Genomic DNA, 72,089 nt, shown 5'->3' on the forward strand with positions numbered 1-72,089 from the left:
TTGAAAGATGAAGAACTTGCAGGTACATTTACCTTCACTAATGAGGTCTCTCACCCAGCAGAGGTTCTCTGAATGATTAACAGCAAACAATACTCAGAAGCAGACAATCTCAAGAAAACCATTCTGCATAATTTTGGATCAAAAGGTTTTTTTTTTTTTTTTTTTTAATGTCACAAGGTAAGTAAATAAATAGCTGGAGTTAATCTGGGGTTCAAGTTCAATCAGCTGAATTAAGTACTGAAAGTTACCTGCAGTGATGGCATTAGGGTATTTCTGAAATGCAAGAAACTGCAACTTGAACCCAGATGCACAGCATTGGGAGCTGAGAGGCAGGATCTATTGAGAGCCTCAAGGTTCAGGTATATGGGTTAGGTAATGTTGGTCAAGAAAAACTCCACGCTGAGTTGGATGAAACTGGAACATTGAGAAAACAGACAGAAGAACTTCTACTTCTTCTTTCCACCTTTACATTGTTTTGAAGTTTTTAATCAAATCTGGAAGATTCCAGAAACATTAAGGCTGACATCCTCATTTAAAAAAATGAGACCACAGAATTAGAGAAGCCGATGGTTTTCTATATGTGGCTAGTAGTGAAAGGAAGAAAAGCCATCCTCAGAACGATACCTCAGAAGTTCTGGTCCTGCATGAAGACCATTAATTCTGTAACTACCAGTGAAAGTAAGTGTGGTATTATTATCTTTCCCCAGAATTTCATTACTATAATTCTAATGTAGCTAATTAACTAATGAACTGATTAACTAATGCAAACATGCCTGACGTTCAGAATTTCCCATCCTCTGTGGACTTCACACGTCATACTGCGAAACTGCTTTTCTGGCACAGTCAAAGCCAGCAGAATGTTACAGAATTTGGTACTACAATCTTTTTTTTTTTTTTTTTCTTTTTCCCCTCTACCTCTTCCACCATAAGTAATTCCAGTGAAAAAACAATATCTCCTCCAAATCCCTCGCAGTACAGCTGGTACTGCTCCTTTTCTTTCTAAGTGGAAACAAATCCGCAGGGCAGTGTATCGGATTGGGGCAGGTTTGGATGCGGCACAGCTCTGGAACAGCGTGTGCCGTCCAAGTCTGGCCAGATGCACGTTGTACAACCACGCCTGAAGGCAAGTGGCAGGGGTTTACATTAACAGCAGAGCTGGGGCTGGGACAACGAGTGCAACAAGCATGAGAATAATGCTTCTTTCTTTAGCGATCTCCAGGCTCCACCCTGTTTCTCAAAATTTCTGAACTATTTACAAATGTTTAAGAGAAGCCCTGTGTTATTAGAGGAATGTTTACACTGCCATGTATTTCAGATGCAGGCAGAGCTATACAATCAAGGCCCACCCCAAAGACAAGAGCTGCACTGTATTATCGAAATATGCACTGGTTCTTCTCTCTGCTACCATACAAGGCAACTCTGCATTCCTGCTGGTAACCTTTTATTACCTCCTAAGTTTTCCAGATCACTGCCAGATTTCTTGAACTTCATGGAATGATTACAGGCCTTATAAATGTAAACCTCAGATTCTGTTTGGCAGTTTTGTATGGGAATGCTAAAAAGAAGAAAATATGTATTAAAAAATAATAATAAAAAAAAAATCAGCAAAAACTGCTTAGACCTTTTGCACAGTAACAGCTGCAGTTATACAATTTACAGTTCAATAAACTTCACCAGCTAAAGTGAACCAAGTCTCAAAATACCACTGTCATGTTGCTATTACACCCGTCTTACATGGGATGCTAGCTGAGGAACAGAATGCCCAAGGAATTTAGGCAATGCCCCATTGCATTCAACAGAGGCCTGGAATGACATGTCAACTGTTTCTGCTTTCTAGTCATAGTCTGCAGTCTACTAAATCATGCCTTTAGAGAGAAAGAAAGTATTACAGAAAAGGATTCCAGCTTGTATTAGTGCTGTTGCACATTATGACTGAGTTGGAAGGAGCCAAGGGTCCATTTGTTTGTTGTAAATAAGAAATCTGTAAAGGAATATTCAGTTTTAGAGATCATTCCGCCAACATATAAAACAAAAAATGAAGTGATGGAATAGATGCAAGTGCACAAAAGCAGTCTGAAAAGCATCTGAATGCATTTCATATCGAGAATTTTCTGATTTAAAAATGCGCATTGAATTCCTGGAATGAGAGAGATGCTGTTTGCATTCTGCCCACAGTGTTCTGGCTTCACATTCTGGAAGGTCATTAAAATGTTTTCTAAGAACTGAGGAACTGTTTACTGATTTCATTCTTACCGATTAATCCCGAATTCTGTCCTGAATCCACTTTCAGAATTATTTGTTATAAAATGCCTCCCAGCTTGTTTAAACTGGAAAAGCTTGTTAAACTTGAAAACTATGGCTTTTTTTTTTTGTCCTTCTTCATGTTTTCCTTGACAAAGACCTGCGTCCAACTGAAACAACAGCTAAGCCCCCAACAGCTTCCATTGAGCCACAGTCCTATATAATCTAACTTGTTTGTTTGCAGCTGGGGACCCCATAAAGGTGCAGACATCTAAATCTTAGCTGTCAGAACATGCCATTTTTAGGTCCAGAATTTGAAATACGGAAAAAGATGGTGTCAAAATAACCAGCGTGCTGAACAGAGAGACACAAAAAAACACTGGTAGAAAATGCTGAACATGTTTTTTTTTTTGTTTTTTTTTTTCAGCCTGTTCTGAAGCTTGCTAATATCAGATTGAAATGGGTACGCACTCCGTTAATGTGCCAGTTAAGGCACTTTAGAAAGGCTCTTCAGAAAGACAGAGCCATGGGTGCATCTGTCATGTGGGAATGAGTGTGTGAGAGAGAGACAGGGAGGCAGAGGAGTTCCTCCTGTAACCTCAACAAAACTTGGCAGCACGAGAGAGCTCTAACACGTACCAAGTTCCTGCAAATTTTCTGAAACTTGCAAAACAAGATTTGTCTGCTAATGCTGAGCCTTTGCTGAGCCTCAGTCTCTGCGAGGCCAGAGAAAATTCACATGGGCAAATAAGATATAATGAATTCCCTAACCATGGGAAATGCTTTAGTCAGAGTTTACGTACTAAACAACAGAAAAACCTCAGATGGGAGTTCTCTCCCATACGGGTTCTCTGCTGTCTAATAAGATGCAGACTTGGGTAGAAGTCATAAACACGTTTGTAAGTATGGTTTCCCAGTTAGATTCTCTAAAGTCTATAAGGGATAAACTGCTGCAGCTTAATACACTACAGTTCGATAATTGATAGAGATTGTTAATTAATCACAAAACTCCTGGGAGCTAAGCTGCCTTGGTTCAGGTACTCGGGAATGCTTCTTGAGTCCTAGAATCCAGCTGCAACTCTTAACTGGGGGCTTTGGGCTTAATTAAGGAAGACACAAAGGAGCAATGACTTCCAGAGGGAGAAATAGCACCTGGTCAGCACCTTTTTCTGGTATGTGATGTTTAAAACCAGAGCGGGCAGTGAGATCCAAAGAATTAAAATGCACCCGTTGTTGGAATACGTGGGTCTGTGACTGTAACAGGAGAAGGCCCTGAGCAACTTGATATAGCCTTGAAATTTGTCCTGCTGTGAGCAGGGGATTGGGCTAATGACCCCTCTTCGACCTAAATCTTACAAACTCTCAAACCCTGAATTCACAGCTAGAAGGCATGTAACAGTTTTGCTATCATTTTGCTGGAGTAAAGTGTTACCGTTTCATGAACATTTGGTACAAGGCCTGGATGCCTTTAGGTTTTGGAAAATTTTAATAATTAGTGTCCTGCTTGTTTGAAAACATAGGGATCTACTCATTTTTCAAATGACTTCTGTCACTAGTCCTGTGTTATATTCCTGACCAGATTCCTCAGAATCAGAGCCACTTCTTAGGAAGTGTCATAAAATTAACAAATTGCAAATTTCAGCATGGAACATAGGCCAATATCACTCTACAGATATATATTTTTTATTTTGATTTTTAATTTAAATGGGGCACATCTATTAATCAATGTACAGGTGTTACTGATCTGATTTTGGTTACATCATAAGCTTGCAGCAGCAGTAGCATAGAGCACCGCTGAAGAACCTTTCCTTATCATCTTTATTTTTTTTTTGATTATTGCGAACTGATCCCTAAACTCATGGTCTCTTAAGTTTTCTACCTTTCTAGAGTGTCAAAATTATTCCAGAGTACTTCCATAATACGACATTATCTCTCTGAGCTTATTTCACTTCCTTTCCTTTCCCCACTCTCCTCATAATCGTTCTAAAATTCCTCTGTGCCTCCTCCTTCTGTCCAGTTTTGTGATCATATTGTGTTCCACCCCCACACAGATTCCTGGACTTACAGCCCCCTCCTCAGCTTATTCCTTCCTGAAGAACTTCAGAACATTTTCTCTTTCAGTTCAAGTCTTTTTTTTTTTTTTTTTTTTTTTTTTTTTTCCTCCCAGCATTTCCCAGGGTCTTGCCTCATCCCAGCGTGCTCAGCGTACCACAGACGGCATCTGCTGGGTGACTGCAGAACATCAGGTGGCTGCTGCAAACCTTCCACCACGAAAATAAAAATCGAGACTTGATTCATGTGAACAACTCATCTAGGGCAACCAGGAAATATTTTTATAATTTCAGTGAGATGTTACTTTTTATTTCATTTTATATAAATGAAAAGTTAATAAATATATGAAGCTTGACTAATGTATTATAAACTGGGTACAAAAGTTTCCTACAACAATGCTGGGCTTGAAGCCAAATACAAACAATGCTGGGCTTAATCTGTAGCAGATACATCCTCTTCTTTGGGCCACTTTTCACGTGTAGGAGAAGAGGCAATGCAATCTCTGATCTGCTATTTTTTGTTGTGATTGCTCACGGCAACAGCAAACCCCCGCAGTGCTGCTTCAGTGGTGGCACAGTGCAGCAGGCACTGACCCTAGGTGTGAAGTAAAACCACCTGGCTCAGTTTTTATGATTTAAACAGTGAAAGGAGGGCGGCAACTCACATTCTGAGACTAGACCTGGCTCAGACAATTTTGGACTTTTTTTCCCTAAAGTTCATTCGTCCATCATTTTGTTAATAGGGAAAAAAAAAAGAAAAAAAAAAGAAAAAAAAAAGGACATTGAATATACACAAACACCCTATTTTCATTACTTTCACACTTTTCTTTCCTTCTTTCCTTTTTTTATTTCCTTCTTTCCTCTCTTTCTTTCTTTCTTTCTTTTTCTTTTTCTTTCTTTTTTCTTTCTTTTTTCTTTTTTCTTTTTCTTTCTTTTCTTCTTTCTTTCTTTCTCCTTCTTTCTCTCTCCCTTTCTCTCCTTCCTTCCTTCCTTCATTCCACCCCCTTCCCCCCCCTTCCCCCCTTCCCTTCCCCTTCCTTTCCTTCCCTTCCCTTCCCTTCCCTTCCCTTCCCTTCCCTTCCCTTCCCTTCCCTTCCCTTCCCTTCCCTTCCCTTCCCTTCCCTTCCCTTCCCTTCCCTTCCCTTCCCTTCCCTTCCCTTCCCTTCCCTTCCCTTCCCTTCCCTTCCCTTCCCTTCCCTTCCCTTCCCTTCCCTTCCCTTCCCTTCCCCCTTCCCTTCCCTCACTTCTCCTGGATTACTGATGATCCTTGGATGATTTGTTTTCAATTTAACACCTACTTCTGGGACCTCTCTGGTAGTACACTTAATTTTATTAAGTACCATTCTTAAGCCATTCTGCTTATTTATTTAAGAACAGACTCAAAAAGTATTGGGCTGTAGGCATTTTTGGCCTTGACGTTTCAGAGCAGTAGGGTAATAGTTGCAACATGTGAAAGTGGATGTTCCAGGCTTCACAAGCGTATTCTCCAACTTAGCAAGCAGCTGTTTGTAGGATTGCTCTGAATGAAATCACTGAACATTCTGTGTGACCCTACTCACTGATGACTGCTAATGACACCTGTGGTACAACTTTTATAGGGGAAAAGGATTTCAGCTGACATTCAAAACCAGGCTTTAGTTGCCTGATATTTAGTTCAGGTTGACTATGACATACTTAATCACAAAGACCTATGTCCAACAGCTGCCGCAAAGAGGTCTGCACTGAAGTGACACCACAGGTCAGTGCTTGGGGCATTCTCCCTACAGGTGTGAGGCAGAATTTGGTGCTAACCCAGTCAGGGTTATCAACAGGCTAAATGATGCAGGACTTAACTATAATCCCAATAGCATTTTACTTTGTCTCTAATTTTTGGTCACTAGGCACATTTCAAAATTTCAGGGAGTGATAGAAGCATATATGAAATCTGGTGAATTTAGGGGGTCTTGGAACAGGTTGACCGCTGCTGCCATACATCAGGTTCTCAGATGTCTCTATTAAGTCAGTGATAGAATTGTCTTTTTGATGCTTGGTTTAAGTCAGACAAAAAGATTGCAAGTGTGTGTTATTCTGTAAGAGACAAAAGAGGGGAGAGAGAGAAAAATAAAGAACAAATTACGTCTCTTAGTTCACTCGGGAGTTTGAATAAGACACTTCAAAGAGAATGAATCTGATGCATTGTTCATATTCTTTAACAACTCCCCAGAACCATATCTGTCTACTGTCACTATCAGTCATAGCTCTAATTAAATTGACTTCCATAGATCCTCCTTTACGCCAATATGAACAAGTTATACTTGTATTTCAAATCCTTTACTAACTCTTGAAAAGAATGTAACACAGTAGTGTTAACATCCACACTAAATCATTCAGGAAAAAGGCTGCATTCATAAATGGGTGTGCACAGCTCTGCAGAACAGGCACAGCTCTTGGATTTCATATGTGGAGAATATGCATGCATCATATTAGACTCCTCAAAACTATTTATCTGTGCTGTAACACGCAAGCACATATGAAGATTAAGGTATGAGGTGGTATAATCCACAGATAAAATAATAGGTACCTACAAATAGATACACATTACCATATTCACTTTATATGTGTAGACACTTGTTGGAAGGTTGCATATAAATGCTGTAAAATTATCCATATATGAGGGAAAAATGCCAAGAATTAAAAAAAAAAAAAAAAGTTGTTTGCGGCTATCAAGGAAGATGGCTCACCAAAGAATTTCTCTATTGCTAATTCAGTCATGTCTCAGTCATGTCATTGCATACCTCCCAGCCCACTTCTGCTCACCAATTCCTATTAAGTTGTTTTACTGTACAAACCTACTTGTTCTCCACAGCCTACTTGTTCTTAGCTGTGTTGCTAAGAACACAACTCCACTCCCAAGAAAACTCAGCTTGGAGTCATAACCTACAAAGTCTCAGTAGCTACATAAAATACAAAGCTGAACATAAAGACATGCAAAAGGCTACATCCTGAAGGTAAACTTGGGCTTTTCCTTCCCAGACGTACTGATAATGACAAGGTGCTAGAGCCAGACTTGTCCTCTAGTATGAAACTGTCTTCATTTGGTAGTCATAATCCAAAGAGTTAAAACCAAGTAAGACACTCTGTCAGTGCCATGACAAACAGCTGCCTGAGTGCCTCTTCATGCTGTCTCTTGCAAATAATTAACTGTTCCTGAAAAGTATGTTTTTACAATAAGTACTTAAAAGGCTTTCCTACCGAAGACGTTCTACTTCTACTCTTAAGAGCAGAAATTCAACTTTTGTATTTGGACTTCAAAAGTTTCATCTGCAAAGTATGCAGTTTTATTCCCAAAGTATTTAGAAGATTCTGGGTTCTATTCTTAGCTTACAAAGATAGATAGAATAAAAGGATCTCCATGATAAAATAGCCAAAAAATACAAAAGGAAAAAAAAAAGACAACTGCCAATAATTTTTTTTATGGTAGTGACAGAATGAAGCCTCCTCAACAGTTGTTTTCAAGCTCCAATGTTTGCCCATCTTTCAGCTACCAAGAGAAGCATTATCCACAGGAACATAAATCCTTTCCTTGTTCCTTAGAAGAACTATTTACTGCTCCTAATTATCTCCTGATCTATTGCACAGTCACACAGCAGTATTTGTCTCCCCTCTATCATCTGCACATTACACTTGACCTCCCTGTGATATGATTCTTTCCAATTGTCCATTTGTGCCCACGTACATATATTAAACTTTGGCTACCCCATACCAGAAACACCTAGATGCATCAGATTCCCAAGAAAAGAGCCATAAGGGAGCAAACAAATATATATCTCATGCCGATGTTGTATATTTGCTGTACTCACAAAGCACTTCAATTTCTCAGCACCCAACTATTCTCACAGCTCATCTGTGAATTCAAAACTTCCTGTCCCATGTCTTAAAATATAACCTATCGTTTCCAGCAATAACCTCAGTTACATGAACAAGAAATGAATGTGAACAATGAATGTGAACAAAAGTTAGTGTGAATTTACTTTTTGTTCAAAAGCTTTTGAAGTCGTGTATCTGTTTGAACTAGACCCATTGTTTTGCACCTAAGTGCATCCACATTATTGCATGCAACAATAAGCACTTGACATTACTTCCAGTAAAACTTAAGGCCTGTAATATTGCCAAAGCTAAACAGATATTTAGGAATATTTCCCTTCCTCTGCCCCCTCCCCCCCCCCCCAAAAAAAAAAAAATAATAAAGCAATTCAGAAAGAACAGAATCAGCAGACAACTCAAGTAAGCAACACTAATTTTTATTTGCAAGTGTTACAACACAGGCATTATAAACCGAAAAACAAACAAACAACCCCCCCCCGAAAACTTGCATAGTTTCTTTCTTTCAGGCCAAAGATGCTTTATTCACTTTTTGGCACAGAGCTAACAATTTTCACTGTAGATCTGTAATCTTTAAGGGGAGGTGGGAAAAAAAAAAACACCATAAGAAGCAACTCATTTGGTTTATCTAGTAAGCAAACCTGATACACAGCTTTTTTTTTTTTTTTTTAAACTCAAATACTGGAAGCTTTCTGGTAGAGAATTCTACCTGCTTTGGTTGGAACTTAAAATTCAAAAGCCTAAGTATGAACCTTTTGCAGCATGACTTATCCATATGGTATTGTGCCATGTCCCTCTGAGAGAAGGCACCGTGTATGAAAAGCACATTCATGAAAAACAGAAGCCAGTTCTGAAAGGATAAGAGTGACAACCACAAATGGCGGTGGATCATTTTTTTTAATTTGTGTAACACCTCCTTTTATATTTTCCTCTACCCTCTCTCCTCCCCTCCAAACAAACAAACAAAAAAAAAACAGAAAAGACAGAAGCAAAAAAAAAAAAAAAAAGAAACCGCTACAAAGTAACTTCTATGTTCATAAAATGAAAACTTCTCCATGCATGAAAAGTTATAAGAAGGAAACATGAGCTAAAACAGTTTTTCCACTGGTGTAGAGTTACTTTACAAAGTGGATATGAGTAGTCACTACTTCTCAATAATCCATGCATCAGCAACAAACAAAAAACTACATTTTTTTTTAAACCCACAAACTTCATTCTCTCTCCCCACTTGAGGTTTAGTGGACTATGTGGCAGTAAAGCTGATCATTTTGTCTAAAGTGCTTGATGAAAGCTGAGAAACTTTAAGACATGATAAATTAATTTGTCAAACCGAAAGTGGAAGAGCTACATGATCATATAACACAAGAAAAATTGGACCACTTTCATGTTTTCTTCTTTCATTACACAAGATACAGCAAAAAGATCCTTCATGGTGAAGAACTCCCTTAAAGTGTATAGAGTTCATAACACGCTTTTCCCTACATTTCTGATATATGAAGAAATTTGACATAAGACTCAGGAACAAAATCCCAAAGAAGGAAGTATTATAGCTAAGGAATGAAAATTACACAGCAAGTTTTAGTCACTAAAAAAATCTTTGGGAAAATGCTATTTAGTACTTTCAATATCTTTAAATGCCCAGGTACTATGTATTTTTACAGTAGAAATGCAAGAGCCTTTGGAACACAGCAATGCTTAGTTTTGTGCATGTCTTCTCTTACGACATCATCTTTTTCTTACATTCCACTGAGCAAAAGACCATCCCCTCCACCGGCATAAACTTCTGGCCAATTAAACACTTGCTACAACAGGAACATAAGAAACATTCCTCCGTAGCATGCCAATTGAAGTTGTTGTATGTCACACGTTGAACTTCGGGATCTATAGCATTATGACAGCCTTGGCAGATCTGTTTAGAGAAAAAGTCAAACAAACATTAAAAAAATCACTTAAAGCATGCACAACCTATCTAAAACTCCAACAAAAGATGGAATTCTTAGATGTTTTCAAAGAATACAGACAAGTGTCAAAAGAAGCCTTTGAAATAAGTCTTCAGTTTTTGATTTTTCCTTTATTTTTAAACCATAGACCAAAATGCAGTTGAGGAAAAAAAAAAAACCAGAATAAAAACGTACGTAAGAAGTCAGCTGCTGCTGGGACTAAGCTTAAGACAGTTATGGTGGTTATGATTTCCCAGTGCCCAAAGCAGGATAAGGGCTTGTCACATCCAACACAGATCTTCATACATTAACCCATGCATTTGAAGAGATCAGTTACAAATATATGCTCCTGTGCATTGGCAGCTATTAAAGGCATGCCAAAGAATTAAAGGATATTAGAAAGTCTTGGATGGAATTCATCTTGAGCTCTGGTTGCCAAAGATCATTTTCTAGATCTCAGGGCCGCAGTGTTTTAAGAGAGAAAAGCCTCTCTGGAAGAGAATTCCTTACACCTAGCTTAGAAAAAGGTATCAGCCACCAGATGATAACAGTTTTTTTCTCCATTAACTATACAAACAGCCTAAATGCAGAACAGACTGAACTCCCAATTAATAGCTAGTTAACTGTTATAGATGGACGGACTATCACCTCAGATTAGAGCTCATAACTAAGAACTGAGAACTAGCATCCTTTCGCAATTTCTTGCCTTCATCCAGTGAGTCAGTCTCCTGTGTAACTCATGGGCTTAGAAATACAGAGAAACAAAGTACTTAGATTGCGGTTGCCATAACAAGCTTTCAGCAAACCAGATAAAGTCATAACCTGCTGGTCACAATGAACTATGATTGACACAAACTAGACATTTAGCAGCCTTGCTCATTTTCACATGCTTTACTTCTCCTATTACACAATCCTGCTTCAACACTGGTAAAATTAAAGATACTTTCTGAACCACTCCCCCACTCCTAAAGTCAAGCTTATGTATTCACAGAGTGGTACCTGTCTGCTTTCAATGTCTCTTTCAAAGGCAAAAAGAGACGGCCATTTTGGACCTACACTTATATTGAATTTACACATTTCAAATACTCCCACTCTGGGAAGAAGGTAAGAATTTCAAGCTCTTCAAGTTCTCTTCCTTCACAGCATTGTGTCTGCGAGGATCTTACCGCAGCATGGTTCTTCACGTAGCATGGTTTACAGACTGGCTTGTCATTCACCATTACATAGATTTCTCCAGCCAAAACGCAGTCACAGTCAAAACAGCAGAAGTGTTTCAGATGCCAGTTTTGACCTTCTGCTTGAGTATATTCATTGCTGAATATTAGCTATGAGGAAAATGCACAAACATTAATAAAGGAAATGCTATTCAAACACCTGTATTAAAGCTAGCCTCAGGATGTTCTGTAATTTGCAAGGAACTGATGGCTGTTCTCCCGTTTCAAATGACTTCAACAAAAGTGAAAGTATCCACTTGTTTGACCGTTTTCCAAAGCCTCTGTTTCATTTATTAAGAGCTGGTAGATACCAAAAACATCAGGCAGGCTGTTCTCTGTGCATTGCTTAAGGTGTAATTTAGTGAGGTGCTCCCCCTAGTGCACTTCCTGAGCAAACAACTGTGTAACTGGGACTTGATGCAAGACTTACTCTCATGTAGTATGCCCATATCCTATGCTCCTGTAGACTACACAAAACCCCCCTCCAAATCCAAAACAAACTATGGAACCTCTTGGAAGCAGTGTCCATATCAGTTGCAGTTCCTTGCAACTACGATCAGCTAAAACTGGTAAAAGGATGTCAGGGCGCCTGTGCTGAAATATTTTAGTAAAGTTTTATTAGCTTTTCAGGACCACAAACTTGTGCGCTGAAACAAAGGACTGGGATATTTCCTACCTCGTCACATCCAGCACAGCGGGGTTTTTCACTATCACAATAATGTCTTCCACAGTACAGATTGCCATTCTTCCAGAAATAGATCATGTCTACTAGAAGTTCACTGCAGGTGCAACAGACAAAACAAGCTGGGTGCCATAATTTGTCATATCCTGCACGTTCCGCATAGACAGCTGGGTCACCTTCTTTCATGCTCAGTTTGCAGCGATAGCAGGACTGGAAAGAGGTTATTAAAAATTAAATAATTATTTGAAGAGGTATGTTTAAAGAAATTCCACATTACCTAAACATTTAATCAATCCCACTTGCCCATACTGAACCTACAGTATTGATTTACTTCCACAATCGGACAGTGATGTGACATATGTCATAGCACAACAGTTGTCACATCACGATGATGCATATTATACTGACAGCACTAGTGTTAGTTAGATGTATTATTATATTTTGCAATATTCACATTCTTGTAACTACCGTGAACATTTATAAATTTTAATTGCCTTGTGGATTTTTGAGCATGTGACACTCACAGAACATAAGAGTAAGAAGCCTCCAACAAAGGTAACCAAATAGACCTAGACTAGTATACATAACAAAGCTATGGCTGTGTACTTACAGGTCATAAGCAAAAAGTAATCAAGCCTTATCTGCAGTACTGGTGAGGAAAGATCACAAGTGGTGTCCCGCAGGGCTCAGTACTGGGGCCAGTTCTCTTCACTATCTTTATCAATGATCTGGACAAGGGGATCGAGTCCACCCTCAGTAAGCTTGCAAACACCAACCTATGCACAAGTGTTGATTTGCTCGAGGGTAGGAGGGCTCTGCAGGAGGATCTGGACAGGCTGGACTGACGGGCCAAGGCCAACTGTATGAGGTTCAACAAGGCTAAATGCCTGGTCCTGCACTTGGGGCACAACCCCATGCAGCGCTACATGCTGGTGGAAGAGTGGCTGGAAAGCTGCCCACTGGAAAGGGACATGGGGGTTGATTTGGTTGATAACCAGCTGAATATGAGCCAGCAGCATGCTCAGGTGGCTGATGACATCCTGCCTTGTATCGGAAACCATGTGGCCAACAGGACCAGGGAGGTGATTGTCCCTCTGGGATCAGCTCTGTTGAGGCTGCACCTCGAGTACTGTGTTCAGTGTTGGGCCCCTCACTATAAGAAGGACAGTGAGGTGCTGGAGCATTTGCAAAGGGCAACAAAGCTGGTGAAGGGTCTAGAGAACAAGTCTTACGAGAAACAGATGAGGGAGCTGGGGTTGTTTAGTCTGGAGAAGAGGATGCTCAGGGGAGACCTTATTGCTCTCTACAATTACCTTAAAGGAAGCTACAGTGAGGTGGGGAATCGGTCCCTTCTCCCAAGCACTAAACAATACAAAACAATAGGAAATGGCCTAAGTTGCACCAGGAGAGGTTTAAATTGGATATTAGGAAATATTTCTTCACTGAAATGGTTGTGAAGGATTGGAACAGGCTGCCCAGGGAAATAGTTGAGTCACCATCCCTGGAGTTCTGCAAAAAACACGTAGGTGTAGTGCTTAGTGCAGTGGTTTAACGGTGGACATTGCAGTGCTAGGTTAAAGGTTGGACCAGATGATCTTAAAGAGTTGTTCTCCAACCTAAATGATTCTATGAAAAAAAAAAAAGTTGTGAACATTTGAAAAACTTATTCTGTTTAAAGCTGCATTTTAGGAATGCTAGTCATTTATGGCTATTATACAATATTTTGTGATAAACAATTCTGGAGTGGGAAAGTAATTATGGAAAAGGGACTACAAAGTTTACAGACATTGGAACTATTTCTGCTGTAGCTATGAGTTCTTAGCTGATCTTGTGTTCGATACCTGCTTAGAGAAAGGGTTTTGTCATCAAGTCAAAGAACACAGGTGGTTTATGTAATGGAAACAGAAGTTTTAATCTATGGTTTAATCATCAGTCTGGTACATCCTGCACTCCAGTTGGTCTGTGGACTGGGTTTAACATCCTGGAAAGGTTATCTCCACAATCCACACTACGACAAGTCCAGTCACAAATGGTCTGAGTTTCTGACTGCGTGTGCATACGTATGTACACACACACATCCCCACACCTGCTTCAGAAGAGCAAATGAAAATATACACAGAAAGACATCAAAAGTGGAGAAAAAATAGCTTATAGAACATATGAAAGCAGAGGTACAAATGTATATAAAACTTTGCCTCTTCTTTCTATTCCAGACTCATAATCCAAAATGAGTCAAGTAGAAGGTGTATTTACAGTACAGACCCAGATCAGTGCAAGATGATCCATTTACCTACCACTTGCAAAATCTTCAGCCTAGAAGGCTAAGAGACAAAGAGAATTGCTGCTTTCGATTATTTTTTTTTGGATGTATTTGCTGAAATTTAGAATTTACTAAATGTAAAGGTTATTCTGCTGAATACCAGACTTGTAATTCAGCTTTTAATTTTGGCAAAATAATTCTTTAAACAAAAAAAACACAAAGGCAATTATTATAAGTAGGTTTACATTAGTAGTGGAGACCTGATTTTATTTTTTTAAAATCAGGTTTAAAATAATTGCAATCTGTTACAGAATAGTAACATTTGTGGACGTCAAAGTATAGGAGCTTTTGCCATTGATGTGAAGGTCTAACATCAGAAAACAATGGAAGACTGCTTAAAGAACCACTGGAAAGAAACTAGTTTAATGTTACTTCAGTTATCCGACCCTTAGTTTGTGTTCATAATTGGCACCTGAGCCAGGCACAGCAGAATTTTGTTTCATTGGTAAAGGTTTATCAAGGCTGTACTTTTAGAAATATTAATGAAGTTATGTAAAATTAACCTCATTTTTTTGTTGAGCTATTACATGGCAGAAATCGGATGTCAGTGGGGAAAAATACTTCCGATTTTGAAAAGAAAACTAGTCAAAGCAGCTCTTATATTGTTTGGCTTGTTGGAGATGGGAGGGAGAGGTGTTACCTTATTATTACTTAGTTTCATTTAGTTTTAAGCACAATTTGAAAAGTTGGCAATTTTGATGCTCTTCTAAGAAAGAAAACAGTCTATCACAAACTAAAATTAAACTAAACTCTTCAAGAAGAGAAAAGTGTAGTAGTCAGTCCATAGATTATACAATTTTCTTGACTGTTATTCTGTAAAAGCCAAGCCATCCTGCTATTTTTCCAAGCTAGCTCCCCCCCCTCCCCCCCCCCCGCCCTTTTTTTTTTTTTTGTAATGAGCATGAAAAAGTCATCTGGGATCTGGGAAGTTATTTACTCCACCATATTAAATACTGACAGAAACCAGAAGTTCTGAGCAGACATTAACAATGTTTTCCAACTCCCCTTCTTTCTTTCCATCCCCAGATTTTCCCTATACCAAATGAACAAATTCATTGAATTAAAATGACTAAAGAACACTCAAATGGTAATCTACCTTCTTGCTGTGTCTTTTCTTTCTTATACTTACATACTGAGATGCCTTCTGATCTGCTGACTTGTCCTCCATCGCTCCCACAGCAGCTGAGGTGCTTCTGTCACCACTGTTCACGTTATTCTTGTCAGTAGCTTTAGTTTCCACCTCACCAGGGAGCTTGACATCTCCTACACCAAGAGCCTCGGTTTTGTACTTCTTCACAAACTGTTCCATCTGTTTAACTTCATTGGGGGATAGCTCGTGGCATTTTGAAGGATCCTGATCGTGAGCAGGCAGCTGCTTAGCCAACTGCTTCTTCCTGTACTGCGCGCCTTCCGAGCCAGCAACAGGCTGTTTCTCCTTTGGTAGCATCTGCATATACTGTCTAGCCTAAACCAGGAGGAATTAGATATCAGATGCCATTTCAACTATAGACCTATCCTTTCAAGCAAGCAAATGACTAAAATAATTTCTACTGTTTTTAACATGTTTCTGTTGCTAGCAACAAGGTCCTTTATACAAACATTAAGCTATTGAAACACAGTAGATAGAGACAAAATACAGCAGAAGCATTAACTGGCTTCTTCCCAAAGTAAAAAACAGGCTTCCTTTTAAGCTTTTTAAAACATGTACAATATGAAGAGTTATTACTTTTCAGGGTAAACAATAATTAGCATTTTATATAGCACTCTGTCTGTTCAAAGCTGTTTAAAACTACTGATTACCAGTACAGCTTTAAGAAGTTGAAGCTGAAACAGCTTGCCTGAGGCACACAGCCCATTGCAGAATTCTAGCAAAGAAAAAAAAAGTGCTCTCGTTTTAATAAAGCAAGGACAAGCGTAAAAATGAGAACGGTAACTCAATGTTAAGTAACAGGGTTACACAAGGTTTGATTCATTCATTGAAAGAGGCTATTTAGATAGGCAGGTCAGAGAGAACTTGATTCCAGCATAGATCACACAACACTGCAGTACAATTAACATTCAAAGCTTGAAAAGCAAAGCAAAAATCCTCAGAAGGCTATCTAACATCTCATCTACTTGAGCTGCAAGCATACTAGAAGAGAGCTCTTCTTTGAGATGTCAACACTGAACTTGTTCTTACCATATACAGTAAAAGCCATATACAAGACTGTGTTCCCCTTAAGTTTAAACCGTGACATAAATTGCTTTGGGACACATGTGCACACAATTCTAAGCACACACTCCATGCAAATTTTTCAAGTTGACTGAAAGACAGGTTTGAGAAATTGCAGTCCAGGGACCTCAGATAGGATTAAGAGTTATCTGCCATTAAAAAAACATCTCCCCAGTTCTCAGGAAGTTCCTCAGAGTAACATGCATACCTGCAAGATTGTACAGGCAAGGCTTAATAAACAGGCACTATATTTTTAGTTTTGAGGAGAAAGAAAAAAAAAGAAGAGGTACACACAGAAGAACTACAACAGGCAGATTTCTAGTAAGGTGGACTTCTTCTCTCCCATCAACTCCTTGAACACAAAGAAAAAGAGGGTCTGACTTACAAGTGTCTGATTCTGAACAGGAGGAGCCCACTCATAAGTCACAGTATTGATGGATATGTTCTTCTTGGCTGGCACTGGATTAGTCAGTATCATCACATTACGTTTATACATGGGAATGCCATCATTTTTCAGCTTTGCAATAAGGGTTGTGTATTTTGTATCTTCAAAGAGTTTTCCCACTTTCCGATCTTCCTCATTGCTTGTGAGAACATCGTGCTCTTCCTGGCCACATTTGCAGTTGCGGCATATTTTTCTGAAATTTATGGAAACAAAGTTATAGTCGCAGTTGCAAACTACATCTCACACTAGCTGCATGTGCAGCAACAACATCACCGGGAACCCAAAACCTTGTTTTCAGTGCTTTGATAAAGGATATCCTTCAAAGGTGTTTGACAAATTGCAGAGGAACTTGTATATTCCTTAATTTCTACTGTTATATTATTTGTTCACTGATACAGTAATCAGATATAGATATCAGCCAACTACATTAGTACATTTTTAATAAGGTATTATATCATTTCTTCAATTATGTCACAGTACTGACCATGCACATACATGTCCATGATCACCCACATATCAGATTTGTCATGGGTAGTCACGCAACTTATACTGTAAGTGCATCAGCATGACCCCCAGCAATCATTTATTTGTGCTCTTATTTTTTTTTGATTCCCTTAATACATTCCAAACGACACACGCTGTGTGATTTCTCCATATGCATATTTGGTTATCACAGGGTTACTACCAAGGGGAAACAAAAGTTTCCTGGAAAGGGAAATGAGCATATAGCCATATACACAGTGCAAACAGAACATGATGCAATTAAAGTTCAGCATTTAAAAGAGAAGGTGAGAGAAGAGTCACTAGCTTATACGGATGAAGTATTTCAGACAGCTCTGAACCAAGTCAGAGGTACTTTGGTGCATGCTGTGCAGACAATTTTCACAGATAACATCCTTAAAAGGTAGGTTTCACTTACTCAGATAAATGGAAATATTCCTTATATACAACAAAACACATCAGAAATCCCTTGATTAAGGGACATTAGATTACCTTAAGCATAACTAAACAATTCACATTTAATACCTTAATTAATTACCTTGGCTTACACAAGCTAGTTCACCATTTATTAATGGCTTTCCCAGAGCTTCCACTCAAAACCGTCAGCCATGGTATATGGAACTTAGTGAAGCTGTCTGTTTACCACTGGTTGTTCTTATAACCTGAGAGAACAGATCAACCTTCTGGATCTCTTGAGCCTGAAGAGCGAACAATATTTTACCCCACAACTTATTCTTCACATAGTGAATACCATCAAGTTGCTATCTATAAAACACTTCTCAACTCTGCTTGCCAAAATCCACCTAACTCTCATATCGTTCTGCAACTTACTACCCAAAGCCTTGAAGCAAGATCCATGCCTCATCTTAAGATATATAACAGGTATGTGGCAGGAACGTGCCCATGACTACAAAGGCAATGGGAAAGGGAGGAAGAGGGAGGAGGTGCCTATAACTGGTCACGGGAAGTGATGCACAGCCAGCCCCAAAGTTATGCACTACACCATGCTACCATTTCAGTGTGTGATGGGAGCAGCCCCGGTCACGCAATGATACAACCATCGCTTCCTAAGTTACAAAGCCCACTCCAAACAAAAATTAGTCAGTTCTGCTATAGAAGTGAGTCACTTTGCTCTAAAAACAGCTAGCAAAACAACATGAGGCAAAACAGACTCCTCTTTACAACACAGAAAACTTAGAGATAACTACAAAGTAAAAATGTAGGCTGATTGCTTGTGTGACTTCCAGCTCATTCCCACAACAGGAAAAGGGCACACAATTTCGGTTATTTGAACACCTAACAGACACTAAGCACTTTGAAGTCTCCCTGCTTACCAAAACACTCAAGCATGAATCGGCACTACCCATTAAGCCTAAATACATCTCAAGCATTTGCAACAAAGTTTGATAAAATCTTCAGCATTGTTCTACACAAGTCCCTTAACAAGCTATTACTTCAATCTATTTAATATGCTAATAAAGCACTTAATATTTAATTTGCTCATCTTTTAATGTATAGTCGTATGCATTATTTTATTACCAGCTCCCAGTCATGCCTTCTCTGAGATCTGACGCTGTCTGGCACCTTCCTTTTTGCAGATTTAGTTCATTATTACACCAGTGATGAACACAGCTCTATGCCCCAGCGTACACGCAACTTGAGTTCGAGCTGTTAGCCCACTTAAACAACAGCTTATCAGATATTTTCTCCACTTTTTCAACTTAAGCCTTTAGCAATAAGAAGCCACAGCTTCAATCTTGCCTCTTTGCAGGCCGTGCTTTAGTAACACAGGTGACTGAACAGACACCCTCAGGTGAACTGCACAGTCAGCAAGTGAAGTGTGGTCTTGCTGTCCAGAATCACCCTGCTTCCAAACCAAAACCCACTGAGAGCAATTCATACAGTTGTGCTGCCTGTGTGCTCATGACAGCAGTATGATGGTTTGTCTAGCTCTCCCTGCTCCGCAAGGCATTCACTTACAGAGCAGTAGCAGTGACAGCCTGCAGAGACCAGCGCCATCACCAGCAAGCTGCAGAGGAATTCTTGCCTCATATTTTTCACAGGTACTAGAAGCACCACAAGGGCATCTTGGTTTTTGCTCACGCTAAGTCATGAACTGGCATATTTATTTTCTATTGCAGTTTGAGATTCTGCTTCTGTTCCCACCTAGGACAATAGCCTAACTCGATTGCTTTTATCTTCAGTCCCACCTTGAAGGCTTAGCATTTCTTGCTAGTTTCAATGTCCTTGAGAGATTTTCTGTTGTCCTGATAAACAGATGAACAAATATTTGCAAAGAAATGAAAACATACAACTTGTTTTCAGGTCCTTCCTGGGCCCTACTGTGCAAACTGTCATAAAGCTACTGTGGTTTATACTTGCATTAAGAAAGGTCATCTTCCTTACGATTGGTAATCTTCCCCTACCACATGCTTACTTACATTAAGAAATGGACTGTGTACTTTTCAGTCTGATGTTACCTTCTTGTGCTTTCAAGGAAAGAATGAATCACTTTTTGCAAGAAGCTGTTAGAGGGGCTACATGACAAGACTAAGTGTGATTGCGCATTAAAACATGGATTACTGGCATGAGAACTTGTGAATAAGTCTCCAAATGCATAAGGAAGTAGTCCAGCAAGAATTTGGAGAACCCTGAGTCACAACTGATGTCAGTCTATTCTGGTAGGTTGCAGGAAAAACCCTGAGGCTGGTGCCATTTCCCCTACTCCCTAAGGCTCCACTGGATCTCTGCCATACGAAGACATCTGTGCACTGTTTAACAGCCAAAAAAGGGTTTCCTGTCCCAATTTATAATCCCTTTTCTTCATTAATTCACAGCACTAAATGTCAACTGGATATCTTTTCCACATACAACTCTAATGCAGAGCACTGTCTACAATTTAGTCATACCTTCTTTCTCTAAGCTACCATAGCAGAGCCCTGTTCATCAGTCACTGTCCCTTGTGTTTTCTTTGACTATGATACAGCTATCTTACTGTAGTGACTACAACACATTACCTTGAATTTAGCCTTTGCAAGTCTGTCTGGTAACTGACACTTAATGTTTAGTGTCAGTGTTAAAAGCAAGGACCTCACATGTGCTGGGACTGCCAGTTGCTTTTATATATAGACAGACGGAGTTCAATTTATCTCTTCTGATTCTAACTAGAAAAGAGGCAGTGAGACTTTGTTTTCTCCATGTACTTTGTCAATGGTTGACAATAATGGGGATAGCATAAGGGGGGGAAAATATTTTTCTCTCACTTGAGGGCATTAAGCAGAATCCCCATTGAAGGAGGCACTAGAGATTCCTGCTTACGTGTTCGCAGCTGTCAGGACTTCAGCAGAGAAGCTGCCCCTCCAGTCAAATCTCAGCAGTTTGGTAAGCTTTTCTTATTCAAAAGATGGCAGGAAAGGAGCAAGCTTCAAAATTCATGGAATTCAAAGTCATGAATCATTGTAGAAGACAGATTTAGTGGATCATGTCTTGCTTCCAGGTCTTGGATGGGTACAAAGAAGGAAAGTAGATTGCATGCTTTCCCCCCATCTCATAGGCTTACGAATTCCCACATCTTGTATTTCTGCTAACTACAAAGTTCCTTCTACAAAACCAGATGTCACCCATCCTCCTCTTTTTTGAAGTTTTTGTGTATGGAGAGGAAGAATAATTCAGATTGTAACTTTCTACACCGGCTTTGTGGTGACAGGAAGAAGCATCTGCAAGCCCAGAGAAGCTCTCAACAAATACCTGGCAAATCTCAAGGCTTGTGTCCTCCACGCAAAAAGGCTAAGTTCTTCCTATGATTCCTTCTGTTTTCTTGTTATTAACACAGTACTAATTGTATTGGCAGTTACTACAGCTGTGCCTCAGTACTGGCCTGTCAGCCTTAGTTTCAGAGAATGCTGAAGCCCACCTCAAGCTCTCTCTGCCTCCCAGGGGTTGTATCTATGCAAAGAAGCCAGTTGCTAACAATGGTCATTCCCAAGCTTATGATTCTTATCTCCAGAAGCTTTTTGACACCTTGGCAAGCCACACCAGATAAAATTATCACTTCCTGGTACACACGACTAAGATAAATGTGAACATTTCCTCCCTCTTATGAGATCTGATTCCCGCCCCACACTTCCCTCTAGTGGAAAATGCATTCCCAAAGACCGAAGGTTTATACCAGAAGCAGTGTCTGACGGGTAGCTTGTCCTGCTAATTTTCTGGAGGCAAGTTTTGCAGTCTGAAGGAACTATAACATCTGAACTGAGAAGACATTGTCCTGTTTGTGCTGAACCTGGACAGAAGCACAATTCTGAAGACAGCTTTAAAAGCAAGAGCTATTAGCGCACTGGTTTAAAGCAGGTAATTCTTCATCATTTGGTTACCATTGAGGACTACAGCTCTTATTGTATGGATTTGTATTCAGGTCACAACACTGAGGTTTTCAGAACTTCAAGATTTAGGAACAAGTTTTACTAAGGGCTTTGTTTATCATTACTTCTGCACTAGCCCAAATTAACGGTTCTGCATCTGTATTCAGCCAACCCATAGTGCCAAGAATTGTAGCACAAAATGCTTAAAGACTTCAATATATCAGAAGATTATTTTCCAAACACAACCAATATAGAGAAGAAAGGTGTAGCAACTCCATATAAAACTTAGCTAACAGACTGGCAAACTTTGATTTTTTGGGTGCACTTTTCATTTTGATTTCTAACGGCAGAACTGAGGCTCTCCTGTGCAGAAACGTAGAGAAGTTACACCTATCTCTTTGAGGTACGCCAGAGTTTTCACACATGGGATGAGAGAACAAGAATTACGTGACCTGCTGAAGCACCTCAGCTCCATCCACGAGAGGGCACTGTCACCCTTACACAGACGAGCAAGGAGTAAAGCCTACCCATGCTGTAGCACATGTGCAAATGCAACTGCTGAATCAGCTACTGTACTGGGTCTGGCTGCCATGGAGTTAGCTTTCTTCCTACTGCCCCTGTGGTGCTGTGGTTTAGATTTGTGGATAAAACGTTGGTAGCACCTGCTATTGTTGAGCAGTGCTTGCGCTTTATTTCTTATTCTGCTTCCTCTTCTGCAAGTAAGGTAGGGGTGGGCAGCAAGCTGGGAAAGGACACGGGTGGGGAAGGGAATGCTACACCAGGACACTAAGTAAACAGGCATTCAGAATCCATCCCTTTCTGTTCCAGTGATGAACTCCTGAAATCCCTGAATCATGCAAAACATTAAACAGTTTTCAAAGGGAAAACATACTACACAAATCTGATTTCAGACTTCAGATTCACACCCTGTCCCCAGTAGCAGATCCAGTGGAGAAGAACTACCTTCCAACCCATTCTAGAATTGCCTTAACTGCTCAACTCTTAATACGCAACATTTGTCCGACACCTAGAGGCATTTCCAGCCACCTTGCTGCCTGGACTATCCTATGTCTCTTCAATCCACAAATTAAAACTTCAACCCAAACTAAACAGCTACTGTTTTCATGTCTTCTTACTTGCTTTTTAATACACTGCCATTTACAGGCTCTCACTTTGTAAGAGCTGAAGTAGGGCAGTGAAATAACAAAAAACATACAAAAAAACCCTCCAAACATACACACATGAGCAGACATGTTCTGATTTGGCAAATATGCTATTATGTGACTATATCACTTCAGACGTTTTATTTCTGTTATTTTTAATTCTTCCCTGTTGAAGAATAAACTAGGAATTAGAAGGTCTCTTAGTAGTGGGAACTAAAAATAAGAGGACAAGGAATGATTGGAAGAAAAAGTTATTTGGACTACTATTTTTTTTTTTTTTTTCTTTTTCACAAGTCCCAACTTGCGATTTCCCCATCTATTGAACTGGCCCTAAACAAAGATCTTTCTGTTAAGTAGTAAGGGACTTTCCTCATGTAAGCATGGATAAACAATATCTTAACCTCTGCAAAATTTGTATTGTGTTTCACTGAATTACCTGTACACATACACATTAACCATGTTCTGTTTCCTTTGTCTAGTACCTCTACACAAGTCCTTCCCGTGTATTGAAAAGAAAACTCTTTACATAAATTACTTATATCTTTAGACAACAGATTTTATCTGTTAGTGTATTACCACTTCTTGCTCAAGGTTGTTATTTGTAAGTTGCTTCCATAGTTACATATTCCAAATACACAACTCAGAAGCTATATCCTCGTCAACTTACAGCAGGCTTTTGCTGTGGGCTGCCTGATTATTTGCTAAATTGAGTCTCAGCTGCACTCAAATGCTTGAGCATAGATGCAAAGCCTCCTAGGCCCCACCTGCACCTGATGCCACTCTGGCTGTGTTGTAAAGACTACAGTTAAAAAAAATCATCATAAAATAAAAACCTATCATGGATGCAGTTATGACTGTAGCTAAATAGCACTGGTGAAAGGCAATTGCTTTCATTAGGTAGCACATGCTAGTGCTACTAACAATCATTCATGTTTGTCCTTTGTAGGTTTTTCACTTTGAAACTTTTTTTTTTTTAAATCAGAATCACTAAGCTACATCTTGAAGTGCATGCACCCAGTATGATCTACGAACTGAGCTAGTCGGAGTTATTGAGCTGTTAAGGTTTCAGTAAGACAAGCAAAGTCTTAAGGAAAAAAAAGTCTTCTGCAGAAGTAATGGCATAGACCACTGAAGGCCTATTTACTGCAAATATCATCAACTCTTACTGTTTTAGAAGCAGTGCATTATCCAAGGTGAAGAACTACCTAACTTTGAAAATGTTAACCCCCTCATCCACTTCCAAGTAATTTGCACATGTATACCAAGTTTCAGCTTCTTTTAGACATAGATAATTTTACCTATGTCTCCATTCAAAGCTTATGTATTTGATGAGAAGCTGAGAAAGCTCTTTGTTACTGAGATGAAGCACTCTTCCTCCCTGTCATCTCTTTTACAATTGAGATAAAGATGTTTTTACAAACCTACTTCAACTGTTTAAAAAACTAGCGTAAATGCTTCAGTAGTAGTACCACTGACTGCAGTGCAGGCAAGATATACATTCATAAGTGTTTAGCTACTTGAACACTGTTGCATTGCCAGTGAGAAACTAGCTCTGAACCTAGACATTCTTTAAAATATTTGAATAGTTTAATGGGTAGAGAGAACAAAACCAGGTAGTACACACTTGCAGACATGAGGCAAGATCTGCAGTGCTCAGTCACTTACCTCCAAAAATGAAGCTCAAATCCTTCACACTTATCCTTGCATTTTAAGCAGGGGGCACCAAATCCTTGCTCGTGGCCCAAGCCCATCTGTTTAAAGATCAACATGAAAACTACTGTCAGCTTCAAGAGTTATGCTGCATGAACCATCTCACCGCTTCCTTTATAGTCACGATCCACAACTAAAGCAGAACATTAAGCATTTGACTAAGCTGACATCAGGACAGCATTTTAGGGTCCACTCACCCTTCTATCTTCTCTACCTAGAAAAGCGACACCGTTTGCACAAGCCTGTTTATAGGGCTGAACTAGGAGACCAGCAGACTCTTTGCAGTCCTGACTTAGGTCTGTGGCACTGCAACCATAGTGTGAGGCTATAAGACATAAAAGTCCAAGCCAGAACACATTTAACCCAGCTGTCAGGACAAAGTGATCTGCAATATATGACTTGACAAAATACAAGAGATAAAGTAATAAACATATTCCACTTCTATATCAATAACCTGAGTATCAGATAGGAATAAAGAAAACATTTAAGCAATTAGTATCATATTCCTGAAAATATTTGAAACTACTCTTGACAGTGATGGAGACCAGAACATACCTTTCACAATTATGTTTCAGCTGGACTAATACCAATTTACTTTCCAATGAGAAAGACAAACAGCACAGTTAGTGAGTACAATGACCATAAATGATATGCAGAGAGTTTCACGGTGAAGAGATTAAAAGGGCATATGACCAATTCATAATGTAGATGAACTATGAGAGCATATAAAAACCAGTGCATAATAAAGGCCAACTATTCACACAATATATCAGTGTATTAGCAAATTTAAATGGGTAATAGCTCTTGAAAGTTTGAAGTGAAAAATAGACACCAAGCACCGTAACTTATGCATCTATATAGAACATACTAAATTTAAAATGCCTCACTCCAGCTCACCAAACCTTTGGGAAACGTCACTCTTAAATCAGAGTGATTAAGGACCATGGAGCTGTGGTCACGGCTGAGTGTGCAGGTTGACAGCCAACAGGCAGAGAGGGTAACCAGTCCCCATGCTCCCTCCCACTGCTCCCAGACATGAGGAACGCTTCTAGTTACCTGTGGGTATACTCAGTGGGAAGGACAGTAATCATGAAGGAGACAGCTCACCTCCGGTTTGGCATGACTTACCATGACAAGAAAAGGAGTTAGAGGCTCCTAAGTTCTAGTGAGAATCTTAGTTTTGACAACAATAACATAATGCATTAATTTGATGTGGTGATACTTTTTTTTTCTTTTTCAACTGAAAAGCTTGCAGTTTAATCTGAGAAGTCATATTGCTATTGTTGCATGTACAATGATATAAACAGTTCATCTTTCAACTTGCTTGTGTCCAAAATGATTACTTGCAAACCACTTGCTCAGGTCACAGCACACGGTAAAATGCAGGGATGACAATGGTTTCAGTCACTTTGCGATTTGAAGGATCACTGCCTCTATAGCAATTACACATCCCTTCGGAAACTACAAAACCTTCCTGCAGATTACGGGCAATTTAGGGAAAAGTACTTTGGCAACTATTCAGCTACTGCTTGCAACTTCAGGGATAAACAGAGGGACATGAAGTTATTTCTTCCTTTCTTATATGAAGAAGAAATACAAGCCTGCGCTGATCACAGTAATAATATCTTTAGCAGCCTAAGGGCTCAAGAAGTTCACACAATAGAGGAGCTAACCTGAAGCCAGATCAGTAGACATCTAAAACACATAACTTTAGAGATGTAGTTCTTTTTCCATCAACTACATTTTTGCCTTCATTGGAATGTAAAGCTAACATGTTAATAAAAATTTGTCTCCACTGCATGTGTTTATTCCTTTCATCTGGAAGCCACAGATCTGTAACATGCACACCGTACATCAGAAAACAACTAAGTGCTCTTGTCAAGTCATACACATACTGAACAAAGTGGGGGCCAGGATGTTCTCTGAAGAGGAAGCCAAAGCAACATAAAACAAAAAAAGAAAAAACAGCAATTTTTTTTTCAGGATATTTTTTAAATCATCCTCCTTAAAAGCTGTTTAACTTGAAACGCGCAATTGCCTTCACAAAAATGTAAAGACTTTATTAACTCATTCTCCCTAGCTGCTACTCCAAACTAGCAGTAATCCCTTATGCTTGGTCTCTCACCTCCTTTAAAAAGGGGGGGGGGGGGGGGGGGGGAGAAGAGGAATAATTATGACTTTATATAGCGTTATAACAAGGCTTAAAAACCTAGGACCACTAGCATATGGAGAGCTATTGCTCAGTATACACAGAAATAGCCTTAACATTTCAAGAATTCCCCAAACGAAATCAGAAATGCAAGCAAGAGAAAGAGAATGGTTTTCATGAGTGAATTGTTTCCAAGCCTCGTAACACTTAAAGGTCTTTCAGGCTAAAAATAAGTAAATTAAGTAGAGGTGATTTGTAAATTAAATGGAAGAAATTTGTGGTGCCTAAGCACTCTACCCAAAACACATTCCCTCTCCCAAGTAAGCTGACAGCAGCCAGCCAGCCTGCTTGCATCTTCATAACCATCTCTCGACACTGATTTCTTCAGTAATAAAGAAATCAGCTTCCACCTTCCCTCCCCAGCAATAAAAAGCACATCATTAAAGAAATACTTAAGCAACTTGAGGCACATAAACTGAATTAGTAACCAAGACAGACTTGTTCTCATTCTCTTCCTTAATTTGCTGAGGAATATATTGTAGTGGGTTTACATGGCAAGGTTTTGTTAGCAAGGGGCCATATGGGTGCCTTCTGTGAGATGAATCCAGAAAATGCCCCATGTTAGATAAGGGGCCTGCTGCTGGCCAGAGCCAAGCCAGTAAGTGATGTTGTTTGTGCTTCTTGGAGAACAGATTTAAGAAAGGACAAAAACAAACAAAAAAAACAATCTGCTGCACAACAGCAGCTGGGAGAGTGAGGAGTGAGAACCAGCCCTGCAGACCCCAAGGTCAGTGCAGCAGGAGGGCAGGAGGTGCTCCAGGCACGCAGCACAAGTTCCCCTGCAGCCTGTGGAGAGGCCCCTGGTGGAGCAGGCTGTCCCCCTGCAGCCCATGGGTCCCACACGGAGCAGATCTCCACGCTGCAGCCCGTGGAGGAGCCCCCGGTGGAGCAGGTGGATGTGGCCTGGAGGAGGCTGCGGCCCATGGAGAGCCCCCGCAGGAGCAGGCCCCGGGCCGGAGCTGCAGCCCGTGGAGAGGAGCCCACGCAGGAGCAGGGGGTCTGGGGGGAGCTGCCGCCCGTGGGGGACCCGTGCCGGAGCAGTTTGCTCCTGGGGAATGGACCCCATTGTACGGAGCCATGTGGGAGCAGTTCTTGAAGAGCTGCTGCCTGTGGGCAGCCCCCACAGGCTCAGTTCAGGAAGGATGGCATCCCGTGGGAGGGACCCCGCGTGGGGCAGGGGCAGAGGAGATGCATCAGGGACTGACCGCAGCCCCCATTCCCTGTTCCCCTGTGCTGCTTGAGGGGAGGAGATGGAACAGGGTAGATGGGAGAGAAAGTGTTTTTGGTTTCTTTCCTTTGTTTTTCACTTCTCTAGCTTGTTAGTAATAGGTAGTAAGTTTCATTAGTCTCCCTACTCTATTTAGCCTGTCACACTAATTGCTGAGTGATCTCCCTGTCCTTATCTCAACACTTGAGCCCTTTGCACTGTATTTTCTCCACCTTTACCTTTGAGGAGGGGGCGTGAGAGTACAGCTGTAGGCTCAGCTGCCCACCTTAGTAAAGCCATCACGTATGTGGAGGGATGGCCTTTCCATGTGACATCCAGTCACTGTACAGAAAAGGTTTAGCCTAGAAGCAAAGTGCACATTCAGAACTGAATTAGACACTACTCCACATACAGTTGCAGACTCTGCCTTTGTTCACAGGGAGAAACCAGGTGGCCACTTGCCAAAAATAGTACGCATATTAAATAACAGTTGTAGACAGCTTTTTGAATTTTGACTCCATACCTAAACAGCTGGTGTATGTCAAATGTTCTTCTACAGTGCAATAGCATGGTCTGTTTCGGTTGTAAGGAAGCATCAGCCTCAGAAGCGACTGTTTCTTTTCAGTAGCTGATCCTGCTGTAACTCAGGAAACTCAGAGAGCCTGAGGTGAGGTGTGTTTCATCACTGCTGCTGACCACGTTTATTCCCCATGCCTTCTAAAGGACGTGGCTGGCTCTGTGCTGGAGCACCCAGAAATACAAAGCATGCTGGGCATGCACTAGAAGGGGAATGTGTGTCTGAAAACAGGATGGAATCAGTTTTCCCCATAAATGGGAGTATGGGAGAAGGAGACAGATAGGTCAGCTGAAATACTGCCAGAAGAAGGTTTCTACTGCCATTAATTTTCATTTTACAGCAAAAGCTATCTAAAACCATCTGGTATTACTAACATAGCCAATATGGACTTAAATAGTCTGAATATGGAAGATAAATGACTGACATCATCCATTGCATGCTGTGTGATTAAATAGTTCTCAAAGGTAAAGAAATTTATATGGTTACAGCAAAGTGAGAGTAGCTGCAAATCTGCCCTATTTCAGTTCAGACTAGAATCCAGTATGAAAAGTTGACTAACTTTATGTTACAGCCACATGTAGAAGCTTGTCACTTGAGCTCGAATGGTCCAATCTGAGTGTCTAATAGTTTGTTCACATGGGTAAGAGAAAGATGGCAGTTGGTATAAAGTAGTCAAAGCCTGGATTTTCCAAAGTGGTTAACTGAAATGGTTAGCTTTATTGAACACGACCAAGAACAGAAGTCCAAGAGATCCCTTTTCCCACCCCTACTGAGTTAAATCCTCCAGCAAATGTTAGTCTGGCTTCTTTGCCATTTTAGAATACTAATTTCAGAATTTGTATTCCTTTAAGTGTTGTGGACTTCAAGGAGCATGAGAAGACAAGTATCTCCTTATATAGGATGCAAAAAAGCCCCAAAATATGGACACAAGTAGCCATGCATGTAAAGGTAGATGGCCAGTTTAGTCTGATACAAGTGAAATTGTGCTACACTAGCTATAGTTTCTGCTATGCGGAGAGGTATTGATAAGTCTGTATAACAAATTTGTTCCTATGCAGAATGAATTGTGCCACCATTCACAGTGCTGGTAAAAAAAAGTTGTGATGAATGAAGAATTATCTTTAAGTCATTAAAGAAGTGCAATGTCACAGAACTCAATATTACCATTTTTCCTGTAATTATCAAAGATAAGCCCTAAGAAGTCTTGGCTGAATTAAAATATGAACTCACAGCAGTTAGTTTTTAAAGCTTGCATATACTTGCTTTTAAGGATGATAGATTATTTCAAGTTGAAAGGTCTCTCTGGAGGTCATCCAACTACCCAGGAAAGAGGAGGTACAACTAAATCAGTTTTGGCAAGACTTTGTCCATTTTGCAGATTCAACGACCTACTACAATGCTGGACCACACAAGAAAGAAAGTCTGTATGTTTAATCATAATTTCTCCTGTTGCAGCTTCTGTCTACTTTCTCATATTATCACTGCACAGTTACTAGAGTCTGATTCTGTCTTTTCTATTTCCTCCCACTAATTAGCTAGACACAAGTGGTACCAAGAGTATTCTGTCAAAATTCCCCTGGAAGTCTGGAATTATTTTAGCAGCTTTTTAATAGTCATCATACCCCAAATAGAGCCTTCAAATAATGCTAGCTGCACAGAACTTCCTGTCTGTTTAAAGAGGAAACACTGAGGTACAGTGGTAAGAAGGTAGGAGAGGAAGCTGTAAGAAAATGGAGAAGCTCAACTTGATGTTTCTAGGTCTCCCTCCCACATTTCTTTTACATCCTCTGAGCCTCAGCAAAAGAACAGAGCCGAGCAGGGGATTACTTCCTCATCCTTTCTCCCCAGGAGGGAACTCCTGCATCACCTGGCAGACGTTTTTGTCTTTCACCTTGCCATGGACAGTACTTTACAGCACAATAATCTCTGCAGAAGAACACAAGTAATTCCACTGTTTGAGACCTCTCCTGAATTTGAAAGGTTGTGGCTATATGGTGAGCAAGTTGTCATTAGCACACTTGAATAACTAACAGCGGGGCACAAACCAGACCTAAATAATCTTTCCTATCCTTTTTGCAGCTTTCTCCTCTGCCCTTGAACATTCCAAGAACAGAATCGAAGAGAATTCTCCTAAAGCCATTCTTGAGTTTACTGTTAAATCCCAAGGCTCACCTCGTCTGAAGATTACCCAGCTATTAACTCATTCAGTTGTTAGTGGGGCCATATAAGATGGTGTTTCCCATCTCCAATACAGACTTGGAAAAATAAATAAATAAAAACAAACTGTACAGCACAACAGGAGAGATTTCTAACAGAGTCTAACGTAGCTTAGAAACTTTCAAAAAAAGTCAAGGTTAAAGCCAAGCATTGGAGTGGGAGGGAAAGACAGTGAGAACAAAACCACATTAAAATGCAGTCTTGGGTTGTGCATGTTTTTTATTGCTGAAAACTGATCTTGCATTTGTGTAACCCATACCTGCAGATATCTTCTCTGGTTGGGAAACACAACAAATTGGAATTTGAAATAGGTTACAGCATTTAACAGCTCTTCTCTTTTTAAAGTTTATTTCTCATAATTCCAGAATGGTAAGGATAAAACAAATATGCTTTTATGAGAGAGCATTGTCCAAATATGACTTTTAAGAGCACTGTATGAGAACAGAGGGGGAAAAAATAGTGAAGAGAAATATCCCATGGACCCTTCTATATTTGTTATTTCTTAACTTGCCTAATTTTATTTGATGGCAAGTCTGTTCTAGTTATTATTTTTAATACATATTTAGATCTAGGGAAAAGTTGACCAGGATTATGATGCAGAAGCTCTTGTAAGGAAGTCTATTTGCACAGAAAGAAGGATGCCAAGAAGTGTCTGCATCCAAGAAAAACATTTGAAAGATACTCTGAGAAGAACAAACAGAAGTGTAAATCAAGAAGCTACAACAGACTACAACAGTATACAAGTACTAAGATTTTTTTATTGTGATGTGTTTAGCTGAATATCAAACAGTTCAGAGTATAAATATTTAAGACACTGCTACAGTCTACTGTCAAAAGACTAACAGCTACTAAAGATCTCAAGTAGATAGAAAATAAGTGGTGTTTATTCATAAAGTCCTGTATTGTGCTAAGCTTGAGTGCAGTTGACAGGCACTGTAACACTGTCTACAAATCCCCAGTAAGCACCATTCCTCACCCAGTGCTGCTGAGCAAACTCAGTTACTGTCCTTCCTCTGCTGCTCAGCCCGATGCCTCTTGGAAGGACTGGGCTTCAGAGCATGGATCACTAGAAAAAGCTAATCCACTACAAGAACGCAGGTCACCACCACCTGTTACTTCCAGCCTTACATAGCTTAGTGGCTTATGATAACCTCTAGAACAAGAAACGTTGAGTACCTTAAAGCTCCCCACAAATAACTTCTTGTAATAGATGGTTTTGTAATTACGTCTCCCAGGTTCAAAGCCTCTTCTGATTTACGCTGCAGAGATTCTCTCTCATCTTGCTTAGAAGAAGGGGTAATAATTGAAGAACTCAAGTGTTTGTTTTCATGTTACATGTGTATTTTGCTCCAAAATCAGTGCTCTTGCCCAGCTGCACCTTCTAATATTAGGTTTTCAAAAGCAGACCTGCAAATCTACCCCAGCTCAAGCCAATGCTTTCAGAAGCAGAAGCTAGATAGCCTCAAACTGAAAACAAGGCACAAAGGGAGAGGTAAGCTTAAAAACAAACAGACCAGAGATGTAAATATAAATGTGTCTATTTAAAAATATATCTTACTGTATAAGTGTTATACTTCATAATGTGCATTTCCCATCCACCCCATGACACCTGTGAACTTTGTATTTGTTAGTAAGAAATCATTAATTTGCAGAACACTTTCATTACATTTCCTTGAGGTGAACAGAATGCATTTTTAGCCACTTTTAGCAATAAAAAATGTTCATGGTTACTACTTGCATTATTGTTTTACCTAGAGAAAATATTTTTTTTTCCAGGAACACTTGCAGAAACAGCTTGTTATGCCTTCAATGACAGAATGTCATAGTTTAAAGCATGCTAGTTTTCCATCTCACCACTTATACTTGGCTTGTGATTATGCCAGGCAAAGAAGTTTTACCTGATCCTACAAGTCAGGCAGTCCTGCATCCAAATTGTTCCTTGGCTTGCTCTCCAGGCATTTCATGGTATTTTACGGTCAAACACCTGGGGAGTACTCTCACCACAGGGAAAAAAAAAGTCAAAGGTTTAATTTAACCTTGCTGTCTTTGTTATTTTTATGTCAGTCCTGGATATCAGCTTGGCAAAGGCGTGCATTTATACAGGTATTCCAGGCAACAATTCATATCAACACAATATTGACACTTTTCCCTGCCAAGTTTGAGGGTGAAAAAAAAAAACGCATAAGAAAACCACAACAGGAAGTACTTGCTCCATTTTTTTGTTAAACAAACTTAACCAGTTCTTCTCACATCTCCATACTTGCTTTCATACTTCTCCTCATAGGCAAATAGGTTCATATGTGGATTTTTTTTCCCCCTTGATTTTACTACACTTAAGAAACAGTGAAAAAAGCTCTTGTATCATGGGTTTCCACAGCAGTAACACCAAAACAAACAGTGATGTCAGCAGGAAGTGTAACTCAACAGATATTACTAAATCATGCTTTGCAGAAGATGACAAAGTTGACTTTGCTCCTATGCGTACTTAACTCATTCATGTATCAGAGAGCATTACAGATGTTTACTTAGTGATGTCTACAGAATTCTGTTTGGTTTTCCACAATAACAGAACAAACAGTCTCACACACATAGTGAACTACACAGACATACCACACTTGGGAACAGTTGCACCTCTTCCCCTGAACTCCTTAGCCCCCTTCCCATAACAGAGTTCTTTCTACAAAGCAAGCATTATACCATGAAAGCTTATACAGAACAGACTCCATGACAGATTCTTATTCTGCCCAGTAAAGCATGAGACCATGCTGCCAGCAGGACTGTGACCTACTGATTCATTTTAAGAAGTTCACTGAGGTGAAAGACAGGGCAAAAATCCACACTAGCCGAACTTTATTCTAACAGGGTCTCTAAGAAAGCATTAAATCTTCATTTTCCCTATACCCCCTAAAGTGAAGTTCAAGAACACAGTGTATATTGTATTTGGGAGAAATAGTCGTCTGTTTGCTGCACAAGTACTTTCCAAGCTACAGCTACTGTTCTCAGGCTTCAACTCTGTTGTACAAAGTTATCTTCATGCTCCTAAAAACAAAACAACAAATTCAGTTCATTCCAAGGAAAAGAAAGTTAGCCTGAAACTCCTTCATCTTTAGAGCGTAATAGTAAGGAATTGGACAGTGTTTACATCATAGCTAAAAAAGTTGCCATCCAACTGTGCTTTTCCTACATTATTCACTGCTAGATGTATGCCAGAGTTCTTATTTTGCGTCTAAGAAGCATGGCAACCAGACTACTTCCAAAAGTTACATATGTATACCCACATGTAGGGACTAATATGTTCTCCATATATTCTGTCCCGAAAATTCAACCCAAAATTTTTTTTTTCCTGACTGTGGTTGTCCAGAACCCAGGATTCATACCAAAGAGCCATCAGTCTACACGGCAGACTTGCCTCCTCCAGCCACTTGTGAAGACAGTAAGCGGAGTTTTACAGCACAAAGAAGAAACTAAACCAAAGAAGTTAAATTAGAAGTCTGAGCTCAAGCAATCCAATCTCCAGCCAAACACTTAAGCAAGGTATGTTACACATGACTGCTGTTTTTCCTCTCACATGACAGCAAAAATATAATTTATTTACGGATAAAACAATAGGTTTGAAAGTGTGGTAGGTGAGGCAGTAGTTCCTCCTGCAGGACAGGTAAGTTGTTTCAGGTCTATTGCTCTGCTGGAGGGGAAGCAATGCCTGCCAGGTCAACTGCACTAGATTTTTTATCAGGAAAAAAATAGAAATCTGATGTGAACACTGAAAATAGACTCTGAGATACTTTTCTAAGTGTGAGTTTTTTTGTACAATCCCAGACACCTAGATATAGCTACACTATTCACAAAGCTGCACATTTTTCTCCAGTACATTAAGAACCCCTTGAAAGCCAACAGCAGTTGTCCGAAGAGCCAGAGTAGAAGCACACAGCTGAAAATTGGACTCAAGGACTACTGACACTTGAAAAAATCTTAGAAGTGTCACCTTGGAAACTTCATCTGGAAGTTTTCTAGAAGCAGAAAGAGTCCATTATATTACCCAGTTATAATGGAACAGTTGTGGGTGGGGGAAGAAGCTGTCTTGTTACAGAATCAGCTGGGTGTTTGAGCCTCCACACCACACCCTCCTTCACTGGGCACTCAGTTCCCTTTGTTCAGCTGAATCCATGAGTTATTGAACAGCCTGCTTCTACATTCCGATTTTTGAGTTTGGGGAGTAATGGAGCAGCAATGCATTTAGTAACAGTGAGGCAATTCCTGCTTTCCTCTGTTCAGTCTTAGAAACTCCTGCCCACCAGGAATTTATTAGTTTTTTTTTTTCCCCCCTTCAGATTTTATAAAAGAACTCAAGTTATTTCTCTCCACGGTGCAGTGCAGAAGGATGGAGGTAGGAACTCTGACCTGTGGTTAATCCTCTGCTGGAGGTGGACACAGAAATCTGATGAGGCCATCTCTACCTCAAGAGAGGCTTCTCTCAGAGTGGCTTTCATAAACTTGACTGAAAGCTTCCCAAAATACTCTCCCACCTTCCAAGAAAGATGGAAGTTGGCAGAAAACAGGAGAGAAGTAAAAGTTAAGGAAACAAACAGGGATAGAATGGAGATTAGGAGATGTAGACTGAAGACATGCAGCTAATGCATAGTTGATGTGACGTATTATTTCATTTCAGCATACAAAATCTGAAGAAACTCTGATTAAGTAAATATCACTAATGAACAAAAAAAGGATTTATTACAGAACATAACTTTACACTGGAAAGCTTCCTTGTTCATCTTGATGCTGACACAGATCATTGTCTATTCTTTTGGAAAATGTGCTTTACCTACATTATAAAGGGAAAAAACTTGATAAGGAAAGGTGAACATGGGAGAAAGTACAAAGAATAAAAGTGGTTTTCTGAACATGTTTTATAGAAATTAAGCAAACACGAAGGTCTTTATTAATGCTGCTAAAAGATGTTTTATGATGTAAAGCTGAATAGAAAATAATTCATATTTTCTATAAACAGAGCTATGCTCGTTTCTTTTATTGCACCAGCTTCTACATCTGTTTAGGTGCATTCAGAAAGTCTTTGAAGTTGATGAAAGAATGAAGGCCAAATGAAGAAAAGTAAGACAAGAGCAGTCAAGTAGACTTTCAACACAAGACTGTCCAATAATTACACTGCAATTTAAAGCATACTTTCACCTGCTGTAAGTTTATTCAACCCAGGATTCTATTATCAGCAGAACTTTATTGATACTTCACACCACCTATTTACTTTCACTTGAGATTGAGAAATTCTGAATAGGAATGCTGCATCTTCCACAAGTACGCACCTCTCCTGGAGTTCAAATAACTCTCAGTGAACAAGCTCTGTCATGCCATCGCTCAGAGAAAGCTGTAACTCAAGGCTAACCTTCTTCAGCAGGGTTCAACCCTGAGGTAACTGATAGCCTTCCATGCCGTACAGCTACTCTGGTATCTGAGCCAGTTCCTAGTTTCTAAGTTGGAACAACCATACAGGTATATATGAAGGAGCATATGCACACTTAAAGTTACTACACTTTAACATAACTTGGAAACAAAGTCATGCACATCAATAAACTGTGTATTTCAGAAGACTAATTTTCATATACCCACAAGGGTATATGACAATTGTACCCACAAGGGTATATTTCACATACCCACGAGGGTATATGAAAATTATACCCACAAGGGTATATGTGGGTATATTTCATATACCCACAAGGGTATATGAAAGGGTACAGATTTAATCCACGTACAAGGCTCCTTCTACTTTCACAGCCTCTGTTACAAAACTTTGTAACTTTGTAACCTTTCACAGCCTCTGTTACAAAACTTTGCTAAAGTGCTTCTTACAAAATAACTGTTTTTACTTCGTTTATTACAATTAATTCGCAGCAGCACCCGAAGCAAAGACTCAGAGGCGTGCCCTGATGAGCTCAGTGCTACACTGGGGGTTTTAAATAGCGAGTTTTGGAACAAGACCTGGTACAACTGGATTATATGGCAGTTTCTGCTACTTACCCTTCACCGTTTGCCGGTTTGCCTCCAAACCAACTACTCAATACCTCTCAGAACAGCACAAAGAAGGTAAAGAGCCACCCCACTTCCTACGCGGAGGGCTGGCGATGCTCATCAGTGACACACCAGCTCGGAAGTTAGCTCCGGGGACCAGCACTGCGGGCACACCCCCCAGGTCGGGCACGTCCCCAGACCCCCCCCCCCTCCCCCCCCAGCAGCCCTGGGGACCCCCATTTACCTGCGGATCCCTCCCCGTGCCCTCAACCGGAGGCGGGCGGCCACGGGGCGCGACCCCCGCCCGGTCCCCGCCCTTACCTTCTTCACTTTGCTCTCCAAGTCCATGCTGCTGCCGCCGCCGCCTGGCCGGACACCGCTGCGCCTGTCGCGATACCGAGGCTGTCGCGACGCCGCCGCCGCCCCTCGCACCCCGCAGCCGCCGCCGCGCTCCGAACTTCCGCTGTGCCCTGCGGCAGCCGCTGCCTCCGAACAAAGGCAGCGCGGCAGCCAATCCCCGCCCGCCCCGCCGGGCCGACGGCCAATCGGGAGCCCCGCCCCGACAAGCCCCGCCCCGCCCGGAGGCCGGCCCCAGGCCCGGCTGCGGAGGCTGGGGAGGGCAGGGGGGAGGCTGGGGGCGAGGGGAGGCCCCGGGGGCCTGGGGGCTCTGGTGCGGGCCGTATAGGGGGGGAAGATAAATTAATATGGGGTTGGGAGGAGGAAGGAGGGAGGGAGGAGAGGGTGAGCCTCGTGGAGGCCGCTGCCATGTGCCCAGCAGCTGCCAGCCTCCGTTGTACGCCTGTGTAAAAGGGGATGGGGTTTCTCCCTGCTGCCACGGAACCCACAAGTCATGCGGAACAATTTCACAGAACCCTACAATAGTTGAGGCTGGAAAAGACCTCAAAGATCATCCAGTCCAACCTGCAACCCAACACTGCCAAGTTCACCACTTGCTTCCACCTGAATCCACTGAACAGATTTTGGCTCTCCAGGACCCGGTCTCATTGTGTGTCACTGCGCATTTTATAGGACTGACTTTTGTCCAGTCATTGAACTGAGAAACATTTTTTTTCTCCTGTTGGCTGTGGATGACTGTTCTGAAAAAAATGTAGACTTTGACCCCAGTCTTCAAATTCATATGTGCATGATCAATCCTGGCACGTAACTGCAAATAGAAAATGTAATTTATATATAAGGTGTATATAATATAAAGTGACAGAATAATTACTAATATGCAAGATTGATTACTTCCATAAATATACCCTTCTTTCATATGCCTTTTGATCTTCGTGAAAAATAGCAAACATTCATACAGACTTTATAACTACCCTTGCAAGTGGTCATGAATAATTTGGTAGATTATTTAGTCAGTCATCTGAAGTCTAATCTTCTCTCTCCACACATATCAATGTTTCTCAAGTCTTTGGCTTTTTTTTTTTTCTTCTCTCCTAGAGGCCAAATATACTTCTCTTTCAGTGTTTAATTTTTCCGTGTGTCATTACTTGTTGAAAGATGACTGTTACAAAGGGAAAATGAGACTACGCCTGTTTGCTGTCTGTTAACAGGTAAAAGCAAAATTCTGTTTGACTTTTCTGCTGGAATGGGCATTGTGGTGCATGGATTCCTACCAAAGAATCCATGCAACAGACTTTGACCAAGAAGTTCAATAGAAAACTGAGCGGATGGTCTCAAGCCATAATATTAGGAAAAAAAAAAAAAAAAAAAGAGAGGATGGAGGCCATCAGGTGGTACTGTTGTGCTCAGTGTGTTTCTGTTCAGAAGAGGTGGATACGGGTTGTTGTGTGAATTTTGTTAGGTTTTGAAATTTTGTTTTTCATTTCTTGCTCTCATTCGTCCTGCTCATTCTGGGGTGAAAGGCAAGGGGGAAGTCAGAGTGCTTGAAATGCTGGTAAGCCTGAGATGAATATGGTTTGAATGCCATCCGTACTCCTAACTTCCTCAGACCGAGATCAAAGGACTGAGCAGGAGATCAAGCCTGTGCAGTGACTGCACTGATGAATGATCTAAGGTAATAGTGAAAAACGCCAGAAGGACTTGCTAAGCACTGTTGTGCTAAGCAGAGGAATGAAAGTCTCATAGTCCTCTTTTCATATGGGAATATATGTAGAAGCACATTTTCATTTGAGGAAGCTAAAAAAACAAAACAAAACAGAATAAAATCTTGTATGATTTAACTGTATTTTTTCTCTCCTTTCCTTTCTCCCCTCCTCCCCCCTCAGTATTAACTTTCCCACAATAACGTTCATGGAGACAACAGACAGAAGCTGGGAAAAAGCTGATAATTCTACCATACATGCTTTGAGGAACACAGAGTAAGGAAAGTGGACAATTTATCTGACTGTCTTCTTGTTTTTACAATTTTGTTTGCAGATGCTGTGATGTTAAATGCATTTGGAATAGCTATATATCTTCGAACATTAGATTGGTAGATTATATAGATGATGTATAAATTCATCCTTGAATGAGAGGAAGGACGATATCATAATAACTTAGCAATGCTTAATATTTGTTTCTAGGAAAGCTGTTATTTCATAAACAGTTCTTTTGTTTAAACCTTGAAGCAAATGTAACAGACTAGCTTCCAGCTAAATTCTTCTAGTTGCACTGTTTACTCAGTGCTTCAGGCATATAACTGATGACACTGTGTGCTTTTAAGATTTTTTTGTAAGTATAATCTTAAGTGTAATATAAATATAGGAGTCTGTCTTGCCTCAAAGTGGCTTAATACACTAATTTAGTTTTCAAAAAACATTTCAGCTTGAGAAAGGGATAACATTTACCTTTTTGTATCCATTTGAATAAAACAAGGGAAAGTTATGTGTAATGCCTTGGGGTAGATCCAAAAAAAAACCACAACTAGAATGGCATTTGGGTGTCTAAATCAAAAGTTGCAAGTCTCTCCCCCCTGACTGTCTGCTTCCCAGCTAAGCACATTCTTAGTTCTCCATTTCATGTTAATTGTTTTACTTGTTGCTTACCTACATTTGAGATTCTCTGAATATTAATAGTGATTGGATAACTTGATATGTCATACGTAGTCTGCTCAAGATCTACAGACAAACTTTCATTATATTTAATGTGTTAGAGAGGCTTAATCTTTTAGGAAGTCTCAGACAATGTATGAAACAAAAGACAGATTGAAGATCCTCACAAAATGCAGTAACAGCTATGGCTTTCTTTAAAGAGTGAGAAAAGCATCTGCCCCACTTCTTCTGTACTGACCTGGTAGATAGTGAACCTGCCCCCAAGTTACAGTATGAAGTTGTCAGCTTTCTTCAACCTGGTAGGGATTCAAATTGCAGACTCCATCTGTTAGGACAGTAGTCTAGCTACCAGACTTTGGCTAGTTAGATGAAGTATATTGATAGAGGAGTAGATAATGAAGTAGTGCCATCGTATAGAAGAGAAGCAGTCCACTGAATTAGTGAAATAGTTGTATATTTCTCTAAGTTAGTGGGTATGCAGTTATACAGAGCTAGTTCTGCAGAGCTAGTTCTGCAGGAGAGAAGGACTTACTATCCAAAGAACCCTTAACATGGGCTACAGTCATGCTCTTTCTTGTTCTCCTTGTCTCTGCCTGTGATTCTTCAGTTCTTGAAACAGTGGCAAAACAAAATGATAGCAAATACGCTATAGCTTCATGATCATGACACTTGCTGGAAAAGACATAGACTTCTTCAGTAAGAAGAGGAACTTAAACCTGGATCTTCCACTTCATAGACAATGTTAGAGGCAGGAAGAGAAGGGGAGGGGAGAAAACAGTAAAAGAAAAATCTCTTTTAAAAGGAAAGAATTAACTGTACTTTGTTCTTTGAAAAAACTAGGGTAGGAGGAGGAGGTTACCATCTCTATTTCCCAACAGGCAGAGATGTTTCTACCAAGTATAGGTGGTTTAGATAAATTGGGAGGCAGCTGCTTACTGACAGATTCCTTTCTTGCTTGCTGCACTTTATAGTTTTCAGTCTGTTTTGGGTTATGGAACTGCTCCATGACCTCTATGTACTTTAGGTACCCTAGCACAGAAACAAGGCACTATAGTGCATATCCTTTAGGCTTCTAAAATCCTTTACTGGATATAACTCAGGAATTATGTAGTGGAGAATGGAGCTAAGTCTTTAATCCAACTCTGCTCTTTAGTCCCAGTCACAAAATCAGTAATTGCAAACATGCCAATGTGAAGAAGGTTCCCGTGTTAATAAATCTCTAATCGAAGTAAATCTACTTAGACAAAAAAAATCCCAACAACTTACTCAAAATATATCATAAATTATGATATAAATAAATTATAAATCCAGTGTCAGAAAACTACTAAGTAAGGAGTTGAAACTGGCAAGGGACGTCAAAAGCAACTGGTTGGGTATGCAAAACAATGAGATACTGAATGTTGCCTTTGCCTCAGTCTTTACTATTAAGACAAGACTTTGGAAATCCCAAGGTCCAGAAACCAGTGTGAGAAAGGAAGATGTACCCTTGGTGGCAGAGGATCAGGTCAGGGAATACTTAAGGAAACTGGACATAACATAAGTCCACAAGCCCTGATCGGTTGAATCCATGAGTGCTGAGGGCATTGGCAGATGTCATTGTGAGGCCACGCTCAATAATCCCTGAGCAACCATTGAAACTGGGAGAGGTGCCCAAAAACTGGAGGAGAGCAAATATCACTCCTGTCTTCAAAAAGAACAAGAAGGAGGACCCAGGCAACTACAGGCCAGTCAGCCTCACTTCCTTCCCAAGGAAGGTGATGGAGCAGCTGAACCTGGAAAGCATTTCCAGGCACATGAAATACAAGAAGGTGATTGGTAGTCAGCATGGATTCACCATGGGGAAGTCATGCTTGACCAGCCTGATAATCAACGACGAGATGACTGGCTTGGCAGGTGAGAGCAGCAGATCTTGTCTACATAGACTTCAGTAAGGCTTTCAACTCTGTATCCCGTAAGATACTAGTAGAGAAGCTGTTGGATTATGGGCTGGATGAGCAGTCAGTGAGGTGGACTGAAAACTGGCTGAACAGCTGAGCCTTGTAGTGATCCTTACCAGAAGATCATTCATTGAACGTGAAGGAGTTAGTGATCCACGTAACAGTTAACCTGAGTAGGCCCAGGCTGTGCTGTGCCATTCTGCATGTACAGTGTGACCTTCAATCTTGCACTGCTCGGGGCTCCCGGCATCAAAAAGGATATAAGATTGTTTATGTTATTCTCTTTTTCTAGTGTTAGCCATAAAAAATGTGAGTTTAAGTGATACTTTACAGAATCTGAGTGTCTTTCTTACACGGATCACAATGGACCAGCACCTCCTGTTGTAAAACAGGCCCAGAAAGTGCTGATGAGTGGAATGAAGTCTAGTTGGAGACAGGATACCTCAGGGGTCAATATTGGGTCTAATACTGTTCATCAGATTCAGTAATGGATGATGGGGCAGAGTTTACCCTCAGCTAGTCTGCAGATGACAGAAAACTGTGTGGAGTGGGTGATATACCAGAGGGTTGTGCTGCCGTGCAGAGCAACCTCGACAGGCTGGAGAAATGGTCTGACAAGAACCTCATGAAGTTTAACAAGGGGAAGTGCAAAGTCCTGCACCTGGGAGGAGCAACCCCAGGCACTAGTACATGCTGGGGGCCACTCAGCTGGAAAGTGACTTTGCAGAAAAAGACCTGGGACTCCTGGTGAATGCCAAGTTGAGCATGAGCCAGCAGTGTGCCTTTGCCTCAAAGAAAGCTACTGGTATCTGGGCTGCATTAGAAGGTATATTGCCAGCAGGTTGAGAGAGGTGATCCTTCCTGTCCTCAGCACTGGTGAGGCCACACCTGGAATACTGTGTCTAGTTTTGGGCTCCTCAATATAAGAGAGGTACGGACATACTGAAGAGAGTCCAATGAAGGGCCACAAAAATGATCGAGGGACTGTAGCACCTCACCTTTGAGGAAGGGCTGAGAGAGTTGGGGATCCAGCCTGGAGAAGGGAAGGTTCAGGGGGAATTTCATCAACGTTTATAAATACTTGAAGGGACAGTGTAAGAAAGATGGAGTCAGGTTCTTTTCCATGGTGCCAGTATCACAACAAGAGGCAGTGAGCACAAACAAACACAGGAGTTTCCATCACATATTAGGAAACACTTTTTTTCTGTGCAGGTGATGGAGCACTATCGTGAGTTGCCCAGAGAGGTTGTGAACTTTCCCTACTTGGAGATATTCAAAAGCCATCTGGACATGATTCTGGGTAATGTGCTCCAGGTGACCTTTCTTAAGCAGAGGGGTTGGACCAGGTGGCCCCCAGAGGCCCCTTCCAGCCTCAAGTATTCTGTGATTCTGTGGTTTGATTTTTGACAGTGCTGAGAAGTGTTATCTGTCTCATCTAAAGATGAGAAGAAATAGCAGAAAGGAATTCTGTTATTGTAGTTGCTTCTATAGTTTCCTTATTATGATTCCTGATAGATTCTAATATTTCACTTTGATCTGGAACAGCTGTCTAGACGCCTATGTTTTCCATCTGCAGAGTGATCCAAAAATATTGATATTTGTCTTGAAGTTATGTTGATTCTATCTCCATCAATTTCTTTAACCCTTTACAGTTGTTTAAAATATGTCAAAGATCTCTTAACATTCAGTAGAAAAACTTGGAAACGAGAATTAGGCAGAATTTTTCTGCCAAACATTTTTTCTCCGTAAGAACAGGCCTTTTCTTTGAAATCAAAACTTTCTGCAGGGATAAAACAAATAAAACACTAGGAGTGGAATTTCTGATCATAGTGAGAAAACACAGGAAGAAAATTTCTGTTTTACCTATGATTGAGTTATTTACATGAGTTACAAAGGACCAATATCTGATCCTGCTCTGGCTGGCTCAGACTAGAAGAATGTAACCATGGTGAATGCTTTGACTGTGGGGGTAGTTAGTTCAGTAAAGGGCAAAGGATGCTTCTGTCAAATTTCTCACTTTGAACATTTTTGGTTTCATTTCAGTGCAATGCCAGAAAATTTTTAATCTCTCTCTCTCTCTCTCTCTCAAAACAACAACAACAAAAGGATAGGAAATAATTTCCTGTACAGCTCTACCAACAAAATAATATTATGAGTACTTGTTTGGCTCCTTTCCCTTGCAACAGAACTCCAGCAAATGTTCTGCAGTTCTCAGATTTTCCATTAGTAATAATTTACATAAAGATTGTATATAATGTCTAAAAAGGGATAACATAACTACCAGCTGGATAGAAACATAGTGACTCTTTTGCTATAATGTATATTTAATAATTTCAACGGAGGCTTGCAGAGATTGCTAACACTATTGAAAGCAAGTAGTTACGGTATATGACATCATGCTTTTATGGCTACAAATGCCAAGGAACATTAATAGGTAATTGAATTCTTTATGTATCCATTCATAATTACAGTCTGTTATGATACTTGCCACCCACATCTGAGAGAAGCAAGCCTGTTAAGACTCAGGAAACAGGCAATGGGCATCAGCTTTCCTGCATACCAGGCTCCTTTTATAGACATAGAAAAACCTTCAGGCTTGGCTCTGCAAGCAGAAGTTTTTCTCTTAAGTAGCTGGAGGTTGCCATTAGGGTTGTGTATCGCCAAACTGCCGCTTTGATAGATCAGATGCTCTTGCTTTTTCTGACACTGATCAAAACCACTCTTAGATTAACAAAAATGGTACCCATTTGAGACCTTACCCGTTTGAGATCTTATACAGTAACTTACAGCTTGTCAAAAGACTAGTCTCAGTAGGAATGATTTCTGGTTTCTGATGATATGTATGGTGCACAGCAAGAAAAATTAAAGTTAGGACAATAATCTAAAATTACAGGAAGCAGACTCTCTCCTTTGACTTGCTGCTTCTCTCTCTCTTTTTCTCTCTCTTTTCCAGTCCTGGAGAACTGTGCGAAACACTTGAATCCTTTTTCCAACTTAAGTGGTGTCATATGATAATATGTTTGCTATTGGTCTAGCACTTGCTACCTCTATTTAAATACAAGTTTAGTCTCACTAATCCATTTGATGGGAATGCCAGTTAAGATTCATAATTCTTCGGTGGAGAGCATTTCCCCATGTAATTCTAATGACTTCAAATGGTGTATCAGTTTACATGCAGTTAACAACAGTGTGTTTTGGGGAGAAAAAAAATATTTTCATGTGTTTACAAAGAAAATTCAGTAAAGATACATATGTAGCTGAGGAACGATTAGAGAGGAAACTGATCATATCTGACAGCCAATTCTGACTAAAGCAGTAGTTCCATTTCCTACCTCTTCCGCCCCCTCTGCACAGTCTCATGACCTTCCTTGTAGCACCTCTGGTGCTTTGCTGATTCCTTGGGTAGCCAGTTCAAATCACTAAAACAGGATAAATGTATTCAATGGATCAAGCATCTGGTTCTAATGAACAGTGGAGGTACTGCTGTCTCAAAGATATTGGATGGAACATGATGCTGAAATGCTGAAAAAAGCAGAAGTTGTTGAAATTATATCTCACTTTGTGTTTTCACTTCTTCATTGCCCATATGGTGTATTTCTTTTTTTCTGTATGAAGGGAAGGCATGAAAAATTGCAGCACAATTTCTGACAGCTGTTTTATATATCAGCTGTATTCCTTTACTGGTAAAGAGTAAAGGATTCACAAGACATTAATAAAAAGAAACAGTACAAACAATACGGTTCATCAGATTAGAGCTTTTCATATATTTTCATTCTATTTTTTTCCACGTCTGTTTTCTCTTACCCTTTGCTGCTATGTTATTAGGTTTACATCTTCCTCCCATTCCCTTATATGGAGTGACTGGTGTCTTAGTTTACCTTTCTCATCCATGTTTTGCCTTCCTTTCTCAAAAAAAAGGTATTTTAATATTGCTTGATAGCATCTTGTATTTATCTGTTACTAAGGGAATATATACAAAAAGGAACACAGGGAAAGAAAGTCAGCAGTCAGTGTGCCCGTGTACATGTCTACTTCCCTATGTTTTTCCTTTCCTTTCTTTCTTTGTGCATTTTTCCATGAATGACAAATTATAGTACCAATAGCCAAGGCTATCCAACACTTTCTGGTACAGAGTCTATTTTCAGTATCTTGTAACTTTGTCAGACATCAACTTTGCCATATTTGAGATGAAAGCTTCTCTGCCTCACATCCTACCCAGGACATGTCTTTTATTTGTTTATTGTCATTTCTTTTTTGTTTGATTTGCTTGTGGAGGTGGAACAATAGAGAGGAGAGAGAAATGGATTTATTGTTAATGCCAGATAATTCAGGTGTTTCCTAAAACATGAATTGTGGAGAATATTTTGTCGTCTTTTGTTAGAGTTAAAAACTCTTGCCCCTGCTTCACTGGAAATTTTACTGACAGATAAAGGCCCCTTTTGGAGGCATTTCGAATAGAAGTTAATGGCTATATTCAGCAACCAAGTGAAGTGGATGTGCTAATCTCCTCTTAGATAGTCTCGTGGTTAGGGCATCCAACTGTGGAAGTATGGGAGATCCTTGTCTAGTACTTTGTCTTTTTATACTGACTCTCCCACAAAACTCCTTAACCTATAAAGTAAGGAATCATCCTGTCTCACCAAGTATGTACTTAAAATACTCTGAACTGAGCAGAACAGCTTTGATAAAAACCATACCTTTATTTAGATATATCCCTTTTTGTGCAAAATCCCTGCTGTGAAGAACTAGCGCCTGGTTCTGGATAATTATCCATTCCGTTTAAGGTAGGATAGATGCAAGTGTAGCCACATTTAGAACCTATGAACTGGGCAACTTCTATATCCCAGGCATCTTTATTGTGCAGTCGATGATAATGTTGGGGAAGAAAAATGTATCCTTCTGTGCTGTTTTTTTTTTTTTTTAAACTGTCCCTTGTAAATATGTGTCATGTCACCTGTCCCCCCTCCCCTTCTTTTTTGATATTGTATTTAAATTAATAAAACCTATTTTTCAAGTTCAGCCCAACTTCACAAATGCAATCGGGTCAAGTAAAACTGCATTTGTGCTAAGTAAATTATTCTCCCAGAACTGCAGCAAACTATAAACCTTTTGTTTCTAATCTTTGCAAGAAATATGTGATTTTTTGCATAAAGTAAGTCTGGGTTGTCTTTTTTCATATTTTGTAAAGAATAGGTGAATTCGATTATAACTTGGACATATTATAATATAGTAACCAATTGTGTCCACAAAAACTTGTCAGAATTTGGTAGCTCAGTTTGAAACTTTGTCACTACCATTTAGCTCAGGATTCACTCACTTTAGGCTCAATAAACTGGAATGGTTTCATGACTCTAAATGACATTTTGGAGATAAACATTTCAGAAAAAAAAAAAACAAAAACGACTCAGTTAAAGTTCCTTAAATCTTACTGATTCTTACTGATTTTTTTTTTTTTATCTGAAGCTTCTGTATTTCACTATTCATGTGTAAAATGAGAAAAATAACTCTTCCTTAGCCCATACAACATTTGAAAAAAAAATCATTTGAGAATCCAAGAGCTTCATATACAGTAAAGTGGTGACTTCATAAGTACCACTTATTTCATAGTTTTCCACTTGTTTCATATTTTAATAATTCATGACTGAAGTAATCAAGTAGATTCAGTTCTAACATTTCACAATTTAATGATGTTAGATAAGTCAAAAAACTTGCATCTATTTATTTCTTCTGAACTAGTTTATCTTTCCTGTTAAGTGGGTGCCTTGTTTAAACTAGAGAATTCACTTGAGATTTTGATCCACTCAGATTATTAACAGAAGTATTATTGTTGTCAGCATTCTTTGAATCAGACAGCCAGCTACATCAAATAACAAAAAATTACAGACTTGATTTATCAAGTGCTGCTGTGCTTTTATAGGTCTGCTCAGCACTACAAATAAAGATTCTACCCTTTCTGGCAGAAGAATGCTGCATTTGCCTTTGAATTTAATTTGCAATTCAAATCCTGTCTTCAAAACAGGATTATCAAACATCAAGTCTATGCAGGATTCGTAAAACAGCTTAATGCAAGTTGGCAGTCACTTATCACACATTATTAAACAGTTTTCAAAAATCACAGTGTTGTCACTGTAATTAGAAGCCTCTTTATATTGTACTACATAAGTGGCTTGTTAATCTGAAATGAAAGTTATTAATAACAGGGTCTTAATTACTATAATTATGCTAAAAGTAGTCTTATTGTGAAGTCTGAGAATGCTTTAGTTGCTTTATAGACTTTCACATCTCTGGATTATCATTATAAAATGCCAGAGATTTTGAATTAGCCTTCAGATATAATTATTATTTAAATTGTAAAGCCCATTTTCATATAGTATAGCATGAGTCTACTTTCTACTTTGAAAATAAAATATAACCAAGGATGAAATTTTACCATGGTTGACATCACAAATTTGAATTTTTTTTTTTTTTTTGTGGAAGAAATAATCCACAATTTTCTCTTTTGGTGGGGAGGTGAATCTCATGAGAAGCAGATGATCAAGCTACAGTGAGATCTTAGCATAACACAGATTTTAACCTCATGGTACTTCATGGCTCAGTGAAGAAAAAGTGCTACTTGTCTCAAAAGACTACTTCTAGTAAACATTTTAAAGGCTCCCAGCAACAAAGGGAAATAAGAATTGAATTTGGAAAAGCAGATGAGATTTCAGCATAGCTCCTGCATGGATGGGAATGGGATCTTCCCCATTCTCCTTTATGTCCTCTGTCATTCACAGAGTTACCCATGATGTGTCAATTACATACAACCAGTGGAGGGGAAAAATATTTCACAGAGTTGTTCAGATTGGAAGCATGGTCATCTACGCCAATCTGCTCAGAGCAAGATCAACACTTAGACTGTGTTGCTGAGGGCTTTGTCCTCTTGGGTAGTTAAAACCTGCAAGGATGGAGTTTATGCAACCTGCTCCAGTGCTCAATTATACTCATCATGAAAAATGTTTTCCTTGTATGAAATCAGGACATTCCATCTTTCAATATGGGCACTGTCTCATATTCCCACTGTGCACCTTAGTAAAGAGCCTGCTTCTGTCCTCTCGGTAGTCTCTAAGGTCTCCTGAAACTGACTCTTCTGAACAAGCTGAGCAAACTCAGCTTCCTCAGCCTCTCCTAACAGGGCAAGTACTCCAGCCCCCAACCAGCTTGGTAGCTCTTTGCTGAACTCGCTCCGGTTGATGAATGCCTTTTCCTGTACTGAGGGGCCTCCAAGTGGATGCAGCACTCCAGAAATGATCTTATGACTGCCAGCTTGAGAGGATTAATCACTTCACTTTACTTAGTGGCTGCAATCCTGTTTTTACAGCCCAGTACTCTGTTAGCCTGTAGATCCAGACATATTTTAACCCATGTAGTAGTTCATCTACCTATACCTTAACATCCCAGTGAAGATACAAGAATGCTCTGGGAGATCAAAATCTTACTAAGTCAGGTTAGATAACATCCACTGTCCTCCCCACATCCACAGATGTTGTCATTTCATCACAGAAGGCATTTGGCACTGGATTTTTTAACCATGGTATACCATTCACATATCCATGTTGGCTATTCTCACTCACCTTCTTTACCTTCTTGTGCCCAGAAATGGCTTCCAAAAGGGCACATTCCACAATCTTCCCAGGGACTAAATCGTGGCTGACTGGATTGTTGTTCCTCAGATCAACAAGATTTTATGATGAATGCACCACTTGTCTTTCTCCAGTTATCAGGACTTCCCCCGATTCCTTTCTTTTGGAAATGGTGTGGAGCAGCCTCACAGTGATGCTGGCAAGCAATCAGATGCATACCATCTGATCTCGCAGCTTCGTACGTTTTGTTATTTTTTGACTCAGTTCCCTTCCACTGCTCATTGTTCTCTTCTTGAATCCTGTCTCTAAACAGAAAGACCAGAGACCTGGTGGTGAAGACCGAGTCAAAGAAGATATTGACTATCTCACGCTCTTTTCATGGCCCGGGCATTGTTTCTGTGTTCTGTTTGTTAGCCTTGTCCTTGCTTCTACCTCTCGTATACTGCATTTTTACACTGGAGTTTAGTTGTGTATTCCCTGTTTAGTCAAACCTGGTCTCTTGATACATCTGCTCATTCTCCTGCACTTCAGTGAATGTCAGGGAAGATAAAGCCCCCCATAAAAAACAGAGTCTGTCATCTAGAGACTTCCTCAAGTTGCTTATGAAATGGCTCATTCCTCACCCCAGTCAGAGGGTATGATTGAGAGACTTTCAATGTAGTGTCACCCACAGTGGTCTCTTCTCTGACCCTGATCCACAAGCCCTCACCCAGTCTGCCACCTGTTCAGAACAGAGCTCCACACATTCAAAACTTCTCCTTCACATAAAGGGCAACTCGTGTCCTCACACCTTCACCCTCCCACCCCGTATTCCTCTGCCCGTCTTTTGTCAGAGCGTGTATCCATACATCAGTGAGGTCCCATCATTCAAGTCGTCCTACCACTGACCAGTTGTTCCACTGGTGTCATGGTTCTGCATCTGCATGTGGAGCTTTCACTCCTTCCAAGCTCTGTGAAACTGCCTACACATGGGAACTCTTTTGATGTCTTTAATTCTTCCTGTGGGGTTTCTTGTTCCCACAGTCCCATGTGCTAACAAATACAAACCTCTGTTTCCTCACTTAATTGCAGGCTCTTGCCATCATCTCACTGAGGTGCATTCCCAAGCCAGCTGCCTTTTCCAAATGGATCCCATCTCTTACCAGCAGTCCTCATTCCTGAAACAGAGGACCATGGTTGTCATAAGAGCCCTTTCTATATGAGTTTGTTTGGATGGACTCTACAAATATCTTTGGGAGTGGATGGAGAAATAATAACTAGAAAACAGTAGGCTGAAGAGAGGAAAAGTACATTCTGGGAAGTAGCACGCGAAGATCTTCCAGGAGCTTCACAGACTATTGGTCCTGTTGAATCCACAAGAGCTGATAAATTCAGGACATGAAAAGTTTGCTGAATCTATACATGGTTACCAGTATGCATTAGTATCAACAGAGGGCTGTGTAACTCAGTCCACATCCAAAAAGAAGTGGTGGCTGCTGCAGACAGATGAATACTACAGGCTTACATATATAGTGACACAAAGGACACTGGAGGGACTATTTTCAACACTTACATGCATCAATCTGAACCACTGCTTCTGAGTAAACATCTGGGGATGGCCTTTTAACTGTTGCTCTAAATGGCAATTGTGTAGGTGTGTCTGAGTGAACTGTGTGAGGGAAATGTACTGTATGAATAGTCATCAAACAGCTTGATTAATGAAAGGTGCTCTAACGAATAGTGGCTGTGACCTGTATCTTCACCTGACTTGATCCCCTACCAGGGAAAATGGAATTTACAACATGGTTAGAAAAATCAAAGTACTGCTTGTGCCATCAGTCCTGCAGCCAGCTGGTAACTCAGAGGATGCTCACTCCAACCAGGCCTTTCCCATTCACTTCTAGGACTGAGGAAAATTCCCGTAGGATTCCCATGTCCTCCACCTTTGTCTCTTGACCTCTGTAGGCCCCCTTGATTTGCTCCAGGTCTCCATTGGTGCCTGTATGGATGGTTACTGAGAAATAATAGTCTGAGGTCATCATGATCCTCAACAGTCTCTCTGAAAAGTCCTCAATCAGGTCCACAGTAAGCTGAAAAACTCCCATGGCAGCAGCTCCATCCCTTACATATGGGAATCTGCAGCCGTTATCATCAACCATTTCTTCTTAGTGCTCATTGTGGTGGTTTTACTCAGCTGGGCAGCTGAGCTCCACCACAGCCACTCTCTCACTCCTCCTTGTCCAAGGGAAAGGGGGAGAAAATATGACGAGAACGGCTTAAGGGTTGAGATAAGGACAGGGAGATCACTCAACAGTTGTCATCAAGGGCAAAACAGGCTCAGAGTAGGGAGATTAATGAAATTTATTACCTATTACTAACAAGCTAGAGCAATGAGAAACAAAAGAAAACCAAAACCAAAAAACAAAAACAAAAAAACACACTACCAAGACTAAAAACATCTTCCCCCATCCACCCTCTTCTACCTTCCCCACCCCCGAGTGGTGCAGGGGAAACGGGAATGGGGGCTGCGATCAGGCCCTAACATTTTGTCTCCTCCACTCCCTCACGGTCCCTCTCTGCCCCTGCTCCCCGTGGGGTCCCTCCCACGGGATGCCGTCCTTCCCGAACTGAGCCTGTGGGGGCTGCCCACAGGCAGCAGCTCTTCAAGAACTGCTCCCACACGGCTCCGTACCACGGGGTCCATCCCCCAGGAGCAAACTGCTCCAGCACGGGTCCCCCACGGGCAGCAGCTCCCCCCAGACCCCCTGCTCCTGCATGGGCTCCTCTCCACGGGCTGCAGCTCCGGCCCAGGGCCTGCTCCACCAGGGGCTCCTCCACAGGCTGCAGCGTGGAGATCTGCTCCGTGTGGGACCCATGGGCTGCAGGGGGACAGCCTGCTCCCCCAGGGGCCTCTCCATAGGCCGCAGGGGAACTTGTGCTGCGTGCCTGGAGCACCTCCTGCCCTCCTGCTGCACTGACCTTGGGGGCTGCAGGGCTGGTTCTCACTCCTCACTCTCCCACCTGCTGTTGTTTCAAGCATAGCCTTATGCCATGCTTCTTTCCTTCATTGTGTGGCTCAGGCTCTTCCCTCTGTAAGGTGTCTGGGAAGACCCTGCCATTATCCTCTTTCTCTGCCATGATGGTGTGCAGTGAATTACCTCACCCTACAACCCCTTTGGCAGCCTCAAGAACACAGCTCCCACAGATGAAGCCACCAATAACCCCTGTCCAGAGAATCCCTGCATCTTGTCCCCTGGCCACAATATATTCCCTCCAGCCTGCCATTAGGGTTGAAGTCTCTTATGTGTGAGGGGTCTTTCTTCAGCTGGTATGAGAGACTGCACCCCATGGCACACCACACTTGTTGCTGCACCGTCCCACATCACCTGGAGCAGTTTTTAAAACCCTACCCAAACAAGCTGCCCTACTAACTACCAAGCTCTGCTGCATTCACATTTACCAGCTAAATCTGTCTCCACAGTGGATGAACAACAGATTGTTCCCTAATCAGTAGGAAACTAATGAGTAAGGATGCAGATGATTTTTAATCAAGATACAGCCTAAAAAAACCTCAATCAGCCAGATGCTATTATCTGCGGATGCCCCTAGAAGCTACAAGAAGCAGCAGTTTCAATTCAGGAAGAATAAAAACCAGAATAAACCCCAAACTGGAATAAACAAATAAAGGATTAAACCCCAGCTACCGAGGAGAAAAAGAGCTACCAGCAGAAGATGCATGTGGTACAACAGTAGTACCCCCTTTTACCACAGGTCATTGCTCAGTAGAATTCTGTCCAACAGTCATTAGCACTAATGTATGAAAGCAGATTGTAGGATAGCCTGCAAATTCTTGTATTCCCTCTGAAGACAGATACTATTGTCTTTCTTTAATAAGGAAGAGCTTTTCCTCATTGAATTTTAGATGTGTGGGAGTTAAATGTATGAGTCAGAGCTATTCACTCCAACCTTGCATTATAGTCTATGGAAAGAAATAGATACTACTAGAGGGTGATTCATGTGGCTTACTTAGACACCAGTCTTAGGATGACGTGATTCATCATTTAGAGACAACAATTTCTTTTTATCTTTGATGTCTAGTTAATCACACCCTTTCTTTTCACATCACCCCTAGCTATGGTGAGCATTTGCAGCCTTGAGGCCAGTGTAGTTCACCTCACTTACACAGAATCACAGAATAGCTGAGCTTGGAAGACCCTCTGATCAACATTATAGCCAAACAAAGGTGGCAGGAAGACTGCACAGATGAACATTTTAATTGGGGGTAACCATGAAATAAGGTTCCAAGAAATGTTGTTTAGTTTGTCCATCTCAGATATTGTTAGGCATGCAATTTTCTTAATAGCTTTTCATTAAAAGCAAGATTATTTGCAGCAACTCAGAAGAGAGTAACATTAAAAGCTCCTCTGAAGGTAGAAACCCAACAAAATAGTTCAAACAAATTACTCATAAGACATCAAAATAATCTGAATATGGAGTCAGTAGGATTTTGATTTATCTGGATGTGGGCATAATACAAGTGAGTTCATCCTGCAGGTTTCTTCTTGCACTGATGACTGATTTTTTCACCTCTTGCCTGACTTGGTCTTGCTTAACCCTTTTCCCACAGCAAGTTTTATTCAATGCTTGAGCCAGGTAGTGATCGCAATACTACTACTTTTTTTTTTTTTTTTTCCTTTATACTAAGGGAATATACTGCATTTGACTTTTACAAAATAGTGGAGTAATATTAAATTTTATTATTATTATTTGAAGCAGAAAACCAAACAAATAACAAATAACAACATAACGTGCATCAGTTAGTCATTTACAGTTGATCCTTGGTCTCCAAGGCTTCCCAGCTGGTCAGTCAAAGTGTTGAAAGGCAGCAATTTACAGCTCCTCTCACTCCTAGCCTTTTTCTTCCTTTTGAAAGCTGCAGACCTGTTTTCAGTGAAGTGCTGCCCTTTGAGCTTCCCCTCCCACTTCAGTCTGGTGTTGGCAGGAGGCTGCCCCATGTCTTCTGGCTCCCACTTGCAGCATTTTACCACCTCTGTCATAAAAGGGAGAGGTATGAGGGAAGTGCTGATAGAAGAAACAGCAGTATGAATGGCCCACGTTTTCCATTGCCCAAGATGGCAATCTTGAGAGCTGTGCTGAGCTCTGAGGGCACCGAATGCCTGTGAAAACTGCGGTCCCTCCAGCAGAGAGGTACACGTACCAAGGGTTACAAGCCAGCTGCACTGACATTAGGGAGCAGTTTGGATTTACAGCTCTCACGCTAGTGCCATATATCTTCAGGCCTAAGCCTGAGTAACCCCAGTGGGTTAATTAGGCTGCTTTCAAGGTCTGTTTATCCTAATAACCGTATGACACCAGAGAATTTATTTCTGTCATTGATTCAAATATGTATTGTAAATGCTGAATGAAGATGTCTTCCCATGCCTTGATTTTATTCACTGTATAAATATTTTTGTATTCACCATGTAAAACATTTCAGAATTAGACCACTGTCTTTTTTATGGTTTCATTAAAACATTCCCCAAATATGCCTGTGTTAGAGCAGGAATGTCTTCCAACGCCTGAAGAATGTTACACAGAGAAAACATTTTGCTACTTACTTTGCTTTGCCTCAAGAGTTAAAGTTAGTTTAGCTCTTGAACGAAGTCCAAAGAAGAAAGTATGGCGCTAACTAAAGGTCACAATTCTTCCAAGTAAAAGCTCTGCTGATAAATCTTCTCAGCTAAAGCACTCAATTTGCTGACAAGTTTAGCTCACAGTTGATATCATATTAATTTAATGAGCAGATGTGAGACTTGTTTTATTCTTTCTCTTTTTCCTTCTCTTGATTTAAAGTAATGTATAGTCATTAATATTGGTGCATTAATCATGACAAAGTAATATAAGATTTTATGGAATCAGGAGAGCATAAAAACAGATGGCTCACAGTAATACATGAAACAGAGAAAATGAATGTTATACTTGAAGGACAGAGGAATATCCTGACACTGGGAATTTATATATCAGCATAGTGCACACTGACCTCTTTTGTCTCAGCTGAGAAAACGCAACATTTGGTGATCGTGGAAGCAGAAATAGGGAAAATTGTGCCTTCTGAACTGTGTAATAATTGAACTGAGAGGCCTAGAAATAGGAAACACCTGTGGGAAAGTCAGGAAACAACAAATTCATCCATCCCCACTCCTTCACAGGCAAGGAAAATGTGACATTTGTTAAATAAACGTGTAGCTGTTATTCCTGCAGGGTATAAGGCAGTGTGATCTAGTTCCACCAACTGCCTTCCCATCACAGACCTTCCCAAGTCGCTCATTCTCATAGTTTGATGATAGGCCCAGCGACGACTCTGACATCTCAGAAATGTGCATCTTCCTTCTTGTTATGTTTTACAAGCTAAAAAGCTTTTGCTTTGCAAAATTCCAGGCTGAGATTGCCAGTGTAGCAGGCATAAAAATCATCTTTATTTGAAAACTGAAGAAACGAGCTGAGAGAGTCAGCAAGAGCTGCTAAATACAGACTCCAGTAATGTGCTTAGGCTTGTGTGTGTTATGAACAAAATGACTGCTACCTACATTTAACTGTGATTTTTATGTTTGTTCGTTTTTGTTAGCGTGGCTTATGTACAGTGGGTCCCATAGGCTAGCTTTTCTACAGATTCAGAAGCTATGGTATGTCCTGAATTCATAGGATTATTTGTGCAATATAGATTCAGTGAATCAAATACTTTGTAAAACTATCAGGCTAACTATACGTGTGCCAGAGATTAAGAATACACATGCAAAGTAGCCTTGTCAGTATGCTAGACATAACTGTGTTTTGCAATCCTTGAGAAATGTATGGTACCACTTATTCTGCTTGGACATGTTTTTGGTGCAGAAAGATTAAATATCAGGGAAAACCTGCGCATTAAGTAACTTGTTTCCGGCATGAAGCAGATTCAAAAAAGAGCACAGGGCTTGTAGATCAGACTGTTACAGACTTATCACCACAGGTAATATATTGCAGCCCTAGAGTTGTAGAAGCAATGAGAATATTTCATACACATTACAGATTTTCCTTTTTTGACTGTGAACCTCTCTAGTCCTCAGGTGGAGAAATTTCTTAGCAATAAACATGACTATGAAAAGTAAAATATTTTTCATGCAGCTTGCAAATATATGCTTTCTAGTGATACAGAGTATTAAAATGGTACAGGGCTCAGTAACATTAAAACTTGGAGAAAGAGATTTTATGACATTGAACTGCTGCATAAGCCGTGTTGTTAGTTTTGCTTGTGCAATAGCCAGAGCAGTGAAATCAGCTGATCTGTAATGAAGTTACCACTCAGTTCATAGCGTGGCACATTTTCTCTTTTCATTGTGAGAGTATTTTTTTTTCTTCTTGAGGATCTAAATGACATTTGGTTTTTATCAAAGCATCTGATGTTTCTGGTGAAAGCTAATGTGTTTTAAATTAGACAAATTCCTATGCTACTGCTGCATAAAAACTTTTCATGTTAATTGGATGATGGAGGAAAGGTGCTGAAGCACATGAAAAACAACAATTTTGTACAATACAGAGGACCCTAAGTTACCAGGTCTCAACTCCTGCTTAAAAAGGAGTTTGCTGCCACCTTATGGGTTTTTGAAGTATTTTTCCCAATAGAATTTTTCTGAGTAACAAGAAACATTACATGGTATTGTTTGGGACAGCTCTGAGAAAGAGTGGACCTGAATGGGGCAAAGATTTTATGTTATGCAGAAGTTTCTTACCTTAAAAAGTCCTGTGCTGTTGTAGAATAAAACCAGAAACTTTAGAAGTTTTTCAAAGAGATTTTATAATAGTAAATGTCTCTCTAGGTAGTATATTCACCTCATAAGGACAGGGAAAGTAACCCTGCTTCTATCAGCATGCATAATTGCTTCTGCAAACTGAAACAGCTTCTGAAGAATAGATTGTTTTGTCCAAGAGCTTCTTAGACGTGTCTCTCAACTGCAATACAAGAAAGCTGGAAAGGAATGCAGAACTGCTTCTCCTTTATTGCATTTCACACTTTTCCTCTGCCCAGAAATTCCACGGAAGTTGAAATTGGGAACTTACTGAATTTAAATGCCTTTTTCATTTCTGCAAAAAAGGATCCTTTAGTGAGACAGCATTTTTGTTAGATTATTTTCATTGGAAAGTTCTCAGATTTACTTGCAAACAGCTTTATGATACTGACAGATTTTTCTGCAGATCTGAAAGAAAATAGGGAGAAGTGGGTTTCAAATGTTGAACTGCAGGTGATCATTAATTTCCAATCTGTAACTTTCATTTAAACCTTAATGTTCTACTTCCTCTCTTTCAATGACAATAGCACACATCTCAGAAACATTATGTTGTTGCTAGTTTTGACAAAAGAATTCTAAAAGGAATATAACCAATTAAGAAGAGGCAGACATTTGATTTTCCTATGTTAATAATTCCAGCATGTACGTGTTCCCTCTAGTGGCTGAATGTGGGTTAGAGATGGATGCTGATGGTGCTTGCTTGGACGAATGCGAACTGCAGCCCTGATTTGTCCTAAAATATCTTCCAGTCCCTAATGTGTTACTGTCTGCATTTGCTCCCCGCTGACCACAGAACTCCAAGCTGGATTTTGCTTGCAGTGAGGAGGGAGCTCAGCATTTTTACTGTCTTCTTCGTCACGGCCGCTTGTGCCCCTTGAGAACAGTGGTGGTAGGGAGCAGTGGTGGTGGTTGTCACAGGCAAAGTTACCAAATTCTCCCGGAGTCAGGCCTGCATTAAATACACACAGAGAGTTGAAAGGATTGTGGAACTCACTCTAGAGTTAGAAATGTATTATTTCTTCTCACACTCTTTCTTTCAATGCTTTTCTTTCATGTCTTTACTTGGAAACTCAATTTAATGAAGGTCCAGTGGGTAGATGGTTTATATGCACTTATACATCAATTGTGTGAATTGCAGGAATCAGTATTTTGGGGGAATTAAAAAATATCTTTGTCATACGTTAAGCCTGAAGAATACAATTGCAAGCCAGAATTGGACAACATGTATGTTTCTGAATAGCTCTCACTCCGACAGTCTCTTCTTCTTTAAAGGAATAAGTATGGTTCCTGTTCTAGCATGAGCTGTAGTTATTTACCACAAAGAAAAAATAACTTTTTGTTTGTGACATAATTTATCCTTTGTCATAAAACATTTCCTGGTTAATACATGAACAAAAATAGAATTGCCTGAGTACAAAATGACTAATTCTTCCCTTATAGTTTGGTTCCTTCTTCTCCTAGGCTTGGATAATTTGTGTATTCAGATAACAGGCAGTCAAGGGAGATCCTGGGGAGTGGTACATAGCCATCCTTTTTGGTAAGAAACACATATGAGACAAAGGTACCTATACTGGGCCTATACTAATACGCTAATACTAATACTGGGCCAATACCTAATTTCATTGCTGAAATTACATTCTCATGTTCGAGGGAAAGAATGGGACTAGTCCACATAAGGCAAGCACAAAGTCAATGTGGACTGCTAGGTACCTCTGGCAATGCCCAGCTCTTGCAGGTTATATCACTGCCTCTCTTTAGCTGGGGAAGCAATAGGATGTGGTGGGTCGGTGCCTCTGCTAGGTTCCTCTCTGCATATCTCCTTCCTGAGGACAAGGCCTGCGGTAGTACCCAACCTGCAGTAACTGTATTGAGTTTCAGTGTTCTTACTGATATTTTGGGAGATGCAGAGGCCATCAATACCTTGGTCATCTCCTTGCTTTATATAATAATACAAATTATTTATTTTATTTTATTTTATTTTATTTTATTTTATTTTATTTATTTATTTTATTTTATTTTATTTTATTTTATTTTATTTTATTTTATTTTATTTTATTTTATTTTATTTTATTTTATTTTATTTTATTTATTTTATTTTATTTTATTTTATTTATTTTATTTTATTTTTATTTATTTCCGTCCTCCTATTTGCTGTTATTGTCATGCATTTGGTTTAGCTTTTAAAATTAAACTAATCTCTCTCTCTCTAGAGCTCTAATGAAATCAGTGTCAAAAAACATTGCACGGCCTATGGTGGTTCTCTACATTGAGTACTTGTCAGTTGAGGCTATATGTATAAAGTTGTTTTTCTTTTTAAGAAATGGTATTGTCTAGTGTAAGGATTCTTTGAGGGTGATGGTGACAAGCATACCCACTGAGTGACGGGTAGGAAGCTCAGACACTCCATTGGAGGAGGTCTGCAGTAACTTTCCCTAATTCTGCTTTACAATTGCTATCTGCAAAATCAAGGCAAAGAACTTTACTACCAGCTTTTGCGATTTTTCATTTAATTTTGACATAAATCTGTAAATTCAGAACTCATTTTTGGTATGATCAGATGACACAATGACTCAGCAGTTAAACTCCAACATCTGCCGCAACAGCACCTCCTGGGAGTTTCTAACAAGAACTAGGTTGTTATCAGTTTGTAAATTAGTCATATTGAACAAAGAGGAAGTAGCCAGTAAGTAGAGTAGGGAAGCATAGAAATACTTCCTATAACTAAGTAGATAGTAAAATGCCAGTAATATTTCCTTTTTCCTACTTCAGTTCGATTGTTGAGACAAATTGTTCTAGAGTAAGACAAAGTGATCAGAGGCTTTGGCTCTTAAAGGTTGCGCTACAAACCCCTGTTACATCATGCTATGTAATATTACAGGCTAAAGAGTTGTGTTCACGTCTAAAAGTTTAGGAGATTTTGCTTTTGATGCTGAATGAAGGATTGGACACAAAGAAGAGTTACATTTATTACAGAGAGAAGAGATAAAGCACTATTAAAAGTGACATCCTACTCTTCAGCTTCCCATAATACTTTGTGTGATATGACGACTTACTTTGGAGTAAGAAGTTCAACTATGGAAAAGGGAGACTTTTTCTGCATCTTTTCCTTTGAGTTCCTTCAGAAGAGACTGCAAGCAGAAGGGCATACTGAGGTGCAGCATTTGTGTGCGTGGGTGGGGAGCCCGGTATCTAGTCCGGGAATTTCAGGTGAGGCAATATAATGAAACCGTGGGAGTACAGAGAAGGGTAGCGTGGGTGGAAATCAACTAAAATGACATCCTGAGGGTTGGTAACTCGCCTTCGATCAGATTTTGTTATGTCTAATGTTAAGATGGAATGTGGCCTCAGCAGAGGTGGGAGGAACCCAGGTGGTTCACACACGCTTGGGGGTACCCAGACTCGTCCTCAATGGCCGGTGGCAGGGCTGCAGTTTTGTCCTGACAGCAGTACGGAAACTTTGCAAACTATCAGTGTGCACATTGGCTTGTTGCATGTTACAGGCAAAACTCAGAATTAACAGACAAACTGGTTATAGTAAAGAATTCGGAAATCAAATGTGAGGAAAGACTCATTAATCTTTGTAGTTACGTGCTCGTGGCCTTTGGGTTCACAAGTTGCTAGTAAGGGCATGTCAAAACTTGTTGATCCCTATTTAGGGAAGAGTAGGAGCACTTGAGCAGAGGATTTCATGGACAGATGTCACTTCTTGTGAGCATGCAGTAGTGTTCTTTATGACCCAAAAGTCATATTCCTACATTCCCTGAATTCCCTTCAAATAATAGGTTCTTTCATAATGTATCCAGAAATTTTCTAATGTGCCAGACGTATCTCATAGGCACAAATTAGCCTTGATCAAACTAAATCTGAGGCTCGTATGCGCTTCTGAAATATTCATAGTTGACTGTGTCTTAAATAAGTTGAAGTGCATCTTAAAATTCTAAATAAATGCAAAAAAAATCCTGAAACTTTTGTCTGGAAAAACATTTCACATGGAAAAAGAGAACGTGCCCAAGACAGAACCATATGCATAATAACTTAGGAAAAGACTGCCTCAAACTCAGAAAAATGTTTTGTAAATCTCTATGAAGTGAACAATACTTTTTCCACTCAGAGATGCCATTTTCTTGTACATTAAGTGTAATATTAATGAAGAAATGAGATTTGACATACAGAGTTCATTTCCTTAAAGCTGAGTCTGTCAGAATAACACCTAACTCAGACAAAACATAAAAGAAAATACATTGCAACAGCAAATTAAATTAAAGTAAAGTTGGATTCAGAGTCATTTTCAGACCAGGGAATATGTTTTGTATTTGAAGTGTTAACAATGAAAAGCCACATGTTATTGTCTGCATCCAACCATCACAACCCTGATTAAGTATACTCACAATTGTACAGAAAAAATCTATAAAATATTATGGTCTGTAAAATTTAACACAAACTGTGTGCTGATTTACTGGAACACTTGGAATGAATAAGGATATAAATCATGCACATAAATTAAGATAATATTAAAATATTTATACATATTATTTTTTTCCTAAATGTAGTCAGCATTTCAAGAAAATAGTAATCAGTTTTACTTTTTTGTTTAGCTTTTGGTATTGAGTAGTATTGCTATTCATTAGACTAAGTAGGTATTTTAGTTTTTACCATATGAAGTATTGGACACTGCCATTTTTCAGGGCCTCTTTACTAAAATTGTGTTAGAGGAATAGCAGTTTAGAAACACCTATTGTTTTTATTTTTAAATAATATCCTGAAATTTCTCTGAGAGGCTGACAGTAGTCAAAATAGTTATGCTTCTACATTAGTCATAGATGAAGATTTCTGTTTAATAAATGGGGAATGAGCTTTCTGCAAAAAAGAGGAAGCGACTTTGGTTTATATAGCATGACCTTGTCTAAAGGGAGACACAGTCACTCATATAGAACTGAAGGAGAACATGCTCTGTGTCTGAAAAGCCAATACAGAAAATACACACAGCAAACCATGTGCCTGCAGCATTACTGAAGGTAACGTTTTTGAGAATATTTCTTCAGGAAATAGAAACAAGAAAGCATATGCTTTACTGGTTGTAATGTATTAACCCATTTAAAAAAAAAGAAAAAAAAAAGTAGAAGCCTAACTTCACTGCAGCAAGCTGTGAGAACTAAGATATTTTTAATTATACGTTTGTGTTACAGTGGTGCCCAGGGATGTTCTGAACAGGTTGAGAATCATTTTTTTGGACAAAGAGGAAAATACATTTAATTGCCATGAAATACTTTGTATCATAATTTAAAGGTTATTGGGATGAGAAAAGTAGTATGTTAAGGGGAGAGTAACACTAATAACCAGAGTGTTTCTTTGTTTTATGAAGATGCCGTGAAATTCATTATTATAGTGTAAAATTTTGCATGTGATATACTGGGTGCACTGCCTTTATTGAGTGGCTATTGCAGTATTTCACAAGGTCAGGGCTGAGATGCTTAGACAGAGTTTTTTTTTTTTTTTTTTTGGCTGAATCATATTCTTTGATGTATGCTGCTAAAATCACTGTTAGAGCAGTATGTGTAAGTGCAGCAACCATTCGTTGTTGGTGCTGGCTGATGCCCTGGTGTGAGTCAGCTTTTCATCTCTGCTCCAGCTGTGCAGCACTGGAGGTACTGGGAGAGGGCAAAGGGGAGAGTGACAAGGAGGGAGCTGTGGTTTTCCCTGCCCTGCTGTTCAGTCCGTCCTGCAGCTGGATCGCAGCTGATGACTTGGTCCTGCTCAGGCTCTGGTGCCCTCCACGGGGCCACGCTTCTCCAGCTGAGCTTTTCTGGTGGAAAGATTTCCAGCCATGTAAAACTCAATGTGTGGCAGTGAAAACAGCTTAATGATCTGAATTGCATTTATTTATTTATTTATTTTTAATGCAATACAGAGCAGCAAATCTGGTGTGGAATTTTCAGAGATGTAGAATGTGGTATAACCTTAAATAGACTCTTGCACCCTGACTTTTCACGTCTCAGTTGCAAGATGTAGGTATAATGGCATTGAACATAAAGTTACGTCATTGCTGCTGACTTTGGTCAGAAGTTTTAGGATGGCACAGTGACAAATCCAGAACTTCAGTTTCTAATTGGAATAGCTGTCCCAGGTGCAAGGCAGTATGAAAGCAGTCTCCTCTCTGACAGGCTGTCAGAGGTTTCTCAAGCCAAGAAAAAGGGAGCTACGTGAAAGAGAGAGAAAGAAAAATATGACAGTATGTTCTTTAAAATATCTGACACTGAAGAGGTAACCATGTCCTGATTTTTCCATCCCTTCTTTGGTCAATCTATATTTAAAACCATAAAAAATAGAAAATAAAGACTGGATGTTTTACTGGCATTCAGATGCTGCAAATTTGATGGAGGCAAGGAGCCTATGCATGTGCTACTTCCCCTAAAGTGTCTATAGAACTGAATGTCGTGTAAAAATAGGTGTGGTGTGCAATTTATTACAGAATGCTAAAATTACTCTCATAACTCCAAGATATTTTTTCTTTCCTAATAGCAGTCACTTTCCTAATATTTTCCAAAGCACTTGAGACATCTTGTTCAATTAATAATCATAATTAATAAAAAAGTCTTAGCTTTTAAAGTCATCTGTAGATCATTATCTTTTCATGACAGAACTAACATTTAAAGGAACCATTTTATTATTTTACTTTGCTAAAAATATATCAGCTTGTTTTGGTCCATTTACCTTGAAAGAAAATTTCTTCCAAAATAAACCCACAAAAATGAAAGGATAAGTTTATATTTGCTTATAATTTATATTTGCAATGAAACAATTAAAAAAAGTCCAGTATTAGAATATGTTTATTTGCATTGCATGGTTGCTACCACTGACATAAGAGGAGTTACTCCAGAAGTAAAGCACTATTAAGCATGAGTAAAGTAATCAAAATCATGCCCCGAATGGATGGAAAATATGCAGTGTCCTGTAAGTGTTCAGTTGCTGGTAATGGCTCTGTGTATATGGAACAATGGGTGTTCAGTGATTTTATCAAAGCTTTTAGCAGCACAGGATGACAATGCTGAAATCTCCCACATCTATATTTGGAACTCGCTTCCTCCTTTCAAATGTCACTATGTATTTTTAGATATAAAAAAGGGGGATGTATATTCTTTCAACATATTGCACAACATGTGATGCTTAAATGAAGGAGATCATGCATGCCCTTTTTCAGTTGATCTTAAAGTGCAATTATGCTTCTCTGCCAGCTCTTTCTCTGGAAAGGAGTCTGGAACGTAGGAGTGAGGACTTTGCCTCTATAAAGGACAAGTCTGTGTTGCAGCCCAGGGCTTTTTGGCCTTTCCGTGGAGCAGACAGCTCTAAATGTGTGTGCCGTGGCTTCGGAGGTGCGATGAGCGCTGAGAAGGTGCTGTGTGCATTTCTTCTGCATGTGTGCACATTGTGTGTGTGCTGAGTCCAGTGCCACCCCATTTGCGGCATAGATCGTATGCCTGAATTGTGCAGGCAATATATATGTGCACAGTATACACATACATATCCACATATGAATACAATGCAGGATGCCTAGCTCCCTCTGACTTTTGAAGCAGCCTTGGGTGGGAAGTATCACGAATCCTCATTTTGTCTTCTCTACTTATCCTCAATGATCAGGAGGTTTCTCTTCCTGGTCTAAGAAGGAAGGAGGGCTGCGCATTTATCTGAAGAAGCTCTTCTCTTGGTAGGAGAAGACATTATGGTAGGACGGGATGCTAAAAATCTGATTTAAAAATAAAATTTGCCATATCTTTAAGAAGTTCTCATAATTTAATATATTTAAATTCCAAAATGATTTTTTTTTCTTTCCTTTACGCTGGACTAATTTCTGATATCTTGGCCACAAATTTTGTCAGTATCTTTTTCCGTAAGATTATCCCTGTGTCATGTCCAAATGACTCACAATAGTGTCAGGATCTTTGTGACCCTTTTTCATCTAACTACCATTGTCTAACACATAAAGTTTCTCAGTTTTCTCTGCTTATCTGATCATATGTAAAAGGATAAGATGTCAGATTCTTAATGACTAAGGCTGTTGGGTGATAACGTAATAAAAGGACAAGATAGAAAGGTGAAAGACATAACGAGTAGCAATATCTAGAGCGAAAAGTGTTTATTGAATGCAAAGCTGCTGCCTGACTTACATGATAAACTAGTAATGCGATAAACTTTGTCCATTTACACAAGATGGGTTTATCTAACATGAAGCAGACTTTAATGTTATTTTATTTTGGTTTCATTTTATACTCAGTTTGCATAGATATAGGTATAAATAATTTGCTTATGGAAAGCATTTAACCTGTCTTTTGCATGTCATTCTCTTTTCTGACAGAATACAATTTTATTATTGTTATGTATACTTTTATGTGTTTTGGGATCATTCTCAAAATTCTCAGAGGCTATTCACTAGGTCCCGAGTGTTGTGCATGTGCCTCCTCATCACCGGAGGTTTTCAAGATGCAATCAAACGGGGTGCTAGATAGATAATCTCATCTAGGCTCCCTTTTCCCATGGAAGGGACCTGTTGATCTTTCGAGATCCCTTTTAACCTGGGTTCTTCTAAATGATGCTATGAGTCCGTGATTGAACGAAACGCAGAAATCAGTGGTGCTTCTTCAGTGCTGTGGATGCTCTAACTCAAATAGAAGAACTATTTACTGGTCAGACATCACTGTCTTTGCTCTTGATAGCAATTGAGAAATCATCCATGACAGTTTTGTTTTAGCACTAGAGCTTAAGGACAATGGCTATATTTGTGCTAACTTGTGGGTTTTTTTTCAGTCTATCACTTTCACATCATTCTGCCATTTTAGAAATCAGTATCTTGTTCTTGCCTAAATACTACCATTGGCTTTTTTTTTTTTTTTTTAAGCTTGGAAATGCCCTATTATTGTCTCCAGCTTGAGTATCTGAACTTTTTTTTTTTCCTTCTTACCATATTTATTTCTGCTGCTACCCTTACATATGCTGATTTACAGTTTTTTTTCCTCTGAACAGTCCTACTGAAAATAAGAGAGAACTCAACTACTGACTTTTCAGAAATGACTCATTTTTCTCCCCTCCTAAATACATCTGTTTTACTGCTATGATTCTTTTCTGTCTCTTCAATTTTGTCACCTGTTTTTGGCACAGAATTAGAGAGAGATGGCAAAGGTGGCTTTTTGTCAGTTTCTCAGTGTCTCGATGCTGGCCTATTCATTGGAAGCTATTTGTGTATTTGTAGATACTTACCTTTATCATCGTCTTTTGATTTTTGCTTTTCTCATTCCCACTGAGTTAAGCTTTAGGAAAAAGGATAAAGACTATATCCTAGCTCAAAAGTATGTGAGGAATCCCCCATGGAAGAAAAATCCCCTGCTGGAATGGCTGAGATAACTTAATGTCTCCTGAAACAGGTCTGAGGATATGATCCCATGTTTGCAAAATTTCATTTTCAGAGTGTTATATTGACAAAAAGTGAAACCAAAGTGAAATCACTGGTCTGAGACATTTGAGGTATAAAGTCTCAGGAGTAAAAAGTTGTGTATATTATTTTTTTGTGTGTGTGGGCACTTGAACATCATGTGAATGCGAGTGACTCAGATCTGTCTTGAATTTCCTCAATTGAATAAAATGCCATCACATTTACCAGTAAGAGGTGCCATCCCTTTTTGGTAAACTTAGCTTATTAATTTCATGTTGTGACATGTGCTATATTAAATTCTTGTTAGACAGCAAGTATAGTTTATACATGAATAGCATTGTTTGGAGGTCTGTGGACCCTGATAATTAGGATAGCTGAAAGTAAAAAAAGAATTCATTGTATTAAAAACACAATATATAGCATATAAAAACCACTTACCATTTCTAATGGTGAGACATATTTGTCTAAGAAAAGTAAATAGCCAGGAGAGTGTTCATGTTATAAAGTTCATAAATATATTTTATAAAATACATATACAGTATGATACTTATCTATATATATATATCCTTCTAAATAGAAAACAAATATAAATATACAGTAAATATAAACGTGGTCAACAGAAGTGATTTCTGATGTGACAAATGATAATAATCAGGTAAAAGTAACATTTGAGTTTATGCTAGGGCTTATACACACTACCACTGATAAACATCAGGTTGTCTGTGAAGGAATCTTGCTATACGAACACCCATCAGGAATGATGGGTGTAGTGGATATGGGGAATGGATGAGGTGATTTCCTGATGACCCTTGCAGTTGTATTTTTCAATGCATTTCTAGGAGGCTTCAGTGTTGTTTCTGATGTGTGCTGAATTGTTGGAAAATGAATTGGTCTGAAGAGCTTTAGGAAAAAAATAAAAATGACTGTACACGCAAAACAAAGCAAAGGTCAGAAGAAAGTGTAAAGAAAGCAAGATTTAAAGGCTGCTTACATGGACTTCAAGTAGAATTTTAAGCTGTGAATTTTTCGTGTTTATTGCTACTGATCTGTCATCCTGTTTAGGATCTGCTAGCAGAAAATGTAGCAGTAATCATATGCATGCTTGGAAAAAATTTGGCAGAGTAAGAACAGTTGGCACAGAAGGGATGCACTACATGTGAATTCAATCCCTTCCTGCTGCTTGCTAGGAGGTTTATTCACTCTGATGCTCTGTGCATCATACCCGACTCAGTTCTGCTGCTTTGCTTTGAGCAACATTATTCCTGTACATTAATAACTTATGGGTCAAGATGATCACTAAACTGGCTTCAATCCATATGGGTTCTGTGGATTTAAATCAGGAGGCACTTATTTTTCAGTTCAGTTTGTTTTCCTTTCTTCAGCTTTTTGTGATTCAGGTGTGATGACATTCCCTAAAACCAGTGGTACCCCATGGCACTGGCAGTTTCCTTTAAGTGGTGTTTGTTGAAGCCGTCCACGTCTCAAATTTATTTAGGCAGCTCTGCTTACTCCCAGAAGATTCTTTTTCACAAGCATAGCTTGTTGTAACAGAAGTACTATCTTTCATTCATAAGGACAAATAAGCCTATCTCTTTGCATCAATATTCACACTTTGCATAAACCCCTTAGAAGAAGATTTCCATTTTTAATGGTTTTAATTAGCATTTATGAAAAACTGCGGTTTCACATGATATAAAGTGACAGATTAAATTTGTTAAGTGGATAATAATAAAATGTGAGTTGATTTGTTTCACAGGAGTTTAAAAGCCTTTTGCTCAACGGGGCCTCCATGTTAATTCATTAAGCATGCTTTAGACCTTATGGAGATTTTTTTTTTTTTGGATTTAATTAACACAGATCAAACTCCCAAGAGATTTCACGTCCTCCACAACTGCGTGTGATAGAGACAGTAATTTAAAACCTATTTATAGGTCTTTGTGTTCATTTACTTGAAAAAGGGATTAGAAAAACTCTGTGAAATCATTCTAACACAGTGGAGGGTAGAGAAGTTCTTCAGTGTATGAGCCAAATGCGTTTAAAAGATGGGAGGCTGTGGCTAGGACCAGGCTTCAGAGAAATGTTATTAACCGGTTGCAACAGTGGCATCTAGTCCCTGCTACCAAAGTCAGTTGTACCTTTTGTCCACTGATGTTTTAATCCATGATGTGTAAACAGACCCTGAGCAGGGTCCCAAGCCCCTGACTTCTAACTCATGGTGGTCATGGTGGTCAACAGTGGTCAACAGGGTCAAACTTGATCTCTGTCCCAGGGACTCCTGGCTGAATTGTGGCCTGGTTTCAAGAGATGGAATGAAAAACTTGTGGTTTGGGCAATCTCCTGGGAAGTTGTGGATTGTAGGTTTCGGCCTTACCAGATTGAGGAGGTCCCCAGGTTTCACGGTTCTTGGAGCACTGTAACCAGTTCTTAATATAAGAAATCACTTCTAGATCCTTCTTTAAATTACTTTCAATCTGACTACTGCCATTTTTTATTGAAGTCAGTGATTCCTAAGCATATTAGATGTAGTCTGAGAATGCTTCACAAATAAGTTCCTTCCTACCTGTTTTTGATAGTGCTGTGACTGGACTGAGGTATCCAGTTTGAACACATAAGCTCTGTCTCAAGATGCTTCGAATTAGTATCAAAGAGAAAAAAAATTGCTTGCAGCAAATAATGATAATGGAGAAGTAGAGATTAGTGATCACTGAGGAATACAACAGCAAACAACATGATAAATACTGCAGAGCAATATTCTGTAGATCATATTAGAACTATGGAAAGAGATCTCAAGCAGATGTACAGTGTCCTCTTGTCCTGAACCCAAAATTTTTCTCTTATCACATTTACCATTAGACTTCTGCACTAAATAAAACAGGGTCCTGAGATAAAAAATAACAACCTATGATCTCTCAATTAAATAGTATATCCTGTCACGTACATGAAGGATAGAAGAACTGCAGGTGCATACCCCCTTGGCATACAGAATGTAAGTAGTTCTTCCAAGATGGGGACCAAGCTGAATCTTAGAGGAAATAAGTCTGAGCAGAATGAAACTCTGCCTTTCTCAGGAAGTGCCATAATATCATGCTTTAAAGCCCTCTAAACAAATGGGATTTGAATTGAGATTTGGACACCTACAGGGAGGTGTCCTGTAAGCTAAGTGTCTAAACTCCCTTAAACTCGGTGAAGATCTGGGCAGTACAGTGCATGGAGAGTAATTCAACCAACCAGCTCCTCCAAGGGGAACTGAATTGTTCTTTGATTACTGACTTGATAACCAGTGACTGTAATGGAAGCTTAAGATATCTAACACAGCATGGACTTCTACAGGCAGGCACCCAAACTGGCATCTCTTAACCTTGAGCTGAACCTCAGATAGAAAGAGTCCCCTTGATATAGATGTTTTTTGAACAGTTATTACCTGAAATACTTAAGTGGCAGTAGTGGATTTTCATACATACATTTTGCTATAAAAGTAGGTGAATATTGCTTTTTTACATTTTAATTTATGATTGTAATGCTGACCACTTTATACTCTTCAGACTTCAGTCGATTTTGCATTAGTGAGCAGAATTCTGTGAGTGCTAAAAAGCTAAATGATTAACATTTTACTGTTCCCCTCTCCCAGCAATTCTCTGAGAGGTGCTGATCTTATGAGATAGTAGTCAGGCAGGTCTGTAGTTTGGCACTGAGACATGCGGTTGCTGTTATTCAGTGTTCATATTCTTTAATAATTAGGCAAGATCGGAGTTCTCACTCCTTTGTTAGTTTAGTCAACAGCCAATAGAAAATGTGTGGGCTTGTTCTGGAGGACTGCTGTTCCCCCAAATAAAAAGTGAGCACCATTCTTCCCCAGTGTGAGTTTACACATCTTTCAGGTTAGTTTTCAGTTATTATTATTATTCTATTCAATTCTATTGTACTTTACAGGTTTTAGCACTATTCCTATGGGATTTTTTTTATGCTGGATTTCTTAAAATGTGCCATTATCATCCCAAAAGATTTGATTTTTCCTGCTCAGAGCTATGCCTTTCAAAAAATATTTATTTTTTTTTCTTTGAGGACTGCTTTTAGGGACTCCAGCAGAATTTCTGTCAATTCCTCTTCACTGCTATTAATTCTTGGGAATTTTTTAATCTCTGCCAATACAAGAAATGCATAAAATCAGCCTCATTTAAAGGTGTGCTCCTAGGATGCAATGATTTGATATGGGTTCTGAGACCTGCCACAGGTATAGTTGAACATCTGAATGGTTGGGCAGCTTCTATGTTAAAAAAGAGAATCATATTAAGGAAGAATGCCTAGCAAGTTAATCAACAGATTTGTTAAAACTGAACTTTAAAGGCAAGCCTTCATTTTTATTTTATTTTTTTTAAATCTTAAAACAATTTTAATAATATATTATATCCAGAAATTAAAATTCAGAATGCTTCAGCTTTCCAAACACTTAAACGTTTACTTAACAGTAGGAATGCAAGTAATACCATAACTTCATCAGTTTTGTTCTGGACAACTGATGAAAAATATTCCTGAATCTGGGCTTGTTATTACTATGACAGGAACACCGTCTGTTCTGAAAGAAGTATTGCATTTGACATAAGAAAGAGTGTTGTGTGACAGAGTCCTCTGTCAGGCTGTATTAACTTTTTTTTCCCAAACACTTTACTAAAATACTAGGTGCAACAAGTTATTCGAATTTCATCTTTCAAGAACATGAGTTACAAAAAATGAAAAGATATGATAAAACTTGAGTTCAGAGGGAATATCACCCCATCCCATATGAACTTTTTGTCATAATGCACTTTAATACTTTATAATTTCAGAAAACTGTGCTATTGCTAACTACAACAACAGTAGAGATTTTAGAAAATACTAGACTGATTACTTGTGTAGTTGGCTATATATATATAAAAGTTATGAGTATAGTTGAGATTTTCAAAACACCTTCTATATAAGTGTTTATACAGAACACAACATGGATTTCTATGACAAAAAAAAAATAGTACAACAAAATATTTATACTCTGCTTTTTCATATTCATATTTTTATGCCAATTATTTATGCTGATTAAGGATGGTAAATTAAAGATCACTAAGCATGGGAGATATTTACAACAGCCTCTGTAGAAAATAAATAGCCTTCTGGTTAGACAAATTGTAAAGAAAGACCACCTGCATCTCTTTCCTGAGGTCTGGATCTAGTAAAATACTCTATGAGTCTCCTACAGCAAGGGGTTGGGTTATCTATTATCTACTATAATATCTATACTAAATACTATTATTATTATTATCTACTAATAGTAGCATTCATACTGATAGTTCCTCACAGAGGATCCTGAAACTATGTATGTATGTCTGTGTGTGCTTTACTGTAAAC

General features: G+C 39.6%; 2 protein-coding genes across 3 annotated transcripts in view; one reads left to right on the top strand and one right to left on the bottom strand.

Annotated features, from left to right (window-relative positions):
- Positions 1–8,556: 8,556 nt before the first annotated feature.
- On the bottom strand, positions 8,557–37,419 carry TES (testin LIM domain protein). Its single transcript, XM_066991402.1, has 7 exons — positions 37,251–37,419; positions 24,657–24,742; positions 16,907–17,159; positions 15,439–15,774; positions 11,984–12,199; positions 11,260–11,418; positions 8,557–10,062 (listed from the first exon to the last, which is right to left on the bottom strand). The coding sequence occupies exons 1-7, from the start codon at positions 37,275–37,277 to the stop codon at positions 9,871–9,873; spliced, it is 1,269 nt and encodes a 422-aa protein (XP_066847503.1). The 5' UTR covers positions 37,278–37,419; the 3' UTR covers positions 8,557–9,870.
- A 24,640-nt stretch (positions 37,420–62,059) lies between these two features.
- TFEC (transcription factor EC) overlaps positions 62,060–72,089 on the top strand; it is a 150,157-nt gene continuing 140,127 nt past the window's right edge. Inside the window, exon 1 of one of the 2 annotated variants that reach the window (XM_066991409.1) lies at positions 62,060–62,307. The gene's annotated coding sequence lies outside the window, so the exon portion shown is untranslated. The remainder of the gene's footprint in view (positions 62,308–72,089) is intronic. The other variant, XM_066991419.1, reaches the window with a different exon arrangement.

The sequence above is a fragment of the Anser cygnoides genome, chromosome 1 (assembly GCF_040182565.1).
Source record: "Anser cygnoides isolate HZ-2024a breed goose chromosome 1, Taihu_goose_T2T_genome, whole genome shotgun sequence".
Classification (NCBI taxonomy): domain Eukaryota; kingdom Metazoa; phylum Chordata; class Aves; order Anseriformes; family Anatidae; genus Anser; species Anser cygnoides.

Bases quoted from the DNA above. Each gene is read 5' to 3' on its own strand.
- TES (XM_066991402.1), bottom strand. From the start codon at position 37,277: ATGGACTTGGAGAGCAAAGTGAAGAAG. The intron at 17,160-24,656 runs GTAAGTGACTGA...CATAAATTTCAG, and splicing joins TTTGAGCTTCATTTTTGGAG to AAAAATATGCCGCAACTGCA. The intron at 15,775-16,906 runs GTAAGTCAGACC...CTCCTGGTTTAG, and splicing joins CTGTTCAGAATCAGACACTT to GCTAGACAGTATATGCAGAT.